Raw genomic sequence first — 71508 nt, 5'->3', positions numbered from 1 at the left:
CTTCCCTCTCTCCAAGTTACCATAAAGAGCCACAGGTAAAGAGGACACTGAAACTTTCTGGACTTGAATAACAGTTTACCTTGTAAATTGTATCTGAGAACAAATGTTACTTAGTGGTGCTACAGAATGGATGTCCCGCTTATTCAGATAACTAGGCACTATTCCACAGGCAGTACTATTTGGAATAAAGTTACATTAAAATTATCATTGTTTGTCTGAAATCCAAATTTCACTGGCTGAGTTCTGTTTTGTTTGATAACCCTGCTGAGAGGCAAACCCCTAGATCTGCATCTGTGGGAGAACTTAGAGAGGAAATCAACAAAGGAAAGAGAACAGGGATCCTGTTGGCGCCATACTAGAAAGTGGGGACAAAGGAGATGGTCAAAGGCGTGTAAGGACATCTAGGAAACCAGAACAGGTCACTACCAAATCAGTCGAGTATATAGCATCACACTAGGTACCTGGTTGGGACATTACCAAGTCTTCAAATGGCCGAATGTCACCAACAGTGTTTTAGAAATCTCCGAGGGGACTAAATAAGCAACATTAAAGAATTAAATAGTGGCTCTACCTCCAGAGGATCTGATGCCCTCTTACAGATAGATGTTCAGGCAAAACATCATTGCATAGGAAAGAAAAAAAACAAGTTTATAAAAAGAATTAAAAGTATCATGGCAGATAGTGGCTGCTCGTGTTCCCAGCACTTGGGAGGCTGAGGAAGGGGGATCGCCAGGAGATTGAGGCCAGCCTGGGCTACATTGTAGCTCCAGGCAAGCCTTGTATACAGAGGCAGGCAGATCTCTGAGTTCCAGGCCAGCCTGGTCTACAGAATGAGTTCTAGGACAAGACTACACAGAGGAACCTGGTCTCAAACCAACAAACAAATCGTTTACTCTTTTAACACCCAAAACAAATCTCAGCAGAAAGGAGAACAGCTGTAGGCAGCTTCCAGCCTTTGTTTCCTCACACCAACACAGGAAGCAGGAGAGACTCGTCCCCAGGAGTCAGAATCCCTGGTGCTAGGATGTCTCCTTCCTTCCTGTGCTGATGAGCCTTAAAGTGGGCTAGGTTCTGTTTATAGCACTGAGCATCAGGATACTTGCAGTTTACTGAATGGTTCTCGGTCCTAACTTCATCCGTGCTACCCCACATATCCTGAATGACAAGGGAGAAAGTAAGATATTTTTGTATGTTTTACAGACAAGAAAACCCAGGAATAGTGTAGATTGTCCTGAAGCTGTTTGTATTTTAGTGTTAATTCCACTTCTGCAAGAAGAGCTGGCTAATCAATTGAACTTTCCCATTTTAATTAGTAAAACAAAGGAAAGCCAGTGACTGGAGGGTGAAGGTCGTGGACGTGGAGGGTCCCAAGGACCAGCTGCACCCTGGTGGGATTTAATGGCATTAAACAGCTACAACATTAAGGATTTTATAGGTCTAATATCTCATATAAAAGGGCTGTTTGTATCTTTGTCTATTAGATGTAATCTTGCTGTGTAGCGGGTTTGTGGATTGAGAGTTGAACATATAAACCTGTATGAAAAGCTATTGGGCAGTAGAGTTGTGTTTGTGCAGGATTTTGGGGTACAGAAATACCCAGGACAGAGGCGGAGAACAGGCGGTAGTAAGCCGCCAAGGGAAGGGAGTTGCACGGACAAGTTGGGCCGTGTTGGCAGCTCAGACCTGGCTCTGTATCAGGATCAAGCCTGAGGAGAAAGACCTCGAGGCTGGAAAAGAGATAAACTCCCTTTATTTTTAAATATTTACTGCAACAGTATAGAGACCATGACTTGGAAATGTCATAAGGTCACATTGCTATCATTGGCAGAGGCAAGAGTGAACTAGGGAAGTCAGAGCCCACACCAGCTTTTTTTCTTTCCCCAAGACTTTTTAAAAATGTAGATGCCATAAGTGCCCACTCGTATGTATGTGCACCATATGCATACCCAGTGCCCAGAAGAGGGGGTCAGATCCCCCTGGAACTGGAGTTATAGCTGATTGTGATTCACCACATAGGTGCTAAGAATTGAACTCCGGTCCTCTGCAAGAGCAGACCACTGAGCCATCCCTCCAGCCCCCACACCAGCTCTCTTAGCCACAGTACTGTGCTACCTGGCACCCCAAACTTCACTCATGTTTCTTCACTGTTTCCTGTCATGTATGAGCAGAATAGTGCCCACCCCAAAGGCCCACATCCACTTTTCTAAACCTGTGCATATGCCGCCTTACCTTGCAAAGGTGACTAAGTTAGGGGTGTGGTACTTATGCTAACCCTGGTGCCATCAGAGGAGCCCTGTGAAGACAGAGGCAGAAGAGTGCCGGAGTCTGAGGTGCACTTAGGGAAACAGGATTGAAACATGTGATGCTGGCTAAGAAGATGGAGAAGGATGTGAGCGGAGGATGGTGGGCTGCCGGAAGAAGCAGAAGGGAACAATCAAGGAATCGGTTCTCCCCAGTGGCTATCAAAGGGGAGCTGTCGCTGTCCACTGCAGCCCAGTGAGACTTCACATCTGTGGGGTCTTATGCTACCCAGTTCGTGGCCATTTGCTACAGCAGTCATAAGAAATACATCCAACTCTCTATAGCTTACGTGGAAACCCAAGCTATTTTGCAAGGCATTTCGGGACTTGCCCAAACGTGGGCTCAACTTTGCTGCCCCTGACTCCCCTATGTTGTACGTGTTGAACATCCCCAGCTGCTACAACGAACCGTACTCCTCTTAGTGTTCGCCTGTACCATGTCTTCCATCTAGAACACCCCATCCTTACTTGTTTACCTGGCAGAGAGCTTGTTCTTTACATTTCAGCTCAATTACCCCCTCCTCTGGGAAGCCTCCCCTACTTCCCCCACAGGGCCATAAGGCCACTTCCTCTGCATTCTGCTACCTCTTGTATCCAGTCTGGTTAAAGCAGGGCCTCCCCAGATTGTAGGCTATTTGAGGAGGCTAGGGTTTCCTCTTTCCTTTGTGGTATATGTCAGCAGCCATAAAATGAAGGCTACCAAGGACTAGGGCCCTTCCTTGACTACCAGTGTGCCTTGGCCCATCAATGTGATATTCTGACTCCATTTTCCCAACGGTAGTGTGCCCTGAGTGAACCACTACTTTCTTCTTTAACAAGAGATGAGGACAGAGGAGACAGTGCTTCACCTTTAAGAAAAAAAAAAGGCTGGGATTCAGCTCAACTGGTAGAATCCTTGTCTAGCAAACACAAAGCCATGGGTGGGTTTGATCCCCGGTGGTATATAAACTAAACGTGGTGGTGCACACCTGTAATCCCAGCACTTAGGAAGGATGCAGGAGGATCAGATGATGACGATGAAATTATAATAATCCAGTAGTCCCCACTGTATATATTACTTTCTCCCCAACTCTCAATTCCCCAGACTAAGACATGATTCTGGAGACAAGCTTCACTACAAAGAGCCATATCTGCCCTGTTCCTTATCAGACCCTGAGCATTTAAACTGGTCTTTGGTCTCAGGTGAGTTCTTCCATGTTGACAGGTGACAATCCTACAGAAAGCTCTCCCACATGCTTTTGGATTCCCAGTTTCTTCCTGAAGTGCACACTGCTGTTTGGAATTACCTGGCTGCAGGCTTCCCCACAGGTAATTGGACACCACAGCATTTTTGAAAGACCTCTTCCAACCTCCAGGCTGCCCCCAGTGTGCGCTCTTCTCTCTCTCTCTTTCTCTCTCTCTCTCTCTCTCTCTCTCTCTCTCTCTCTCTCTCTCCCTCCCTCCCTCTCTCTCTATGGTGTGGATTCTGTCTATCAGAAATCTAACTGATATTATATGAGATGTTTCTCCACCCAAATAGGCTGTGGGCCTTCACTCTTCTGGTGGCCACCTTTTTTTCTTTAACTTTTTAAAAAATTATTTATTTATTATATATTAGTATGCTGTCGCTATCTTCAGACACACCAGAAGAGGGATCAGATCTTATTACAGATGGTTGTGAGCCACCATGTGGTGGCTGGGATTTGAACTCAGGACCTTTGGAAGAATAGCCAATGCGCTTGACCACTGAGCTATCTCTCCAGCTGGTGGCCACCTTTGAGGGCACAATTCTCCCGTGTTTAATGAGGTCCCTCGAGTTCTACATCCCTGTACTCAGTGCTTTAAGGGACAAAAATGGTCCATGATCTACACAAATATCAGGTGTGTGTCATATGGCATGCCTTATGCAACGGAACTAGAATTCAGAGAAAGGAGAGTGCAACCAGGGCTTGACCAGCTGGGGAAGGTAGTATAAAAGACCTGAAGCTCAGCTGAGGCATGCTGGAATGAAGGCTAGATGGGTAAAGGGCATGCATGCTTGGCTGTGAATGACAGAGAGGTATCCTTATGTAAGAACTCTTTGTTTGATTCCATGGGGAAGCAAAAAGGAAAGGGGTGAGGGGTGGGGAGAGGGAAGAGGAAGAAGAGGAAAGAGAAAAGAAGAATGGGAGAAAAGAGGGGAGAAGGGAAGGGAGGGGAAACTTAGATGGGAGGGAAACAAAGGACAGGGCTAAAACCCCACACTTAGGGCAGCATTTCAGCCATGTTATTTTTCTTGCCCTTCTCACTGTCTAGCCCCATGTTTCGGTGTTGCCTGGCAGACCTAAAAAAGGGCTGCTTTTTCCCCCGGCTTCCTGGGCACAGCAGCTTCTCCCAGCGCTTTTGAGAGCTATCCCAGTTCCATGACCAGGAATTCTACCCCTGGGTTATGGTGCCTTGGAGACAAAGTCACCAAGTTGTGGGGGAGAGCCCCAAATTATGAGAAGACTGGGAGGCCAGTCAAGCATGCTCTGGCCCCTACCAGCTCCCGGGGTTATCACATCATATCAAAATTACCATATGAACGTTTATGCTTAAGGAAATGGGGGATGATCAGACCCAAAGGCCACTTGCTTATGTTGGCTTACTCTGTGCGTTCAGAGTAGGGAAGGTCTCATGATTTGCCAGGTGGTTTGGGGCAGATAAGCAAGGGGGGATTTGTAGCATCTTGCCTTGGTGAGGCAGTTGGAAGACTTTTCTTCTGATTAGCCTGATTAAACATCCACCCCACATCAAACAACCACACGAGGAGTTATATCTTCCTTCATGGACAAGTCTTACACTGGAGACCCACTTACCGCTGTAGCTAAAACCAAGGATAGCAGATTTCTTTCCCCACAAGACGACTGCCCTACAGGTCAGGGGATGGGAGCTGTTACTTCCTAACTAGGTGGAATGGTGAGGGCCTTTTGCAGCTCCTCATAACTTCCATTGTTTAAAAGGTATGTGGGTGAGGTAAGTATGTTCATGCACACATACATGTGCAGGTCACACATCAACACTGAGTGTCTTACTCTGTCACTTGTCATCTTAGTTTCTGAGACAGGGTCTTTCACTGAACCTAGAGCTCACTGACTTGGCAAGACTGTCTGACCAGTAAACCCCAGACAGCCTCTGGCCTATGCCTCTCCTATCCTGGGATGGAGACTGAATTCAGGTCCTCAGTCTTGTTTAGCAAGCATTTTACTAACCAGCCTCCAAAGGGCTTTAAAATAACACACACAGATATTTTAGACTCTAATTTCTGTGTCTGTTTCCTGTGTCGCTTCCAGAGGATGCTGACTGCAGGAATGGAGGAACTTTTTCCACTGCAGAAGAACAATGCGGTACCTAGATCATACCATGTGAGCATTCTCCATTCCTCCCAGCAAGGCACTCTAGGAAGTGTGCTAGGGAGGGCCAAGGAAGGAAAGCTCAAGGAGCCATGGTGGGCAGAAGAGTAGGGTTTGGGAAAGCTGTGAGCACTGCCCTGTCTGACCCTTAGTACATCTGTTTCCATCAGTGTCTGCTCAAGCATGCCCCTCACTCACTCCATGGCAACAGGCCTGTCTTTCCCCTAACATCAAAAAGGCTATTTCCATGACTGTCACCATACCTGGTCCATAACCTCTAGTCCATGCATGTCTGTCAAATTAATTGGCTATAAACACGGAAAAGTTTCTCTTGAAAAGGTTTATGCTGTTCAGATGTTGACAGTTACATGGCTGATATTTGTGTGCTGAGGATGAGAAGGGAGACTATTGGGAACAGGAAGGGACACTTTTAGGGATGAGGAGAGAAGACACTGTTGGGCGGTAAGAATAAAAACTGTGGCAGGGCCCTGAAAATCCCCCTGAAGCTCATATTGTATCTAACTAGCTTTGAGAGTCTGCTGTGGACTCTTCGGCTCAGTAGGAGGAGAAAGCAGTAGTAGGTGGACGTCGTGTAGGCAGACGGGTGTGTTTGATTGATAGAGTCACAGTGACTCTTATGTGCTCTGACACAATGGGAAGCTCAATCGATGATTTTTGTAGCTGAAGGCTGGATGTTTTGGCTGGGTGGGTGTCTAGACACCAGGAAAAGTTCTAGTGAAACTTGCTGTGTGTGTGAGTGTGTGTGTGACTATGTGTGTGACTGTGTGTGTGACTATGTATGTAACTATGTGTGTATATGTGAGTGTGTGTGTGTGTGAGTGTGTGTGACTGTGTGTGTATGTGTGTGTGTGAGAAAGAGTGTGAATGTGTGTGTGACTGAGTGTGTATGTGTGTGTGAGAGAGAAAGTGTGAATGTGTGTGTGACTGTGTGTGTATGCGTGAGTGTGTGCTCGTGGCGTGTAACTCCATAGAACTGGCAGGATGCTGGCCTGGGAAGAGTGGGTGCAACCACCACCATTGTGAAGATGTCTCTGGACTCAAGTTCATCAAAGAGAAAGACTTGTGTTTCCCCAGAGAGCCCCCTGAGAGCAGAGAACATATCTCTCGTATTGCACCACAGAGCCCACCTTGCTCACGGCAGTTGCTTTATAAATGACTGTATGACTGATGGTGGATCCCAAGAGCACTGTGGAGGCTGCTGAGATACTGCTTATCACCTCTCCTTCAGCGTCCATGGCCTATTCCATGTTGACCCACTTTCCCTTTAAGCCAGAAGATGGTTCCAGGGACTGCTACTCTCCCAGTGACAGGCAGGGGTGGAAAATGGGCCTCAGCCTGCAGACTACTAGACCACTCCCTTCCTTCTCCAGTGGGTGCCCAGTGGGCCAGAATCCATGTGTTTTGTAGAATTCCACTCAGCCCCTTACCTAAGTCATCAGTCTGCCATTCACACTCCCTTCCAGTCCTTCTGCCTTTGATCTGTCTCAGCAAGCAGAGACACGTCCCCGCTGGAAAGCTGATGTTAACAAATGTACACACAACACATGTGGATGCACACAACAGGAAGACACACACCTTTCTCCCTCTATAAGCCTTTGTCTGGTCCTTTGCTCCTGGGCCTGACCCATCTTTATGAGATCTAGGCTCTTCCTATCCCAGGATGCTGAAACTGGCCTGCAATGGGACAGAGCTGGGCATTTTTGCACGTCTCCAGCCTTGCCCTCCCTTGGGGGTTTGTGGAAGATCCACCCATATGGCAGAACCTTCCAGAGAGACTCGAAACCAGGAGCCTGACCTCATGATGCCCGAAGCACCTGGCACAGAGGGTACCAGCTCTGATGTCCTGGCCCCAGCCCAGTTCTCTCTTCTAGACTCCACACCTACTCTGGCTCTCCTCCAGCCCTACAAAAGCAGCCTCAGCTTACAAAGACTAAGCATGACCTTATGAAGGTCACAGTAAGGGGAGGAGGGGTCTCTGCTGAGGGACCTCACCAACTCATTCATTGCTGGTGTGTCTCAGTTTCCCCTGGCAAAACTCTGCCCATGTGTCCATGATTATAAAGGAGCTCAGAACGGCCGGAAAACCCTGCTTATGTCCTGTTCCCTTGCTGCCAGGAGCTACCTGCCTGCCCCACCCCTTACTAGTTGGTGACGCTTGCCCCGCCAGGCAGGGTCCTGCAGGATGAAAGTTTCAAGAAGCCCAAGCAGGAATAATAATGATATTCATCAGCAGTCTTAGCCACCTGGGAATGCAGGGCCCCACGCCCTGTGCCTCACACCCCAGGACACTGCACGGGCTACTTTCCCTAGGTTTTATGACAGGGATCCCACACTCTGCCATTCCCAGCCCAACCCAACCGAGTTTCCGAGAGCTTCAGTCTAGCCACCAGCCTCATCCACCACCCAGGTTCCATGGGAAGATTTGACTTAACAAGACCCAAGCCAACAGAGGTGAAGGACGCCCAGCCGCTTGGAAACTTGGGTTCCAGGGTTTCTCAGAGAAGCTCTCCACCTGCCCCTGGCCCAGGGCACTTTCCCACAGACTCATCTTGTGTCTGGTCAGTACAAAGACCTGAAGCCTTGCAAGTGTACAACTGAATCACTATTCCCAAGTAACTCACTATAGGGCTCTGGTCGGGTTTGTTTTTGATGGTTACTCACCCAGAAACTTACCAAAGCTTTTAGTGCTCATGAGTGATAAATGGGGGTACAGGGGAGCAGGGAGAGTGTCTCATTTCTAGTACACGTGTGTATTCTTTCCTTGCCAGAGTGAAGGAACTACTCAGCTCACCATATGTGCCCCGTGCTTCTCCGTTTGTGGGGTTGGCTCATTCTTTGGGACGTCAGTATCTCCATCTCTACTTGATCAGATTCTCTGACCCTTCAAAACTAGGCTTGAGCCATGACTGTCCCCCACTCTGGTTTCTCTTCATCTGAACCTCTCAAGTCTCTACCCATTTGTGTCACAATTACGTGCCAATCTTAACTTACCCACAAGGCCATCTGTACCCTGGCATCTTCCCATGCTTTCTTGGTACACGACTTCAAAGCCGAGGCATAAGCTCAATGAATATGTGCTGGACATAAATTGTGGAAGAAGAATCATTTTTTACCCAAGCACAAATGTACTTTTAAATAGAACACATACGTGTTTTACTACAAAATGTAATTGCTGTGGGAAGAGAGGGGGAGATGAACCCCACCTTTCTTGGCAGGTGGGCTGCAGGTCCCCAAGCCCCAGTGAGGATTTGGTCCCCATGGTTTTGGCCCCTAGGCTCACACATACAATGTTTCCCATGACCAGTCACTGGCCCAACTCACTTTGGCCTCTGTCTAGAAGAATGTAAGCTCTTCCTTCCACAGAGAATGACAGTTCCCCCCTTTTGGGCTTCAGTTTTTCTAAACCCCAGCAGCCTCCATGTCCTCTAGGACTCATCTGCCACAGGGACCCCTAGATTCATGTCAAGAGAGCAAGTGTCGGAGTGCTCTAGACCCCTGGTCTGGATGTTTACTCAAACCCCTTAGAGGCAAATACAGCAGAGCTGTTAGTGTTGTTAAATAGTAACAATAACTCGGCAACCTCCTGTATTTACCCAAGGCTTTCTCCAGGGAGTTCCACTAATCTTTCTCTCATCTCCAGAAGGAAGGGAAGGACCAAGGTGATGAAGGACAAGTGAGCCATCGCAGCCACACTCCCGAATACAAGCATCCTTTGTTCTACAGGATAAATACAATCCTTAGGATTTCAGATCTGGAGCACCAAGAAAGCAGAAAAGTAGCTCATTCTCTGGGATCCAGGACGCAGAATTTTAGAACTTTTGCTAAAATTACAGTCTTTGTAAGGTGACAGTCTCCCATATCAAAGCACTTACATCTTCTCATTGTTTTGAGACAGGGTGTCATTTTTAGCTGTCCTGGAACTAACCGACTGGCCTCAAGCTCACAGAGATCCATCTGCCTCGTCTCCTAAGTGCTGGGATTAAAGGCATGCACCACTATCCTCAGCTAAGGTATTACATCTTATCAGCAATAACATTTTAACATTTGAACCTTTAATATAGGTTTAGTTATTTCATATGTGTGTGTATGTGTGCATGTACGTGTGTATTGGTATGCACATGTGTGCACAAGTTATATGTGTGTAAGCTTCTTAGTAAAGGCTAAAGGAGGACATTGGGAGTCCTGCTTCACCACATTCTATTTTTTTCCCCCTCACTGAACCTGGAGAGCTCAGTTGCTAGTTAGCAAGTCCCAGTGATCCACCTGTCTCCGTACCCCTACCTCAGTGCGGAGATCCATGGACTCAGCCACACTCGGCTTTTTACATAGTTGCTGGGACCCAAACTAAAGCCCTTGTGCTTTCAAAGCAAAAGCATTTCCTCCAGGAAGTATACTCCAGGCTGGCTTCACACTTCCTTTGTAGCCAAGGCTAGCCCAGAACATCTGACTCTCTTGCCTCCACCTCCCAAGACACGAATCACACCTGGCTCAGCTGTTTCTAACACTCAGCCTGCTATCTCAAGCCATAGTGTATATGTTTGAAGCGAGTCTCGTTTTTAAAAAGATTTGTTTTATATGAGTACACTTGTCGCTGTTTCAGACTCACCAGAAGAGGTTATCAGATCTCCTTACAGATGGCTGTGAGCCACCATGTGGTTGCTGGGAATTGAACTCAGGACCTCTGGAAGAGCAGACAGTGCTCTTAACTGCTGAACTCTCATTATCTTAGTATCATAATGGAACTTTTGACGGAGACAGATGGAGAGGAGGTCAACTTTGCTCTTTCCTTCTTTTATCACTTCATCTTTCACCTGAGAAAATATTTATTCTGTGGCATTTTGTGTGTGTGTGTGTGTGTGATGTGCACATGTGTCTGCAGCTGCCAGTGCACACTTGGAGGCCAGAGGAGTATGCTGGATGTCTTGTTCTATTACTGTCTACCCTGAACCTGGAGCTAGGTAAGTGGCCAGCAAACTTCAATGTCTCCCATCTCTGTCCCTCACAGCACCAAGATCACAGGAGCCTACGGCTTTTACGTAGGTAGTGAGTTCTAAACTCAGGCCTCCAGGTAGTAAGCACACATGCCCACTAAGCCATTCCCCAAACTTCCCCAACCCCACTGTGTTTTCTTTTCTCTTTTTGCATGTTCAGGTACACATGCGTGTGGAGGGGCTATATGAAGGTCAAAGTTCAACACTGGACCTCTTCCTCAGTCACTCACTCTCCCCCTTATTCTCTGAGACAAGGTCTCAAACCCTGGAGCTTGCTGATTCAGCCAGCCAGACTAGCCAGCCAGAAAGCACAGGCATTCCCCCGAGTCTGTTTCTTTGGTGTTGGGATTAGGGGCTCCTATACTAGGTATGGGGGATCAAATTCAAGGTCATATGCCTCGCACAGCTAATGCTTCACTAACTGAGCTGGTTCCTCAGCCTTTCTCTCTTTCCCTCCGCACCCCCTTCCTTTCTTTTAGCAGGGTCTCCTTATGGAGCCCTGGCTGGCCTGAGCCTTGCTGTGTAGACCAGGCTCCCCTCAAACTTGTAGCGCTCCCTGTTTCTCTGGGTGGTAAGAGTCCAGCCAGCTGTGCACCTCCAGGTCTGGCTTGCCATTTGTTGTGTGCTTAGGCTAGCATTTCCTGAATTCCCATGATCCTTATCTGCAGTGTATTGGCCAGATCACCTTAAGTCATTTTTTTCTATTTTGTAAAAAATTGATATAGCTCAAGCCCAATAATAATGAATATGTCATTTCGGATGCAGTGTAAACTATGGTGTTTTATCATTTTTCTGCCCACAAGTTAAAGAGCAAGGGAGCCTTGTTGGCCCCCCTGGGATGCCTCCCCACCCCTCTTCCTGAGAAAGCTCCATTTACCATACAAAGCCAATGCGATACCCAGCTATACATTAAAATCATAGTAGGGGGCTCAGTGGTCGGGTTATGAGTTATACAACTAATCTTTAAAAATAGTGGTGATTATGCTGAGCATGGTGGCACAGGCCTTTAATCCCAGTAATCTGTAAATTCAAGGTCAGTCTGGTCCAAATGGTGAGTTCCAAGACAGCCAGGACTATGTAGACAGACCTTATCTCAGAAAAATTAATCAAGTTCCAAGTCAGCCAGGGTTATCTAGAGAGACCCTGTCTTAACAAACAAACGTAACTATTGCTCAGTTCTGAAGGTCTGCCTGCTCCACCTTCTTTACTGTTACACGCATTTACTTCTGCCCTCTGCCTCTCTCCTACCCCAAGCACCTGGTCATCTCAGCCTCCAAAAACCTGCTATTCTATACAAGCTTCTTTGTAATCTTCTCTCTCCCTTTATCCTGTCTCCACTAAGGACACTACTACATGTCCAGGTGAGGGAGCACACGTCATGGAGATGTCTCCTCTCTCTCTCCTTGTCACCTTTCCCGTTGCTCTGCTTGCTGAGAGCTTTCTCTCTGTCTCTTGCTTGGCCATAGCTGGGGCTGTTTGATCTGCTGGCCTCCCTGCTGCAAACCTCTTCCCCTCTCCTTTACTCTCCATAGCTCTACTGATGAAATCTGCTCAGCGTACAGATTAAAGGCCACTTTCAGACCCCCCTCCTTTTGGCCTCCCGCTGGGACTGTATGATGCTGCTGTTACAGTGCTGAAGTTCTAACCCATGGCCTCAAGAGTGTCAGCATGTTGGGGGGGGGGCTGTCTTTGAACTACATCCTAGCTGCTAACTTGCAAACATGTTTGTTGTTGTTTTACTTTGTTTTTCCAGACGGGGTTTCTCTGTGTAGCTCTGGCTGACCTGGAACTGGATCTGTAGAGCAGGCTAGCCTCAAACTAACAGAGATTGGCCTGCCTCTACCTCCCAAGTACTGAGATTAAAAATATATTCCACCATGCGTGGCTATATTTGACTTTTAAAAGACAATTTATTTAACTTTATTTATATGAGACATACAAAAAGAGGACATTGGATCCCAATTCACATGGTTGTGAGCCACCATGTGGTTGCTGGGACTTGAACTCAGGACCTCTGGAAGAACAGTCAGTCCTTTTAACGGCTGAGCCATCTCTCCAGTCTCCCACAACCCCCTTTTTAAAAAGATAATCTTGTTATGTTGCCTAAGCCGGTCCAGAAGTCATGATTCTCCTGCCTCAGTTTCCCAAATGCTGAGATTACAGGTTTGATCCACTGTACTCAACCAGAAGCAAACTCTTGACAAAGCATCCTGAGTCCTTCCCTGTTGTCTCTCCCACTCTGGCACGACAGAGACTTCATCTTGTGTGCACACTCCCTTTTACTTAACTGTACTCCCTTGGCTTCCTTCTTGCCAGGACCAGCTAGCTTGGCCCCCTCCCAACACTAACGACAAAGGGTTTAGCCTCCTGGAGGTTAGCACAAAATATTCTATCACACTAAAATCTGATTGCTGGGTGGTCTGTATCCACCATTGGGCTTGGTTCAGTGCTGTATTTACCAATGCTACCACCTACAGCCATCTACTTTCCATAGATAAGGAAACAGAGGTGCACTTGAGTCAAGAGGTAGAACAAGGTCAATGAAGCTAGTCCCGGCAGAGTCAGGTTTCCTGCACCCAGAGCCTCGATCGGCATCTCTGTGGCCTGACGGTACGCTGGCTGGCTCCGTTCAGCGCTCTGCTTCACTGCTCTTCCTTCCCCCAAAGAGTGGGCGAGGTTCCAGGCCAGCTAAACACCCTTCCCGATTTCTCCAGGGTGTAAGGAAGTTTTGCTGGCTCAGTGACTGTTCCCAAAGACAAGCGTGACAGGCTTTCCTCTGATCCTCTGAGTCCCACCAATCCGAAGGTGTGTCTGCTTGTCCCGCTCAAACCTTGGTCGAGTCTTTTCATGGTCTCTGAACACAGACCATTTCTCTGCGAGGACCTGCCTGAAAGGCCTGCCCACCAAAGATACCCAAAGAGCGTGCCTCAGAATCTATCCGATTCACCCTTAACCTTTAATACCACCTTCTTCTTTGGGGCTCTTTTTCTAGACTGCCTCCCGCACTTCCTTCCTGTGCCTATTTCTCTTTACAACAAGCTGGGTATTTTTAACCTGAGGTTTCCATTTATCTCGTCCTGTCTGTCTGATGGGGTCTGGACTGAGTGGGGGTGGGGGGCGGGTGCTGGCATGCTGACAGGACCAGGAGTGTCTGGCCAGTTATCACCGCTAAGCCCAGCTTCTGCTCTGCTCTCTGGACAGAGCTTTTGTACACGGCTCTGGGGCAAAGCTTTGGAAACCTAGTAGGACACCAAAGAAACTCGCACTGTGCAGCTAAGTAAAAGACCAGGGAACACGTTGAACCTTATGGGCCTGCATCCTTGAGACAGTCACCAGGATGTGTCCTGAACACGCTCATGATCTTCATTATGAGCATGGTACCCCTAGGGGACTTTGAGCAATTGCCTCAAGGACTCCTCACCCCTTCCTCCTTCTGTTCTCTAATACTGGGGAACTGAGCCTACGGCCTTGAGCTCAAGATCCTGCTTGGAGCTACACACCCAGATCTTTTGTTGTTGTTGTTGTTTTGTGACTTAGCTCCAAGAACACTCAGCTCCCTCCAAGGTTCCACACCTGGTTCCACACCTGGTTCCACACCTGGTCCCCACATCTGTCTCTCTTATCTGCACCCAGGTGCTTAATAAAGAAACTTTTATTCAAAGACCAAACAACCACAAAGAAAAGATAACTGGGTATTTAGAGTTTTGTAGGGGGCTGAAGAGATGGCTCAGTGGTTAAGAGCACTGACTGTTCTTCTAGAGGTCCTGAGTTCAATTCCCAGCAACCACATGGTGGCTCACAACCATCTGTAATGGGATCTGATGCCCTCTTTTGGTGTGTCTGAAGACAGCTACAGTGCACTCATATAAATAAATAAATCACTAGAGTTTTGTAGTGTGTGTTTGTGTGTGCATACACGTGTATGCACGTGTTTTTTTCTTTCTGCATCCAGTTTTCTTTCCTTCTTTTTTTCAAAGATATATTGTCACTGTCTTCAGACACACCAGAAGGGTCATATTACAGATAGTTGTGAGCCATCATGTGGGTGCTGGATCAGGACCTCTGGAAGAGCAGTCAGTGCTCTTAACCACTGAGCCATCTCTCCAGCCTCTGCACCCAGTTTTCTTAAACAAAACAACAACAACTAAACAGGTTGGTAGCAGAGAGGTTTCATTCTTCTCCTTCTCCTCCTCTTCCTCATTTTTTAGTAAATGACAGTGACTCAACCTAGGCTGCCAGGCCCTCATCTAACGCTCTCCAGAGTAGTCGATAGTCATAAAGATTTTCTGAGGTTGGGCGGTATCCTACTTTATACTCTGAGTCATACTGTAAAGGATTAGATAGATGTTCAACATTATGTTTGTGTCTGACAGTAGATTTTTACATTTTACTTATTGATTTATTTATTTTATGTGCTTCTATGTTTGCGTGTTGCATGCCCGGATGCCTACAGAGGCCAGATCCCCTAGGACCGGAGTTACAAGGGTTCTTACCCAATATGTGGGCACTGGGAGTGGAACCAGAGTCCTCCAGAAAAGTAGCCAGCTCTCGGCCCCTCTGGCCATGTTTGTAAAAATCTGAGTTCTTTTTGAACGTTTGCTGGCTCTCTGATGCCTTTAGGGACTGTTCAGTTAGGCAGCTGACCTCCCGTGTGCACTGGTGCCATGCTGGACTTGTGACTGCACCAAGTAGTTCCCATCTCCAGCCTCTGGCCATACCTCAGTTTCACACTCTTGTAACTGTCCCCACAACTCCTTCTGCTTCAGCAGCCCCCTGGTCCCATGTAGCAATGCCTTTTGGCCCTATCAGAAGCCAGCTCTGTTTGGTGCCCTTTTTTAATTGCTTGTGTAGTCTGTGAACACGAACTGGGCATCCCAGTGAACAGGGAGAGCTGCGTGGGGCAGCACATTCTCATGGTTGTTATCTAAAGAGCTGCCTCATGAAAGTTCAGAGGTGTTCCATGTCAGAGTGGTGGAGGCTAAGGGGACCCAGGCAGGGTTGTGTTTATCAGAAATGCCTTCCCCACTGGGGGAGTTTGGAGATAGACTTTCATTGTCAGGAAGGCTGGCCCATCTGGGCAAACAGGTCCATGAAGTAGGGAGCCCCATCCTGGTAGTGGGACCAACATTCCTTGTGATCTCTAGCAGGAAGTTGTTTTCTGAATCCTGACTGCTCCTTCCCCTCTGGGCTAACAAGCTGATAAAGACTGGGGGCCAGCCTCACCAAAGAGGAAGTGGACTGGCTTCCTGTTTGTTTGTGACTCTCGGAGCTGCATGGCACAGCTGTGTACAGAAGAAGTCAAACAGAACAATCTGGTCGTGAGGAGTCTGAGTCCTGAGGAGTGGGTCTGCTGTGGAGCACACCCTCCACAGCAGGGAGTTGGTCTCAGCACGCCATCCCAGAGCAGTGGGTGCTCAGGAGAGCAGGCCTACAGCAGCTAAGCCTGCAGATCAGGAAAGACAGGCAGCAACTTCCTCAAAGAAGCCAAAGCCATAGATTCTCAATGCTAATTGGGAAGCTAAGGGCCCAGAGCAACTGTCCTCCTTACCACAAAGGTCATTTCTGGGTACAGTTACCTGTGATAGAGCCAAGTACAGGGACCTCTTGGGTCCTTTGAAGAACCAGACAAGTATTAAGATTTATCAGTAAAGGCCAATTAGAGGCAACAAAAGCAAAAGCAAAAACCCTTCATGAATCCAAATGAAGGAAAAGAGTTCCTGTGTTTGATTCTCCAGAACTATAGGAGAGAACTGGCCCTCAGCCTGGGTTTCTCTCTAGCCCTGGCTGACCTCAGAGATCCACCTGCCTCTGCTTCCAAGTTCTGGGATTAAAGGTGTGTGCCTTTAATAGTGGTATCCTGTGAGAGCTGGCTCTTGAAAGTCCTCACAAGTGTGCTGTGACACACACAAACACCTCCACCCCCCCAACACACACCAGTGTAATGCAAATAGCATAGGAAGATTATAAAATGAAAGTATTCTTGACCATTTCTCTCTCATGGCTCCTTCCTCCCCAGATAACTTATTTGATTTCTTATATTTTCTTCCCTAACAAAAACAAAAGCATTCAGAAGTGCATATAATTCTTAGCCTCTGTGTGTCTTTTTGTAATTACTTGCAGAAAACAGTTCATATTTATAGTGTCTGATTATCCTTTCAAAAATAAATATTCATTATATATATATATATATATATATGTAAATATTACCTGAGGGCCAAGAAATAACAGTCTAGACTGTTTTCTTTTTTATATTTCTCTGTGTCTTTGACAATCAAGAGGTCCCAAGTTCAATGGTGGCTCACACCATCTGTAATGAGATCTGATACTCTCTCCTGGTGTGTCTGATGGCTTGCAAGGTGAGGCAGATCATGGGTCTAGGGTCAGTGGCTCCCTGAGACTCTGGCAGGGAGGAGGTGGGGAGTGATGCTTCCCTTTCAGATCCGAACACACTAGAAACAGTGTAGGGGATTCACGCTCTGCTTTGTGGATACTGAATGGCATAGCTGAAGCCTCCAACCACACTCCCTTTCTGTTTCTTCCCCATTTCAGAGCCTCATGGTTTAATTTTGGGCCTGAACCAGATAATGAAGAACAGAAATCTGAAGGAAAAAAAAAAAAGAGAAGAAAATGGATAATATAAAGTTCTTTAACACAGAGGACCCAGGTCGCTCATCATGCGGTGACACATTTTATGTGTGTGTGTGGGGGGGTTGTTGTTGCTGTTTGATTCTGCATGTTTATCTGTGCACCACTGTGTGTGATTGGTACCTGAGGGCATCTGATTCTCTGGGAAGCCAAACTGCTGGGCTACCTCTCCAAGCCCCTGGATGGAGCCTTTTGTCCTATCTACATTTTTATCCTCTGAGGCATCTAGCCTAGGACTGCACATAGAAAGTGCTCATGATACTTGCTGGGTGAATGGATAAACTAACTCATGTAGCATTTACCTTTTCTAGTCTGTCTGCTCATTAAAAACACCCACAAGACTGCAGGTTGAGCCTCTCTGAGCACTTGACCCATCAGATTTCATGGTGACCCCTCCTTCCCCTCCCAAATATTTTTGGAAACTGCAAGGAAAACTTTAGGGTTTCAGAAAGGAAATCTAATGTCCCTTCTGTGTCCTATAAATTTGTTAATCATTGGATAAGCTTCCCCCTCCCAAAATGACCTCAGGCCACTAAAACCTGAGCATTTACCACACTGAGAGCCTTACTGGTCTAAGAACGGGTGAGACCAGAGCTGTCTAGAGGTTCCGGTTCCTCCTGGTAGAAACATGGGTAACACCGGTCTGGCCTGTGGTTAGAAGTGTGAGTGTATTTACAACCACAGATGCCCAGGGGGTTCTCTATCAGGAACTCAATATACAGAGGGTCACCATAACCTATTTGCTTATCTTCAGTGCTGGCCAGAACAGATGGATCTTTTTCAGAACATCTTGTTCCTGTCACCCTGTCTGGAACCCTCGATGGCAATCAGGCTGCTGCCACCTGGTGGGGAAGAGCAGGTATAGTCAGTCACTCTGGCTCAGGGTTTGGCCCTATGAGGGTAACTCCTGAGACTAAACACTGGATTCCAAGCCTGCCCATCACAGAACCTTCCCACAAACCACTATTTCTGAGGCCTCAGTCCATGGTCAGAGACATCATTACAGGGGGAGCATGTGGCGGGCCACTGTTTACCTCATACCAGTGGTGTGAGGAGGAAGAGAGGAGAGGCAAACACATGCCCACGCTGACTGACTTCCTCCAATGAGGCCTTCCTAGTTTCCACCTCCTCCAAATGTCATTAAATTGTGGATCCATCAATGGATTAATCCTGTGTGTGTGAGTGCATGTATATAAAGTGCACATTTATCAGCCTGCGTGTAGATACTAAAGGGGGATGTCTAAGTCCAGCTCTATTACTCTGGGTTTCCATAAAACAGATGTTTCACTCAACCTGGGGCTTGCTATTTATTTATTTATTTATTTATTTATTTATTTATTTATTTTTTTTTTTTGGCTAGGCTGGTGGCCCACAACCCCAGCAATCCTTCTGTCTTCATCCAAGCCCACACTGGGGTTACAGCACTAATAACCACGCCTGCCTTTTTTACATGGGTGCTGGGGGTTTGAACTCAGGCTCTGATACAAGAAACTGGTGACAATATCTGATAACTCCTCCTGGGGCCCAAGGCCTCCAGATTCCAGAGCTTTTCCCTTTGAGATGATCAGATCCCCCAAGTCAGGGGTCAGCCATGTTTCCTAGCCCCTGGGGAGAGACAGTATTTAGTCTCTGTGGGCCACTAGGTTCTGATGCAACCCTTCAATGCTGTGGTCGGAGCACTCAGGAGCAGTCACACTCAGCTTATGGACATTAAACATGAACATTTATCATGTGTCACAAAATATTATCATTTTGATTTCCCTTTCTGACACTTTAAAGGTATAGAAACAGTTCCTAGTTTGTAAGCTACACAAAACCAAGCAGTGGCTATAGCTGGCTTGCAGGTGACAGTTTTCCAGCTCTGAAGTACTTAGAACTCTTGCAGCCAAACATAGATGGTCCTAGCCTTTCACAACTCATGGCTTCTCCTGCAAGTCAGGCAGGGTGACAACAGCCGTACGCTCCCCCACAGTAGCCACTCTTTGGCTTTACCTGCTCTTCAGTAGCAGTAGAGAAACTCCCTCTCCTCCACCTACCCAGCTACAAACTAGGCCCAGTGTGTTCCCCACCATTCTCTCCCAGCTCTGTTCATCCAGGCTTTGCCAAGGTACCCAGGCATCTACCATCTGGGGCAAGCCTCACAACTCCGTTTCTACTCAATTCTCAATCCTGATATTAGATTTCCAGGGATAGGCTCTTCTTTATAAAGGGAGACTTCCTGTGTGAGCAAGGCTTCAATGAGGCCAGCCTTTGCTGGTGAAATTCTGGAGCAGGGCAGTTATAAGCTGGGCTTAAGGTAGGGAGACGGCAGGGACCAAAGGAAGGGGCTAGCAGAGAGGTGGGCTGCTGGGAGGAGACCATACAGGGTGAGTCTCTACTCACATGGGCACCATACGAGTAGAAGGAGGGATAACCTGCCCAAGAATGGAAAGAGTGCTATTAGCAGGTATCTTGCCTGACTGAGAGGTCACAAAATCGTGTACCTCCTATACTTGGGACATAGGCTGCAGGAAGATGACTTCATGGTCACCCTCGGCTACATAATGAGTTGGAGGCCAGCCAGGGGATGCACGAGACCTTACCTCAAACAAAACCACACTAACCCAGGGGCTTAGCTCCCAGCGTGCCCTTCTAACGCAGCCCCATGAGCTCAGGTCCTTTTTCCATTCACTTGACCAACACCAACACCGATGCCCTTAAGAACAGAGGGGCAAGAAGAGGGTTTCCTGGCCTAACCTATGGCACAGGAGACTTCGCACACATCTGTCCACAAACACGCACACAGAACTGCACCCGAGTGCGGAATGCCACGTGCCTCCCTGGAATGTGGATGCGCGCTGTTCAGGGCATCTGGACCTGTAGTTGTTGGGAAGGGCAGGCTGTCCGACGTGAGGTGACTGTGAGAAGAGCAAGGCATGGGGGGCCAGGCAAGGGCGAGGGCCAGTGTTCCCAGGGGAGGTGTTATTGATAAAACGAGACTTGTCCCACAGCCTCCTTTACCCAGGTTACCTCCCACAGAGCTGGTGGCTTCACCCAAAATTGGTGGTAGATGGCAAAGGTCACAGGGAGGTCCTAACTACACAGGTCCCCTTGCTGTTGCTGGAAGGCCCCATTAGAACATTTGCAAATTGGACATGGTGGAACAGTGTGCCTGTGACCTAGCACTCAGGGTGCAGAAAGGAGGAAGAGGAGATAGGCTACCCTACATGGGCCTGCCTCCAAAGAGAGATAAAAAAGAACAAATGTCACTTGCTAATTGACCAATAGTCCATTTTCTTTCTTATTTTCCACAAAAACCCATGTAGGAATGACTATAACCCCGCCCCACTATCATGAACCTATCAAGTTCTCAGAAGTGAGAAAAAGGGCAAGCCTTTGAGGTTTCTGTTCCCTTCCCTGTCCAGGTCCACTGTCTTAGCATGTGAGCCTTTCAGTCTGAACAAGAAAACTATTCATCCCCTACAGAGCCAACGGGAAGGAAGCCACTTCCTGGTCAGGCCATGGCATCTCCATCCCAGGCTGGGAGAACGGAATTGATAAAGGCCCATTGTGATAGTCTCACAAACCCAGAGGCCACCAGAGGGGTTAAGAAGGCTCTTAGCAGCTCTTGAACATTTGTAAAAAGATTTATTCTGCAGAAGTGAAGGCAGAGAGGCCCCAAGGTTGCCACTGGGATGTACCTCTGCCATCCATGACAGGGAGACCAACATCGAAGCCAGCAGGGGCCCAGCCTGCCCATCACCCCATGGCTGACCCGAGGCAGGAGGGATACAGTCACCAACAGGCAGCTTTACAGTCCAGACTCCCGGACACCTGGAAGCGAAACCCAATCCCCTGCCAAATACAGGAAACACAAGGGTCCTTAAAAGGGCCTGAGGGAGAGAGAAGTCTCCTGCCTCCTCCTCCCAAGGGTGTTCAAAGTAATGAATGGCAGGAAAAGGAGACCAGGGTAGAGTGGACGCTGGTCTGGAACTTATTAGAAATTAGGCTCTTTCTGCTTCAGTCTTCAGTGTGCTTGAGTCAGGCACCTCATCATTTGCAGGCCTCCCAGTCTTACAAGCAATGTATAAGCAGGAAGAGATAGGAGGCCCGAGGCTGTAGGGACACCCAGGCACACACAGATGCTTCAGAGTCTGTGTAGGTCTAATGAAAGGTGTATGAAGAATAATAGTTTTGGGAGATCTCAACCTTTAGCTCCACCCCAAATCTGTCCTGCTGTTCAGCCTGGCCCTGTGGGAGACCAATTTAGACAGAGGCTTAGAGCCTTTCTAAGGGTCCCTGTGAGGCCAGGAGAAAGTGCTTCCGCCTTGGTCCTAAAGACATGAAGTTGGTACTGGTCTTTTCTCAGTCCTAGGTCAGCTCTCAATCCACAATCTAAATGCATGTATTTTGTACTCCTCAGATGCCAAGAGACATCTCAGGAGTGTCCACCAGCCAAAGAGAAGCAGAATAACCCACTGCAGAGAATTCAAGCACCTGATGTGTAGAAGCAGAGGACAGGAGAGATGTGCTCTGATCGTTTGATACCATCTGCATCCCTCCTGCCGGGGAGAACTGACCAACTCTGGTGGGCAGAGCAACCCTGTTTATAATGATATTAAAACACAGAAGATGGCTGGAGAGATGGCTCAGCGGTTAGAGCACCGACTGCTCTTCCAGAGTTCAATTCCCAGGAACCACATGGTGGCTCACAACCATCTGTAATGGGATCTGATGCCCCTCTTCTGGCGTGTCTGAAGAGAATGACAGTGTACCCATATATATATAATAGATAAATAAATCTTACACACACACCAAAAAACAAACAAAGAAAAACCACGCAAAAACACAGAAGAAAATTAACCTCTTTCCCTACCTCACTTTCTGTGAACTCATTTCTTGAAAAACTCACCCAACTTTGGTTCACTTGAGGATGGAGTAGGATCTACCTCACACAGCTAAGCATTTCCTAAAAACAAAGCATTTCAGTCTTGCTGGACACCCCTCCCCACCTAGTGACACAAACATGCATATGCACTCACAACTGCTGGGACACTGTTCTGATCCTCTCGCTCTCGAAAATTGAAAACAAACCCCCGAATGCAGCTGGAAGGTCTGGGTGTCATTTATTGACAGCAGCTTACACTGTGTTTTCTTTCCTTGATTGCTTCCTTCGGAGCACTGGCCCACAGCCCTTGGGAAGTAAGGGCGATCTCTGAGAGAGGGAGCAGGAAGGCAGGCGCACGTGTCCTCGGCAGGTGTCCTCACCCCGGCAGGATGTGATCCTTCAAGCTGGAATCCCATTGGGTATTTGAGTGACTAATGTCGGGGGTGGAGAGGAAGTCTTCCACAGGACTCACATCTCTGTCCAGGCCATTTGTCCTATCCAAGTCCATCCAAGTTTTAGGACTCTGCTGTGGCAGCAAAATTAGGCCCACCCACTGTGATGGGCAGATTCTTCACTCTGTGCCCCGGTCGAGCACACCTGCTTCCTTCCGCTGGTCACAATTAAGAGGGAAGGCCTTACAGTTAAGACAGACCACTTCCTCTGGCCCTCCCCAGTCGCATCTGTCCAGGTTCGAATGGCTGGAAAAACTGAGGTCTTGCCTTTTGGTAGTGTGTGTACCATGGTCTTTAAATCTTCAATGTATGGCAGAACGGAGGCTCTAGGCCTGCTCGAGCTGCCAGCTGTCTCCCCATCCACCACACACACTGCCCTGCCTTTCTCTGCCAACTGCCAGCACCTAGGGCGGAAGGAGGGCCAGTCTGCATAGGCACTTGGCAATTCTGGATATGAAAGTGGGTAAAAGGTGTAACAATAAAAGCTTCACTTGATAATTAGAGATCTGAAGTGATTTTACCTTTATTTCCTTCACTTTAAGCCAATCATTCAATTTCACAGTGATTTCTGGGGTGGGGCAGAAGGAAGGCATCATCCAGAATGATGGAGGCCGTGGCCTGCCTCACTGGGGAAGCTGGAGGAGCACGGACTGCCCTGCTGGCAGGTAGGTGATGTTCCGAGAGCGGGAGAGCTGGTAGGCAATGTCCTCAGCAGCTTCCAGCTTCCGCAGCTCAATCAGGCCGTCACCTGCTGTGGCCAGCGAGTTGGCGATCAGCTCAGCTGCCTTGGAGTCCCCCTCAGCAGAGATGATGGCTGCCTTCTTCTGCTGTTCAGCCTACAGGAAAGGAGGGAGAATGGGATTACTCCATAGCACTCACATCAAGCCATGGCCTAACCAGGAGTAAGCCAGGCCCCCTCAGAGGGCCCTCAAGGTCCCTAACGATAGGGTCAAAATTGTCCCCAGCCCTCCTCCTCCCCTTCATGCTCATGTGTCATGCATGTCACACTATAGGACGTGCTTCTCTTGGCTGTATGGACATGACCACTGTACTCTGGGAAACAGAAAAGGAAAGCTGGAGCTGAATCAATCTTCAGGCCCCTGTCTTTCCTTCCAGCGCCAAGTCAGAGTAACTTCTGTCAAAGCCAGGGTGTGCATCCCGGTGTGGTGTCTAACAACTGTAATTTTAGCGCTAACATGGTGATGGCAGACGGGACGCTCACTGCAAGTCTGAAGCAAGCCTGGTTTGCACAGAACATTTTAGGTCAGCCAAGGCTATAAACAAAAAACTCAAAACACAGGCAAACAAAAACTCCAAAACAACCCTAGCAGGGCTGGCTGGTTGTAGCCCAGCGACAATCTCCTAGGGAGTGACCTGTGGCTCCACAAATAAGCAAATTAAGTGCCCAGAAAGCAGTATGCTCCAGTGACTACCCTTTGTAGTCACCCATGGAAAACACTGACTCCAGCATGTGCCCAAAGATGTCCCTGGCTCACTCTACCAAGGCCAGCAGAGTCACATCTATCAGGATGTATGACTTTCAAAGTGTGGGATGAGAGTTTGCCCACACAGTCTTCCCTCCCATCTTCCATTTCGGTGCTAAACAGGATTCAAGCATCTAGTGCATGCTGGGTAAACACTGTCACCGAGCTGCGTCTTTACTGCTCATTTCAAAACATTAAGCTGTCTGCTCAACAAATGTTTACTTCACACCCAGCCTCACCCAGCACACTAAACCTGTTACAGGTTCGGAGCCACAACAGACACAAAGGGAAACACAATGCTGCCTAATTAGGGCATGTGCTCGCTATGACCAAATCCCTCCGGTGCATTTTAAGGATTAAACATCCTTAGATTAGGAGACCTAGCGGCGGGAAGAGGCAGATAGCAAACAACCTTTACACACACAAGGAAGAACAGACTGCTATGCACATACATCGTGTTCCATTGCTCACTGAAACATCTGGATGGATTCAACAGAGGAAAAAACCACCAAGCACATCTGGCATGTTTGATCTCTTTTGCTGTCGGTTTCACTACGTAACCTTGGTGTAAAAGTAACTCCTCAGAGAAGCTGAGAACATGCCAGGGATAACATTTTTATGTATAGGACAGGGTTTTTGATCTTGAGAAGAAGGAAATCAGTGACCCTTCAGTGATTTAGGACCGTAACCTCATAACCCTTGACAGCTCCCAAAGACTCTGGAACTGATTGGAGGAGTAAGTTCCCCTCAACCCTCTTCTGCTTATCCCAGACAGATGACAGATGACCAATTTCTAGGCCACCCGGCAGATGGGGAAGCTAAGCACTAGGAGGGAAATGCTGTTTCTGCCATCTGGTTGAACACTCACCTTTTCCACCACAAATCTGGCTCTCTCCGCTTCCTGCTGAGCCACCTGTTTGGCTTCTACTGCCTCTGTGAACTCCTTCCCGAAGGTCAGATGTGTCTATGGGGAGAAAGTGAGTACAAGCTGAGGCAGTAATTGCTTAGACAGCACTGCTGGGAGGCCTCCCTGGCCACTGCAAGGAAGAGGCCAGGAATGGCTCTAGCAACGGCTGGAGGTACAAGAAGATGCCCTTCTATCTCAGTCCCCTTGTTCACGCTAAGTTCACACCTCTGTGTTCTTAGCTGTTCACACCGTGCTTACACATTATTCTGTCACCAACATTTCAGTCACCCCATGAGGAAAATGGCACCTGGAGCTTTGATGGGGCCCAGGGATACTAGAAGGGATCTACTCAATCAACCGACTCCCGAGAGGAAGGAACTCATGAGTTCCAAGACCTCCATCACTGACTATTGCTCTTCCAAGATCTTTTGATGCCCTGCTCCAAGACTTGGGTTGGGGGAGGCAGCTGGAAAGCTGAGCCCCTGAGAGCAAGGGATGCAGCTGGTTCCCAGGGATGGAGGAGCCCGATGTGTTCTGCTTATGGATTAACCAGCCCACTTCCTTCTCAGAGCACTTCCACCCTAGACAGGAAGGCGGAGGGTGGCGTGCAAATCATGGCATCCCTGACACATTCTGGTAAAGGTTTTAAAAGAAAGGCAGGTAAAGCCATTGGTCAGGGTAAGTGTTTGAGCTGAATTTGCATAGACCTCCCCTAATCACATAAGGAGCTGGGACTACTTGGCTGAAGCCACTGTCTCTGAGGACAGCGCAGAAGAGGGAACGGACCTTGGCACTAGCCTAGAGCAAGTCAATGTACCCAACTTTTTATTGCAAAAGAAGGCACAGGGGCTGGAGAGATAGCTCAGTGATTAAGAGCACTTGTTGCTCTTGCAGAGAGCACAGGTTTGATTCTCAGCACCCACATGGTGATTGACAAGCATCTATATAATTCTAGTTATAGGGCATCTGATGCATACACGTGGTACACTCACACACACAAACAAAACATAAACATGAGCTAAAAAAATACTAAGTCTAGGAAAAAATGCTAAAGGTGTTAGTTAATTTAGGTTCAAATGCAATTTTGTTTCATCCCCCCGCCCCCGTACTCCCTCCCAATCTCTGCTTTGTACAATACAAGCAAAATCCTGACCCCACATCTTCCTGAGTTTTCCACACTACACATATAAGTCTTTTGGGTTGTTTCTGTTCTTTTTTTTAACACAGTCTTACTCTGTAGCCCAGGTGGGCTGAACACACGGCAACTGCAGGCCTGGGCCAATATGCCAGCTAAATCTTACACTGCAGCTGCTCTACTCTGACAGATCCACTTCCGGACTCCCATTTGAAGTTTGGATTTGTAAATGCAACCCTAAGAATTGAAAAGCTAAATGTGTAATTAAAGAATACAATTTCTTTCTGAAAGGGCCAGCTGAGGGCAGCAAATTCCCCAGGAAATCTAATTTTCTTCTCACACCTCTTAGTTATGGTTTCTTGTGGTCAGCCCACATTTCCCCAGGATGGAGTATGTGGTCAGAGTAAAGAAAGATGCCAAGTTTCTCTTAGGTTTTTACTCCATGTGTTCTCACTGCCAGGGTGTTTGTGTTAACAGTGGGAGAGCCTGGAGCAACGCTCGCTGCAGAGCCAGGGACTGCAGCCTGGCATACTGCCAGAAGAGGGAGCCACATGCCCTTCCCTGGAGAGAGGAAAGAGGCCCTGCCTGGAGGGGGAGCAGAGGTTGTTCAGAGAAGGGCTGTTTGAACAGCTGTGCAGATGCTGAGGGGAAGCCTAGCCTTTCCCAGGCTGGCCATGGAGAGAACAGGAAGCACTCGCCTTGTTACCTGACAAATCACTCCAAGACCTTTCCCAGAGACTCTAGAAACACAACCCCTTCCCCTCACCTTGGACTGAAATGCTATACTTCCTATATTGCCTTCCGCTGAAGTTATGACACCCAGCTTCACATTAATGCAGAGAATATAAAGTCTCAAGAGGCTGGCTTACACCTCGGAGGTATCTCCTGCCCTCCACTCCAGGCCCAGGAACACTCACTCACTGGCACTCCATCACCTGTCACCAGAGGCTCCCAGGACCCCCTTCCCTTGTTGAGAAATCCTTGAGCTGAACCTACTCCAGAGAGGAAGACTGTCAGTCATTCCCAGGCTCCTGTGCCCAACAAAACCACTAGGAATCACTTTCTAGGGAGCTTTGGAGATAGTTCAGTGGTTAGGGACCATTGGGGCAATCAGTTAAGAGAAAAATGTGTGCAGCAAAGAAAACCTAAAGAATGCTCAATAAAAAAAGAGACCCGAGGCTATGGCTTCAGGTACTGAGATGTTTCACATTTTCAAGCCCCATATCCAGTTAAGTGGATATGAGCCCTAACCCGTGTGCCCAGAAACTAAGCCAGTCACGGAAGCAAGAGAAGCAGTCCTCTCCCTCAGCCTCCCCACGGATCTTACCAGGGACACATCATCCAGGATGAGCCCAAATGTTGCTGCTCGCTCCGTGAGGTCATCGCTCACCTGCCTAGAGACCAGCTCTCTCTGGGTAATCAATTCTCCGGCATCGAATCGAGCCTGGACACAGAGGGATGGACAGAAATCTGGTCAGGTTACTATGGAAGGAGAAACAGGCAGCACACTCACAGCTAGAACCCACTACCCCACGCTCTCCTGCTGCACTCCGTTCACTCACCACCACCGACTTGAGGATCTCTGTGGTGATGGACGGCAGCACCCGCTCATCATAGTCCTCACCAATGCTGGTGTAGATTCGAGGAAGCTGGCTGGCCACCGGCCGGAAAAGGATGCGTAGTGTGATGTTGACATTCTGCAAGTCTTAGGGTAGGGAATATATGGGAGTTAGACACAAACACCATAGGTGAACTTTTCCATGACCTTCCTACTGGAAGTCCAACTATAAGCCATATACAGAATTTCAGTTAGACCCTAGAGGAGACAGCCAGATATGTCTAGTTCCTCAGCAGAGCCCAGCACTAGAGTCAGAAACCATTAACAAGATGGGGATGCATTAGCTTTGCAGTACACCCTGAATGCCCTCTGATGGGAGCCGTTCAGACCATGTGACCAAAGAGTGTTTGGGACTGTGAACACCTTAAGACAACATATAAGCTAATGTCAAGAATTCTAGAGTGAGCCTTTCTAAGGGCTGTTGTGTGTGCTCGCATCAGGAGTCAGCAGCCCTGGGTTACTTGGATCTGGTGGAAACTTCATCCAGAGTCTGCTGACCTGGGCTATTAAGCAGGATGAATTCAAACGGCTCAGTCTCCACATGCAGGGAGGCAGTCAGCCCCAACCTACTCCTGACAATTCAGGCCTGAGTAGAGCACACAGTATGTAAGCCGCCATGAGTTGGAGTCCTGACCCACACTGTAAGTGAGAAATTCATGACTACACACAATCCTCTAAGCTCTGGAGCTGCCTGTCCCAGATTTGATCGCATGCAGGTACAAATACAACTTAGCACAGCTGTGAGACAACAGAAGAAAGTCCAAAGGCGGGAGGTTTAGAAGCAGGATTCTAAATCCAACCTTACTCTTCTCCATCACCCCCACTCCCACCTTGCATTTTCTCTTGGCAACAGGAAAGCCAGGCCCAGCATTCTGCAGGAGCAGCAGAAGGCTTTCTATCCCCCTCCTCTCTTCTCTGACCTAACTTCTCGCTCTTCAGGGTCTCCCATCAAGAGGGCAGCACTAGGGAGACAGGGCAGATTCCTCTGTGCTCCACACGCCCTTGGTCATCTTCTCACGCCATTACTGGTTCTCACGCTTGCCCCCGAGGGCTGAGGTCCTTAGTAGTTCTCTTTTTGGTCATCCCTTCAACCTGGCTCCAAGCTAGCACAGCCCAAGGAGCAAACATTTGCCCAGGAACAGCCCCAGGGCATTGAGCGCTGTGAACCACACAGGAGCTCTCTTCTTTCCACAAGTTAGCTCCCTTTACTGCCTGCACTGACTGGGGAGGGGAATGGTAAAGGCTGGTCACTTCAGGTTCAAACTAGAAATCCAGGGGCATATTTCAGACACAGGGCTATGTGGCCCAGCCAGTGAGAGAGCAGGCTGAGGTCTGCCCTGCTGGAGCAGAGACCGTGGAAAACAAGGCAAAGAGAAAGCTGTCAGCCACAAGGAAAGACAAACTGCCAAAGACTAGTTTGGACAGTCACTCTAGGGACCAAGAATAGATGGGAAGGGTCAACCACAGCAGCATAAGATGCTTTAAATTTCTTCAAAGTTAGAACAGTATGTAACTTCCCCCGTAATATTTATTTTATTTCTTTGTATGTTTTGCCTGCATGTAAGGATGAGCACCATGTGTCTGCCTACTGGAGTCCCCTGCAACTGGGGTTACAGATGGTTGTGTCACAATGTGGATGCTGAGATCTGAACCCAGGTCCTCTGAAAGAGCACCAAGTGCTCTTAACCACTGAGCTATAACTCTAGCCCTCAATATAAAACTTAGGTTAACCCTTTATAACTGTCTCTGAATCTATCCTGTGTTTACCTTTAGTATATATTTCAGTTACAAATACACACACACACACCTCTCCAGAAGAGTCACACTATGAATTCTTTTTAAAAAATGTTTTTAAATTACAATTTTTATTTACATATCTCATGTGCATGTGTGTGAGTGTACCACATTACACACGGGGAGTCAGAAGACAGCTTGCAGGACTTAGTTTTATGATTCTACAATGTGGTCTGGAGATCAAACAAGACTTGGTGAAGTACTAACTTACCAGCCTACCATTCTTTTTAAATTAATCTTTAAAATTTATTGATTTATGTAATGTACAGTGTGTGTGTGTGTGTGTGTGTGTGTGTAAAGGTCAAAGGGTGACTTGCGGGAATCTGTTCTCTTCTCCTACATTTAACCTGGGTATTGAATTCAGGTTTCAGGCTGGGCAGCTGGCATCTCTCTAACCCTTAAGCTAACATGGTGAGTTAGCAAAACAATAAATTTTGTTACATTTCTTTTCCTTTACACACACACACACACACACACACACACACACACACACACACACACACACACACACACATATATTTTAAAACAGGGACTCATATACTCATATGTAAGAGGTTAGCACCAAACTCTCTGAGCAGCTAGCGATGATCTTGAACTTCTGATCCTCCTGTTCTGCCTCCCGAATGCTGAAGTCTGAATTCAGGGACTTGAGCATGCTAGGTGCAGACTCTCCCAAATGAGCTACACCTCCAGATACACACATGGAGAGTCACTGTGCTTTGGTGCACCCCGCTCCGATGCACCAGGTATTCCTGCCCACTCCCACTAGAAATTCTTTCTCGTTCACTCTCTCTCATTCTCTCTCCCTCTCTCAGTTTGTGGAGACATGCTGTCCTGGAACTCACTCTGTAGACCAGGCTGGCCTTGAACTCACCAAGATCCACCTGATTTACCTGATTTAAGGCATGCACCATTACCCAACTTAGAAATTATTTAAGGCAGGATTTCCCTACACAGCCTTGCATGGCCTGAACTCATTAAGAAAACCAGGCTGGCCTATAATCACAGAGATCCACCTGCCTTCGTAAGTGTTGGAATTAAAGGCGTGCACCACTGTCACACAGCACAGAAATTCTTATGAGGTGACGTTTAACCTCTGTATCCTACATGAATCTAGAATAGCACAACATTTGCCTCCTTCACACGGCCATAGGCAAGACTCACCTTTGCTCCCAGTGATGACCGGTACATTCCGTGGTCGAGAGCGGCAGTCAAAGATAATTGGTTTCTGTACCCAAGGGATGAGAAAGTGAGTCCCTTCCCCTACCACAATGTCCTGTACGCCACGGAATCGGTCAAAGATGACGGCTCTGTGTCCAGCATCCACTAGGAAGGAATAATGACAGGTTAGAAAAACCCTGTCACTCTTTAACAAAGAGTCCTATCTTTTCAAGATCCTTGTCTCTTTCTGTACTTTAAAATTTGTAAAAGTTCTTTGTGTGCGCACATGTGTACACGTGTGCATGCCTCGATGCTCACATGGAGGTCGGAGGACAGCTGCAGAGGTCAGAGGTCAGGTCTCTCCTTTCACCAGCTGGGCCCCAGGAATCAAAGTCAGGCTGTCAGGCTTGACAGCAAGTGTCTTTACCCACTGAGCCACCTTGCCAATCCTTTATTTTTTTAGAAATAATTTTGTATGCCTGGGTGGGGTGGGGGTAGTGTATATGCCATGATGCATGTGTGGTTAAAGGGAAACAATTTTCTGGAGCCTGTTTGCCAAACCCCTTTTCTTGTAGTATTTGAAGAGTTTAGTCCCCCGTCCCTTTCTCTCATTTATTAGGTTTCCTCCTTCTGTGCTGTCTTCCTGAACAATCACTTCCTGTCCCATGACACCCCAGGGACTTCAGTAACAGGCTGCTCCTTAGCACCCTTTCTCCTTTAACCACCCCACCCCCAACTCCCACCAGCACAGTTCCAGGAATTGCCTCCCAAGAGTTCCATAATTCAAGATCTTCCAGAGAGGACATGTATATACTGGCTCCATTTAACCCGATGTTCCCAGATGCAGGATCCTCACTCTGGGAACCCTAAAATACAGATGTTCCCACTGCTTAGTCCGTCCATCCATCCGTCTTTCCTTGGTCTCAGGCTATAGCTCAGACTAGCCTAGGACTGAGTCTCATTGCCCCACTGCCAGCACTGGGAGCATAAGGAGGCAATCACTCTGCCCGGCTTCCTTCTGTGTTTTGTTTTTTTCCATATAAATTTTTATTATGTAGCTCTGACTGTCCTGAAACTTGTTCTGTCAAACAGGCTGGCCTGGAGCTCAAAGGTGTGCACAACTACCACCTGGCTTCGTTTTCTCTCTCTCTCTCTCTCTCTCTCTCTCTCTCTCTCTCTCTCTCTCTCTCTCTCACACACACACACACACACACACACACACACACACAGTAGGGTCTTTTATTTAAAAAAAAATTTTTTTTCAAGGTAGGTTCTTACTATGTAGCCTTGGCTATCCTGGAACTCACCATGTAGACCAAGCTAGCTCTGAACTCAAGAGATTTGCCTGCCTTTACCTTCCAAGTGCTGGAACTAATGGTATACACCACTATGGGCAGCTTGCCCAGGATCTTTCTAATAGCTGTTTCTCTAACATTTGGAGAAGATGTAGAGATGTCTTGTGAACTCAAGAAATGTAAAGATGCTGTCTGTGAGGCCTAGGAAGAGCCTCCCTCCCTCCTTCCCTCTCCTCTCACTTTTTGAGGCAAGGCCCCCCCCCCCCTCTCTCTGTTTCTTACTTGAATTTAAAATTGATCTAAAAACCTTCACTCTCAAAATAATACTCATCAAAGTCATACAGCCAAAACCAAAAGGCTTACGAGTTCAAACCAGCCTGATACAGGGGATATAGGAGACACTGTCTTAAAAACAGAACAGCTGGATGTAGCTCCGAGTTCAGTATACAGGTGCACACCTTAAACTGCAGCACTTGGTAGACAGAAGCAGGTGGATCTCTGTGAGTTCCAGACCTCCCTGACCTACAGTTTCATTCCAGTCTAGAGGTACATGGTAAAGATCTGTCTCAACACAACAAACAAAATCAACCCACCCAAAACAAATGAAACAGAAACCATACAGGAGGTATATCAAACCTGTTGCTACTGAAGGGGATCTTAGGAGAAAAACCCATTCAGCCCCATTGTTTGCCCAGTGAGAAAGCTGGGAACTAAAAGGAAGGACTAGCCAATGAGTAATAAAGTCAAAGACAACCATGCCTAGCCCTGTGCCACTATTAAATGCCTGGCAATGCAGCTCTAGAGCCATTCTCTCTGCAACTAGCTGAGCAAAACCTCTTTTCTCAGGACAAGGTCCCTCAATTTGGTCTAGAGATGTTGCCAGGTTATTTCATGCAGATAAAGAAGAGAACCAATAGAATCCTGTCAGTGCAGAGGCATCTGGGTAATAGCCCATCACTTCAAAGTGGCTAAGGGTACTAGAAACATCCAACCAGCAACTGGACAGGAGAGCTCCTCTTGAACAAAGGCTTTAAATTAGTGGCTCTAAACCTGTGGGTCACAACCACATGGTGGGGTGGGGGGAAACCTAAAGACCTTATTTACAGGAGTTGCCTATGGCTATCAGAAAACACCGATATTTACATTACAATTCATAAAATTAGCAAAATTACAGCTATAAAGTAGCAATGAAATGAACTGTGTGGTGTGGGGGACGGGGTGTCACCAGGACACAAGAAACCATTAAATGTTCCAAGCATTTGCAAGATTGAGAACCATTGCCTAAGTGATCACAGGGCCTCTGATGTCACACAACCAGTGTGTGGGGTAGCAGAAGGCTGAGCCCCTTAACCTCACACAACAGTCAGCCAGCAGCCAGCCAAATGGGCTATGCAGATCCACAGACACCATGCAGAAAGCCTCCTCAGTACCTCACCGTTATATAAAGCAGAGTTCACCACGCCTCCTGCAACTGCTAAGGCCAGGCCGAACTTTCCGATGGACTCAAACACTTTGGCAGCCATGACTCCTTCTGTTGCTTCCACTCACACCTAAACAAGGGGTAAAAAAATAAAACAACTTGACACCAAATTTTCAGTGAAAGCCCACTCCAAGGCACACAGTATTCATGTCTCAAGATGCATTTCCATGTATCTATACCTGTGGGCTCTAACTCACTCACTGAATACCCCTTAACAGTGAACATCTTGCAAAACGTTGTATCACGTTTGCTTTTGTGGATTCTTTTTTTTAGAACCATTCAAAGAAAAGAGTGTGTGACACTTGGCTCAGTGTAGGAATGATGCTTTGTACCCACCAAGAACTTAGTACCACAGAAAATCACAGTCCCATTTCCTAGATAGACAAATAGGCCACAAGAGAGACCTGTGCTACACGGGTGAAACCAACAACAAAAGGGGCAATTCCTGTTAACATTTAAGTTACACAGTCTCTGACAGCTCTGTTTAACCTTCAGTTACTTTTTGAAGGTTATTACTGCTGAGGTGCACAGAGAGGTTACACTACTATGTAGCAGAACCATGGTTAGAATGAGGAGATCGAGTTCTAGAAGGCATTGTAGAACTCCTCCCCATACCTGTTAATAGGAAAGCGGGGGCTGGCAGGGGTGCAGCGAGGCAGAGCGGTGAAGGACTGGAGGTGGGGCTGGGCAGGGTGGGAGCAAACGTAGTTGACAAACAAGAAACCATTTAGCCTTGAACTTTTTAATGCCCCGCCCCTGCGTCGCCCTTAGTACTCTCTTCAAATCCTCCCTCCCTTTTTCCAGACTTCAACTGCGAGTGTATCCCGTTTTCTCCACGCACATTTATCCTTCGTCTCTTATACCTAGTCCTTTCTATTTCTACTAGCTTCTGGATTTTTCCTCATCATGTCCCTTCTCACCGCACAATCCTAGCTCGTTCTGAACTCAGCCTTTTCCCCCTTCTCCACCAGGCATGCATCCCATGCCCTCATTGCACAAAGAAAAACAGAGGGTTACAGGAACATAGAAACAGAGGCCTGTACCGCCCCTACCACGCTTACCTGCTTTCACTCTGACCTCCACATGAATTCCCCAGTTTCACATACTGCGCGTGCGCCAGACAGCTCCTCCCTTTCTCCCGCCCTCTTCAAGATCCGATCCTTTAATTGGTGAAGCCTAGCGAAGTGCATACTGGGAAACGTGTTTTTGCAGTCTTCCACGGACTCTGTGGCTTTTACGAGATCAACTACAACTCCCAAAAGCTTATGCAGCAGCGGACTCGTTCAAGAAACCCGTTTCTGACTGGTGAAACGGATAGGATGTTGCCGCAAAGCCTTTCGGGAGTTGTAGTTTCTTGGTAATATGCACGTGCCATTCCACAAGATTTGGTGCCAGAAGCAGAAAGCAGGCTGGATCGGAAAGGAGTTGAACTTCCGCTTGGTGGTGGAAATAACAGGGTGGAGAAGGAATGGGTGGGCATTTTGGACAAAAGTGAGGTGAAATAATTCATGTTCTGAGAGACTTCTAGGAAAGCCAAGGACTGCCCTCAGGACGTGAGACGTGGTTTTCCAGAACCTTAAAAAACGGCTTAGAAAGAAGAGGAAAAGAGTCAGTCACTCAGGTCTTGCAATACTCCAGTAAAACCTCTTGATTTAGGGTCTAAATCTCTGGGCACTTAAAAAAAGTTATATTCGAGAAATTGCAAAAATGGGACAGAGACCACGTGTATAGTTTCTCAAGTTCATTTGCTGTCAACAGTTTGAGTATTTGTTGTTTTCATTGTTCAATCTCCTCGCCTCCCTCCACTTTTTTCTCCCTCCTACTATTCTGTCAGAACAAGGATATCTATCTTCTTACTTAAGTAAATATAATCCACGTCTGCATTCCAATTTTTTCATTTGAGCAAATAGTGAATTTTACAGCATTCTTCTCCACCATTCGATAAAAATCTAAAATGAAGTACTGTTTATTTTCGTGAACTTGTTGCTCCCTAAAACAAACCCATCAGAGAATATTTGTATACACAAACATACATAAAGAACATGAAAGCAAGCTAGGCGTGGTGGTGCATGCCTTTAGTCCCAACACTCAAGAGGCAGAGGCAGGTAGATTCTGAGAGTTCAAGGCCAGCCTGGTCTACATAGCAAGTTCCATGGCACCCAAGGGCTTGGGGGAATGAAGACTCAAGGAAGACTTTGGGAAGGTGGGAGAAAGGCCTGGGGAGGGTAAATAAGGTGGTGAGGTGGTGAATATAAAATTAATAAAATAAATATCAGAAAAAATAAGTGTGAATGACTTTACAAAGGCAAGAATCAATATGCAAGGAGCTTTCCTCCTAATAAACAATTAATGAACCACAGATTTTGAATCTTCATGTTTGCAAAGGTTGTTGGCTTCACAAAGGACAAGAAAGGCACAGCAAGTGAAATTGCTGAGGCAGAACATGTGCCTACGGTGCACTAGATCTTCAGTTCCAACCTCACAGCACTGTTTTCCAAAAAAAAAAAAAAAAGTACTTAGAAAATATTCAGAATGCTCAGAGGCATGGAGAGATGGCTGGTTGGTTAAAATCTCAATGTTGCTCTTCCTGGGGACCTAAGTCTGGTTCCCAGCACATGGCAGGTGACTCTCGGAGATCTAATGCCCTCTTCTCAACTCTGGAGCACCAGCACACATGTGGTGCGTGCACACACACACACATACATACACACATGCACCTTAAAAAATTCAAAATGTGGGCTGGAGAGATGGCTCAGTGGTTAGGACTGCTCTTCTAGAAGTCCTGAGTTCAATTCCCAGCAATCACATGGTGGCTCATAACCATCTGTAATGGGATCTAATGCCCTCTTCTGGTGTGTTTAAAGACAGTACAGTGTACTTATATATAATAAATAAATCTTTTTTTAAAAAATTCAGAATATATGTAAAATTAGCATTTGCTTAAAGATATTTGGCATTATACCCATTTGATGAACATTGAGTATTTATTTACTAAAGATGAATGTCTTTTTTAGCCCCATTTTTTACATCTCCATTTGTAAATAAGAAAAGGAGTCTTTTTTTTTTTTTTAATATATTCATGTGGCTAGAGAGATGACTAAGGGGTTAAGAGCACTGGTTGCTCTTCCAGAGCACTTGGGCTCAATTCCCAGCACCTACAGAACAACTTATGACTGTCTGGAACTTCATTTTTAGGAGAGCTGATGCCCTCTTATGGCCTCTGAGAATACCAGTCACACAAGTAGTACACAGACATACATGCAGGTATATACACCCATATACGGAAAATAAAAATATAGATGTTGATTTAGTCATTTGAGCATGCATGTGTGTAGTCATGTGTGACCACTGTGTATGTGTGGAGCTCAGAAGACAACTCGCAGGCATTGGTTTTCTCCTTCCATCACTTAAGGAAGGAGGAGTTTACTTGGGGCTCATTGTTTATTTGGGGGAGGAGTTTGTCTGAGGGTGTGGCCCATTTGCTGGAAGAACAAGCTGGAGTGGGCGGGGCAGCAGGACTGGGAGGCAGCTGTCACTGCATCTTCGGGAAGCAAACTGATCAGCAGTGCCACTCCATTCACTTTCTCCCTCTCATTCAGTCCAAGACACAGCCTATGGGGTAGTGTCACCCACACTAATATAGGTCTTCTCGTTAAACCTCTCTGGAAACTCTCATGAACAGACCTGGAGGTGTGCTTCTGTTGTGATTCTAAATCACGACTAGGGGCTGGGGGACAGTAAAAACGTATGTACCCACCCGTCTCTTAGATGAGGGAAGCCGCCATCCATCAGCCCTGACACCTTTAGGTGCTGACTCTTGTTCTCACGCTTGGCACCTCCAGGTCACAAGGTGCTATAGGAGGTCCGAGCCTAACTGTTTCATAGTCTAACCAAACGCCAGAAGGCAGGGACAGGGCATGCCGTATTTTGGAGTCTTTTTATAAGAGTGAACTAAAGTTTCTCAGATATGTCAATCACATATCCACTTCTGTCGCTGGGCATAACTGCGTCCTTGCCCATTTCTGGGCCACTTACTGGCAAAAGAACACCATCGACACACTGGGGCACAAGGACTCAGGAGGCAAACTCCAGCAGGAGGGCTTCGCTTCTAACCCTTACAATTGCTAGCAAATCAAAATGACCATTCTCCCCCCGGGAGGAAGAAGAAGGGAAGGGAGATTGGCTATTGAAATGGAACCAACAGTATTGTCCAGAATGATCTATCTCGGACAGGTGAGTGAAGGAAGCCTCTATGAGGAAATGGCATTGAAGCAGGTTACGGGACCATGTGGCATAGGAAGGGCAGAAGGAGGGCAAACACCTGCCCCAAAGGATGTGTGGCAGACACCAAGCAGGGCAGGACCAGGAGGTTAGGCACGAAAAGACTGAAAAAAAGAGTAGCCTAAGATACCAGCTGCTGCTGACCCCTGTGCCTGGAAATAAGAGCAACAACAGGGTGAGACAGACAGTGTGACATGACAGGACATCATTTCAGAGAAGCTGATGCTGTTGGCAGTTGTATCTCGGGGTGGGGGGGGACGACAGGATGGTGGCCAATGAGGGTCTGCCTCGTGACAAGGTGCCTGGAGGTGGGGCAGGTGAGGGTGAGAGGGCCTCGTATCATCTCACAAGCCTCCCCCGTGTTGTTCCACTGAGCTTCCTCCCAGGCTTCCTTAGGGCGTCTGTGTGTGGGTATGTTAGGTATTTGGCCTCACCATAGGAAATGGCTCACCGAAGACATCGGTTGAAGAAGATACCCAGAGTGAGGTGGAAACTTAAGGGTTCTTTGGACACCATCAGTTAGATGGTGTTCTGTTAAGGGAAACACATGAAGGAACGTTTGGCTGAAATGGACACAGGTGTGAAAGACTAAGGCGGACTCCCGAAGGAAATGTTTGGCTGAAGCAGACACAGGAGGAAAATGTTTTGCTAAAGCAAGCATGTGAAAAGACACCCGATGAAGGATTCTTTGCTAACAACACGCATGTATTGGTCTGCTTTACATTGCATAGTTGAGCCGCATTTGTTGGGACTCCATAGAGAGAAACCGCACCTAAAATCCTTCTGGTGGTGTGCCGAAGTTTCTTGCTGCTTCTTCGAACATGGGCTGATTGGCAGAGTGATGTCAGCTGAGAGAGACACGCTTTCTGAGGCAAGACCCGTGGAGGACATGAGGCTCTAAATAGGACTTGACCGCGATGGAACTGAGTTTGTTTTGCTTATAGAACCAACTGTGCAATGCTTGTGGGCCTCTCATTTTTACTGGTCTTTGACTTTTGCTGAGATGCATCACCAAGAACTTTTCCTGGCATCCTCTGGGTCTCTACGCTGACTTGCACCAAGACTGAGGCCTGGCTGTCTCTGTTAGGTCGTGCCGCCGCTGCTGATTGATTCCTGTTTGCCGTCCCAACTTTGTTGAACTGGACTGCGGTGTATTTGTCATGTGTTTACGAGTGGACGGAGCTGCCGCTGCTGAGAACTGAACAGCCGATTTCCAGACAACACAGACCAGAGCTGCTCCAAAGAACCTTTGTAAACAAGTCCACTTCCCCTGTATCCTTTCTTTCTCACTACCTCTGGTGGGTGATGGGCTAAAAGGGAGGTTAAAGAGTTTAAGAAGCATCATTAAAATAGTTTTTTTTTTTTTTTAATGAAAGGTAACCAGAGTGTAGGTTGTGGGTGGGAAAGCAAACCCTAAGGCTACAGCAGAGGGGGTGAACAAAGGCCAGTTGTTGTAGGTTTGGCAGGGAATCTTTGCTTTTTATAAAGGTATAGGGGAGTTCTGGAAGGTTCCAAAGTACCAGAATGGATGATTCTTTTAGGGGAGAATAGTGGACCCAAGAGAAAAACGTATGAATATGACACATGAAATTCCCCAGTAAAAGAATCAGGCAGATAACCCTACCTCCTCGGTGGTTCTTGGAATTTTTAAAGTTTTTTAAATTAAAAATTTTAAAGTATTTAGTTTATTTGTGCATGTGTGTGGTGTGTGTATAGTTGTGAGTCTGGTTGTGTGTGTCTATGTGTGTGAGGGGGTTATGTATGACTGTGTATGTATGTGGTTGTGAGTGTGTGCCTGTGTGTGGTATGTGTAGGTTCTTAGGGTTTCTATTCTTGCACGAATATCATGACCAAGAAGCAAGTTGGGGAGGAAAGGGTTTATTCAGCTTACACTTCCACTTGCTGTTCATCACCAAAGGAAGTCAGGACTGAAGCAGGTCAGGAAGCAGGAGCTGATGCAGAGGCCATGGAGGGATGTTGCTTACTGGCTTGCTTCCTCTGCTTTGCTCAGCCTGCTTTCTTATAAGTGAAAGCCACACTTGGCTGGGCCCTCCCTCCTTGATCACTACTTGAGAAAATGTCTTACAGCTGGATCTAATGGAGCTCATACACACACACACACACACACACACACACGTGTACATGGTATGAGGCTGCTTGCAGAGGCTGGAAGGCATCTGGAACTGGTATTTGTGTGTGTGTGTTGTGAGTGTTCTGATATGTGATATGGGTGTTGGGAGCTAAACCTTGTCCTCTACAACGGCAGCAAGCACTTTAAACTATTGAGCCATGTCTTTCCTTCTTAATTTCTATTTTGACAGCACTAAGACCTGACCCCAGGACCTCATGCATACTAGGCAAGCACTCTATCTCTGAGTTTTATCTCCAGCTATTCTTGAATTATTTTATAATAGAGCCCCAGTCTATTTTTGAAGTGATCAAGTTCCTCAAAGAGTTTTAAAATATGAATTCCGTACACTCAAAATAAAAATGAGAAACTTAATACTTCGAACCCATTTAAAAATAACAAGAGTAGCCAGGTGTGGTACCCACGAGTAATTTGAGGACTCAGGCTGAGGCATGAGAGTCATGAGGCCAGCCAGGGTTATGTGTCAACATCCCACCTTAGAAAACAAACAACTGCAGGACCTGGTGGGACACATCCTGAACCCCTGTGTTAAGGAAGCACAAACAGGTCGATCTTTATGAATTCAGGCCTGCCCTAGTTTAGATAACAAGATCCAGGACTAAGTAGCAAGACTGTGTCTCAACAAAACAGCAAACAAGAAACAACTTACAGAAACTCATAGTGTCTTAAAACTGTTTGCTAGGGAGGTTGGCGTTGTTTCACAGTGTTGTAAATCTTGAATCCTTCATTTAATCAAGTGGTGTCTGGAAAACTCAGGGGACTAGCAATGAGCTAGATATGGTGGTACATGTTACCATGTGACCTAACCTCTGGAGGTTAAGTCAGGAGAATCATAAACTCAAGGCCTGTTTGAATTCCATAGTGAGATTCTATTACAAAATATACAGTAAACGAAGAGAGATTGGGTTGGGAGTGATGCTCAGTCCGTAAGACAAGCCTGAGGATGGAGCTTGGTCCCACAGAGCATGTATAGTTGCATGAGCCCAGTGCCGATGAGAAGGAGACAGGAGAATCCTAGGGGCTCATGGGCCATCTACCATGGTTGAATTAGCAAGTTCTGGGTTGAGTGAGAGACCCTGCCTCAAAAAAATAAGGTGGGGAGCAGCTGAGGAAGTCACCTGACAAAGACCTCTAACCACATGTGTGTGCTCACATGTGTGCACACACAAACACATATAACCCACACACACACACTCAGACAAAAGAAGAAGTTAAGGTTTGAAGCTGGATTCCAGGTGTGTATCACCATGCTTAGTAGAAGTTCATTTAATTTTGCTCTACAGCTCACTCATAGGTTCAATTTCTTCTTATTGTGATGGGTTTTTTTAAAATTATTTTTTTCTATTTTATCTGTAGGAATATTTTGTCTGTAGATATATCATGTGGTTGTCTGGTGCCCACAGAAGCCAGAAGAAACAGACCTCCTGGGACTGGAATTATAAATGGCTGTGAGCCATCATGTGGGTGCTGGGAATATAACCCAGGTAGTTTGGAAGAGCAGCCATCTCTCCAGCCTCCTATAGTGTTTTGTCTTCTTTTTACATTTTTAAGCCACCCACTAAATGATGAGCTTCCTCTAGCCAAGTTACATCTGTATTCTGACTTGCAGGAAAGGGAAAACAGAGAAAACAGACAGTAGCGATTGTATTTTTGGCAAATGAAGCAGAAACAGCACATATTTTGTGTCCCCCCCCCCTTTTTGTGACTGTTCAGTTACTTGATCTCATGTGGTCACAAAATGAGTTTGGGAATGTAGTTTGTGGCTGGACAGCCAAATACACAGGAAGAAAAGATTTGAGAGCTAACCAGCCATCTTAGGGTCTTACTCTTCTGTGTGTGAGCAGTCAGACAAGTGAAGCAACTCAACATAAGAAAAGCAATAGCGGGAAAGAAAACTAAACAAAAACGAACTCAAACAAAACAACACAATTAAAAAGCTTAGGAGAACTGGAGACAAAGGCATAAAAAATCTAAAATCTAAACAAACCATTTGCTGTAATTGACATACTCCCCAGAAAGATTTACCATTCTTGAAACCAGAACAAGATTAAGAAAAAGAGGAAGAGGTAAAAAAATCAACTGTTTTCTTCTAAATTAAAGAAGATGCCTGGAACTGGGGAGACAGTGGCTAGCACACTTGCCCACCTCAGGGGAAGTAGGCTTTAGAGCCGAGGGCCCACACGAATGCTGGGTGGGCATGGCCGTTTTCCGGGAATGTGGTCCTAAAAAGGAAGATCTCCCAAAGTGAGCTGGCTAGCTAGACTCTCAGTATCAATGAGCTCTGGGTTCAACATGATGTCCTGCTTCAGTAAATAAAGTGGATGGCAGTCAAAGAAGAAGCCCTACAGGAACCCCGGGCCTCCACACACATTAACACACACATGCACTCATACCTGCTCATGTCAATGGGGGAGCCTTAGTCAGTGCAGTTGTCTACAACAAGCAAGAAGAAGAGGAAGAAGAAGGTGGCCCATGATTTAGAGAAGTAAAATTCCATTAGCAGATGACATGATTACATATGTAGAAACCCCTAAAGAATATGCAAAAGAACTGACTATATTATAAGCAGAGAATACATTTACAAATTTTGGAAAATGCAAGAGCAAGAGACATTTGGAAACTGATGTTCGGAAACTATCATAGGGAGCTGGAGAGATGGCTCAGCAGTTAAGCTCACTGACTGCCCTTCCAGAGGTCCTGAGTTCAATTCCCAGCAACCACATGGTGGCCCACAATCATCTGTAATGGGATCTGATGCCCTCTTCTGCTGTTTCTGAAAACAGCTACAGTGTACTCATGTACTTAAACTAAATGAATACATTAAAAATAATCTATCACTTATTATGCTATCAAAACCATGACATATCAGGGATACACATTTATATCTGTGTGATAAAATGATAACCACCATTAAATGATATTACAGGAGACCAGGTGAAGAGATGCCAGGGATCTATTTGTGTGAGAATGGGTTTCATCCAGTGTATGTAAAGAGCTCAACTGTAAAAAACAAAAACCCAGATGTAAAGTGTTTACAGGATACTGAGATGGTCACCTGAGCTTGATTCCCAGAACCCACATGGTGGGAAGACAGGACCGACTCCCACAGGCTGTCCTCTGACAAAGCTATCAAGAGAGGTGCTCTACACCTAAGGTCACAAAAGTGTTTTAGCTTGTGCACTTCTCGAGAAATTTCTTCAGGATGCCCTAGAGCATTAGAGGAAGCAAAGCTGAAAAAGATAGGGTTCAGAAAATAGGACACCAAACTGAGAGAGGGCAAAGCGAATCTAAGATGGTGGTAATGAGAGTTAGGCAGGAGAAGCAGATGGGAGCAGGAGGAGATGTGACTAGAAAAAAAATGGCTGAAGATACTAAGAGGGGATGTGGAAACAGCTCGTGTAGGGAAGTGGTTGCTGCACAGGCTTGAAGAACTGAGTTCAGTCTCCCAGAACCCACATAAGAAATGGGTGTGGTTGAGAGCGGCTGAACTTCCAGCACTGGGAAGGTGAAGAGAGGAGGGTCTCTGGCTAGTCAATCTGCTTAATGGGTGCACTCGATAGAAAAATATAGGTAAAGAGTTATTAAGACACCTAATATTAACCTCCGACCTGCGCACACACACACACACACACACACACACACAAACATGTACACACACATGACCATATGCACACCAATGAGGTGGAGAATGACAAAATGACTGACATCAAACCCTGGTTGCCACACGTGTGCACAAGCATACACACTTTTACACACAGCATTTGTAATCCCAGCACTAAGAAGGCAGAGATAAAAAGGCTCTTTGAATTGAGACCCACTGGCTAGTACCATAGCTTAATTGGCAAGTTTCAGGCCAGCGAGAGAAAACAAGGTAGGGTCTGGGGAGATGCTCCAGCGCTAAGAGCACTTACTGCTCTTGTAGAAGACCTGGTTCAGTTTCCAGCACCCACAGGATGGCCCATAGCCTCCCATAGCTCCAGCTTCAGGGTCTCTTCTGACCTCCTCAGGCTCCTGCATGATTTTGGTGCACACCAACTCATGCAAACATACATACACACGATAACCTTAAAAAAAAAAAAAACAACAACAACATCTGAGATAGACTTTTGGACCACACATACATGTATCCATGCATGTACCTGCACACCCACAAAAATAAAACAAATAAGTGAAATACTAAGTGAAGATTTTACTCCTATCAGTATGTAGATTAGTCAGCAACAGGTACATAGAAAAGTAGTCAGAATTTATTATTTTTTTAAAGATTTATGTATTTATTTATTTATTAATTATGTGTACACTGTAGCTGTCTTCAGGCACACCAGGAGAGAGCATCAGATCCCATCACAGATGGTTGTGAGCCACCATGTGGTAGCTGGGATTTGAACTCAGGACCTCTGGAAGAGCAGAGCCACTCTTAATCACTGAGCCATCTCTCCAGCCAGAATTTAAAGAGAGGCAAATTTCATTCCTAGGATATGACCATAGGTAAGGTCTTCATGGGTGGAATATGCTCATGGTGATAAGATTAGCACTTCAAAGCTTACCACAAATATGTTATGAGACGGCTGCTCTGGGCCAGAGGAGGTAAGGAGGAGGGTGTCCATAGGCTCAATATTTATTCCCAGTGGAAGGAAATAGGCAAGTATTGGCAGTGGGGAATTCTGCAAGTAGAGTAGACAGTGTGTTTGGGTTTAGAAATGTGAAGGGGACACCAGAATCAACAGAGAAAAGAGGGAGAGTGAAGCCAGAAGTGGGGCACACAGTTGTAATCCCAGCATTTGGGGGCTGGAGGCAGGAGGATCAGGAGTCCAACGAAGGTTATCCCTGCCCAGACAGTGAGTTTAAGGCCAACCTGAGCTACGCAGGGCCCAGTCTAAAATACAAACAAATAAATATCTGAAAGTACCTGGAGTCCTAGCATCTACTTCTAACCTCTTAGCATTCCTGAGGCTGTGGGAAGGGTATAGGAGGTAGAGGCTAGGAGTGAGAGTTAGCAAGACCTTGCCTACATCAGCTACTAACTAATCAACTAACTAATAAAAGTGTGATCTTCAGGAACAGTGAAGGGAAGGTGTTCCTTACTCTTTACCCACCTTCTGGAACTTGGTTCTTTTTTTTTTTTTTTTTTTTTTTAATTTTAAGACTAGGTCTGCCTTGAACTCACAGAAATCCAACTGTCTTTGCCTTCCTAGTGTTCAGATTAAAGGTGTATGCCATCATAGTGGGCTGAAACTATGAGTTACACACACACACTACATATTTATGTATTTTTGACAGCAACAATAAAAAGAGGAAGCAAACAAGCAGTGTCTCACGCCAGTGTTCACTCGTGCTGAGGCAGGAGGATCATGAGGTTGAGACTGCCTGGGTTACATACTAAGACTCAGTCTCCGAAAGCGGGGTGGGGAAGAAGAAAAGGAGAGACAGACGCTAAAAATAAAAATAAATAAATAAATAAATAAAAAGGAAAAGTGGCAGAGCTTTCTGTAAATAGAACCCTATTATCAGTGTAAAAGGAAACAAACAACTCTGTGTGTAACCAAGGTTGTTTTCCCAAACTGCTAATAAGCAGAATGTGTTAACTCGATTGATTGGAGTAATCATTTCGTGATATGTGTATATCAAAATAATTACAGTGTTGATTAATTAATCACAGAGACCAAGGGCACGGTAATTCTGCGGCACAGATGCCTATACTTCTTAGGCACAAGCACCAGGCATCTAGCTAAAGGGATTGTTTTCTTCTCCATAATACCATTTGTTGGCTCATAAAAACTGAAATAAAAACCAGCGAACCTTAAGGAACAGCGCTATTAGATTTTTGGCATCCTTTTTTAACGTACGGATAATTGGGATCCGACGGAGCACCTGGCTTCCTGTGGCGCCTCGTTCACTCGGTGTTCTCCCTGGGGGATCCTCTGAATGTTTTCGCAAGCACAGGGGAAGATGACAGTTGAGTGTGTCTGTGATTCTTTAGTGATAGGAAAGTAGTAATGAAGTGGGGGGGCTGGAGGATGAAGGGAGGAAAGGGGGGGGGGTAGCCCAGCCCAGAGGTGCCAAAACCCACCATTGTGGAGCTTGCCAGGAGCTCCTTGGCCTGGTGTTGCAAGGGTAGGTTCAGGAAAGGGTGCAGGACAGGAGCAAACCCTCCGAAGAGGCAAAGGTGTTGACCTGGGAGGAGAGGGCAGAGGGCTGGGTCACAGGGATGAAGATACAAAGACAGGAGGGTTTGAGGCTACTGGTAGGAAGAGGTGGTGTCTCCATTCATGAGATGGAAAGAAGCAAGACTTCTAAGACAGGGCAGACTTGCTGGCCAACCTGCACCTGTTCAGGTTTGTGGGCACGAGCACCGATGGCCGTTAGCAGTCCTGAAGTCCCCTGCGCAATGGCTACCTCTTCCAGCCAGGTGCTGGGGTGTGTATAGAGCGGATGGATCTGGTTGGCACTTGGTCACTTGCCATAGGACAAAAGAGGGAAATTGGGGGCTGGAGAGATGGCTCAGCAGTTAAGAACACTGGCTGCTTTTCCAGAGGACCCAGGTTTACCAGCCTAGGGATGGCACCACCCACAATAGGCCCTTCCACCCTTGATCACTAATTGAGAAAATGCCTTACAGCTGGATCTCATGGAGGCATTTCCTCAGCTGAGGCTCCTTCCTCTGTGATAACTCCAGCTTGTGTCAAGTTGACACACAAAACCAGCCAGTACAAGGTCCTGTGCCAGGGGACCTGACACCCTCATACACATGCAGGCAAAACACCAAAGTACACAAAATAAAAATAGAAAGAGGGGAAGATGGGTGGAGTGATTAGAATCTCAGATGGTCCATCAGGTAGTAGACAATGGTACTTGTCTGGGAACCCCTGAGGAAGGGTTGCTAAGGGAACCAAGTGAGTGGGCAAGAAGCATGTGAGATGCTTTTCAGGACATCTTGGGAAAGAGAGGCTTTGGGTGGTGTTTGGGTGGTGACAATGTTTACTGGGTTAGTCAAGGGTAGGTAGTCTCAAGGTGGGGGGAAGCCACCGTGTTTGCCCCAGGCTCTTCTAAAGACTGGGGGCAGTCTTTAAAAAAGGGAAGGGCTTGTCTACTGTAAGCTGATGGGGAAAGAAAGAGAACTAAGGAGATACTTACCTTTTCCATCTCCCCTCCCACCCCCCAGGAAGGCTGCAAAGGAGCCGGCCAAGAACAAGGAGCCTTTTGGGAAGGGAGAAGGGAGTGTGAAGGGGAGAGGTGGGTTGGATTGAAGATGTACAGAAAGGTGGGAGGGAACAGGGTTAGAGTAGGAACAGGGACACTGAAGCTTCTCGTGGTGATGGGGGTGGGGTTGGAGAGAGAGAGGGAGGAGGAGGGAGGGAGAGAGAGAGATAGAAAGAGAGAGAAAATCTCTCTTCCCTTCCCTTGGCAACCTGGTGTTCTTCCACAATGGCCCCCAGGTCTCTTCTAAGGGAGGTGGCAGACTTCAGGCTCCCTTCCCTGTCTTCTCTGTGCAGTGGGATGAGGACACGCCTTTCTAGCTGCTGTGGCACCTAGACACTTGTATGTTGGTGTGTTTGTCTGCTTGCCCCAGGCTCCTGGAGGCCTGGACCACTGCACAGAGTGTACCTTGGAGACCTGGGCTAAGCTCATGCAGTCCTGGGCTAAGCTTATGCAGTGTGCAGGTAGTGAGTGGCCTGTAAGCATATCGCACCAATGGAATTACTTTAGGAGACGAAGGGGAGGAATGCACGCTTGTGAACACTTCTGTATCTAGCCATAGGTTGGCCCACTTGAGGGTAGGTGCTGGCCCTCAGCAAGTGTCCTTCAAGTTCTCTAAATACCTCCTAAAATTGGGGCATTACCCCTATCAGTCACTGTACATGGCTCTCAGGTGTTTACCACATGTATATCATACACCCTACTAATCACAGGGAGTACTAAGTATATATGTATTAATGTACTGCTCTCTCTCTCTCCCCCTCCCCCCTTTCCCTCTCTCTCCAGTGTCTCACTATGTAGCTCTGGCTGTCCTGGAACTCACTATGTAGACCAGGCTGGCTCTAACTCACAGGATACACTTCGTCCTGAGAGGTAGGATTAAAGGGCTATGCACCACTATGCCCAGCCTCCTCTTGATTAATCCGAGCTCTACACTTGTTCTTTCAGACCTGTCCTGTGAGCAGAGAGGACAGTACCTTAGGCCTCACCTACCAGCGCCTGCCAGGAAGGTTGGGGCAATGGTTAGCTCAGGTAGTGGTTGAGGGAGCTGGAGGGATTCCCCCCACCCCATTGTCCTTGTCTTGGGGTGGGTTCCTGGCTGTGGCACATTTGCCCTTCTATAGGGTCACCACCTGCACACTGCTAGCTCTCAAGGGACACTGTAACACTACTCTACCCTGGCCACCACTACTCAGCACTCACAGAGAGCAAAAATGACACCAAGATCGTTCCAGGGCACGGAACTTGGCCACACTCCACAGAGAGCTCCTCAACAGTGAGTCAGAGCTCAGCAGGCCTCCAAGTGTTGGCTCCATCCTTCTCCCAACACAGTGACTGTCCAGCAGTGCTCTGCCAGGTCCCGGGCTAGGGCCAATTCTCAGAAGTGACTGAAGCCAAGCTCAGGGTCACTTGACCTTTCGTCCAATCCTAACATACAGATCGGAAAAAGCAGGAAGGGAAGGAGGTGGACCTGTGTCCAAGTCATTCCCAGGAATCCATCTCTCCAGGGCTGCCAAGCCATCACCAAACAGGTCTCTCAGAGGTCTCGGGCTGTAGGGGGGGGAGGGCAGTTGTGGGAAAGAACTGAACTCTACTCAGGAGGCCAAGTCACCACACTCGCCAGTTCTGTGACCACAAGCTACATGTTTGATCTGTTCCCTCTTCTGCTAAATGGGGGTGGCTGAGTACCCTCACATCGGTGCACAGAAGCACCTCAGGGCTCGAGTGAATGCCAGCTAGTGCTGGGCCCATATCCAAGAGCTGTTCCAGCATAAGCTGCCCTCCCCCACTCAGGACCTCTTTCTTTTTGTTATCTCAGAAGTGCAGCCCCAGCTGGAAGGAGGAGACACAGTACCTCAGGTGGATGGATGCCCATGCAACCAATTCGTCCTGGGAAAAAGACATAAAGTCTCAGAAATGGCATAACTTACCTCTTTCCCAGGGCTGCCAAGCATAGAACAAAACAAACCAAAAACAAAACAAAACAAAACAAACAAACAAACAAACAAACAAACAAACAAACCCCCCCCAAAAAAAACAAAAAACAAAACAAAAAAAACCTTGGAAGCTCTTGGACACAGTAGGGGAACAAAAGCAAGGGCTCTTGATAGTGCTGAGAAAGCCCCCAGCTGAGGCCGCTGCTTCCTGCCCTCTAAAGGGAAGAGCTGCGGCCACTGCAGAAGAAGCTGGGGGCCACCAGCAGATCCTAGTAGAGAACTGAGAACTGGTTGTAGCCTAGAGAGGTGTTGTGTAGCTGCTGATGTCACCAGAGGGGCCTGGAGTCATCTTCTGTCTCTTCTCTCCCTCCCTCCCCCCCTCCCCTGTGTGCACAGGCAAACACGCGTGCTCACACATGCTCCGGGCATCTGGAAGCCAGAGGTTGACCTTGGGTGTCTTCTTCGACCACACCTCTACCTGATTTTGGTCTTTGTTTCTTGAGTCAGGGTCTCACTATGTAGACCAGACTGGCCTTGAACTCATAGACGCAGGCAGGCCTGCCTCTGCCTTCCAAGTACTGGGATGAAAGGTGTGTGCCACCATGCTCTGCCACCTTATTTTTTTGTCAAGGTCTCTCCCTGAGCCTAGAGCTCGCTGATTCAGATAGACTGACAGACCAGCAAGCCCTCAGGATCCTCGTCGCCTTCCTGGTGTTCGCTTACAGGCAGGCACCGCCAGCCTTTGCTTTTCGCCCAGACCTCATGGTTGAGGGGTAAGAATTTTACCAATTGAGCCATTGCCCCAGGTCCTGTTTTATTTAAATGCCTACACGACAATGGCTGGGCATGTGACTCAGCATAGACCCCTTGCCTAGACATGCTAGCACATGCCTAATACTTAAACCAGTTACTACCATCGTGCTGGATTGAACAGCAGAAACTCAATGAATGTGGGTATTCCAACCATGAGCAAGAGGTGGGCGGGAGGTGTGGGCTTTTTCCCATGGACACTGAACACCGGCACTGCAAGAACTATGTCCAGCTTGGAGAAGACAGCACAGTGCCTCTGGTCCAGTTGGGCTGTGACTTTAAGTCTCCTGCCCCTTGCTGTAAGTCATGGAAACACTTCTGCCCAGTCGCTGAGGAAGAGAGCAGCTTCGGGTCAGCTCACAACCTTGTTAGGAGTGACCATGTTCTCTGTGAGAGGAAGGTCTGTCCGGGGTGAAGGTCACTGGGACTGGGCTCAATTTGGAGATGGATCAGAAGGAAATTGATGCTCCAGGAACTTCGGCGCCAAGCCAACGGGGGACCAAAAGCAATGCTCCATGTGGCCACTAGGAGGAGCCAGTGCCCTTGAGTACAGGGTGGCGTTCTCTAGGGATTGGGGGCCATCCACGTACCATGGGAAGGGGTCAGCAATTCCAGGGTCTCCAGGCCTCTTCCAGACACCTCCCCGCATTGTCCCTGTGTGCTGGCTCCCTCTCCACGCATGGTTCACAGTTAAATGCAGATCCCATGTCCTAACTCCAAAATATCTTTTTGAGGTCCCGGGGGAGTCTCCATTTCTACATTTGAAAAAGATGAGGATTTGCTTTGTCAGATGTTTTTTTTTAAGGCACAATCATGGGGGTTTCGAAGCTCACCCATTCCCAACACCGCCCTTTAACTCCTGGCTGGTGTTGGTTTCTGCAGGTGAACACCAGTTCCTGGACTGACTTGGTCTTCCCGTGTGAGGATATTCCTCTGGAAGGCAGGAGAGGCAGCAGCCTCTTTGGGACACTAAGAGTGCGTCTGTTGATGTCCGTGCTCTTGATATGACCTCGTGGGCCCTTTCCCCAGGGCATATTTCTAAGTGTAGACTAGGTTTCCAGGTCTCCTCCACTTGCTTGTCCTTGTCCCTTAGACGGCTGCTCCCCAGCAGGCCCTGGGCTTCCCTCCCCCATCACCTAAGCTTGAAATCCAGGTGTTCGCATCAAACTCTCTTGTCTCACGTGCTCCCCCTCCGTGTTCACAAAGTATGGGCAGGCTTTCCCTGAAAATGTCTCCACCCCCACTGTCACCGATTCTTCCGGAACAGTCCATCTCCCTGACTCCAGCCTGTCCCCTCTCCGGTCTATCATATCTCTCTGTTGCCAGAGCGCTCTCTGAAGCACAAATCCGATTATGTACATTTCTGTTCTAGCATCCCCACTGTAGCCTTGTGGTCTGAAGATGAAGCCAAGTCCTAACGAGGCTTCCGAATCCATTCATGGTCTGACCCTTGCTTTCCCAGCCCAAGCCCATTTCCCAGCATGCTCCTCTGTCTGTACCCCACTTCTCTCCATGCTCTGATCACCCCTGTTCTTTCAGGGGGTCCTGGACTTTACCTCGCTGCCAAGAACTCCAGCCTGGACATCTGCCTGGTGACCTCGGACTGTTCTGTGAAGGCTGAGGTCAAGGACAAACATTTGTCTCCTTTTCGTTCTCCTGTCCCTTCCTTTGTTACTCCCCTCAAGTTTCCAGACAGGCCTCCCATTACACATCTTATATTTCTCTGCAATCTGTCTGCCTTCCCCGATAGACCATAATCCCTGTTTATGTATCGTTATGCCTAACCAGTATTTGGTTCAGTGGAGGGATTCAGTACATGTGCTGAGTAATTAAATGCTTGCACAAATGGTCTGGGAAGGCACACCCCAGGGTCATAATCTTCCCGTGTCTCTGATGAGTCCAGTCAGGGAAAGGGAAGATGGACAGGAGATGAGGTTGGAGACATGGACCAGGAGTGTGGCTCCACTGGTTGTGGGACCTCGGGCAGACAAGTTTAATAAGTCCAAGCATATTCCTCTGCATTGTCATTATCACCTGGGGGGGTGTCCCTCTCACATGGATGGGGGGGTTCAAAGAGTTTTCTTCTTGTCTATACATCCTTCTGCCCTCTGCACCTCAATGGCAGCAGACTTTTCCTTTCAGTCTCAGGGCAATGAGAAGTCCATGGAGGCTTTTAAGTGAGGAAGTGACATGATTTGATTTCCATTTTATAAAGATTGCTCTGTCTGCTGTGTGGCAAATGCAGCGTGGGGGGGGGGGGGGACAAGAGTGGAAGCAGGGAGGGGCAGAGGGAGGCAGCACAGGGTGTGGGGAGAGAGAGAGAGGACAGGAAGACAGAGACAGAGAGAACAAGAGACAGAAAGAGTCAGAGAGAGACAGAGGCACAGAGAGGCCGAAACAGAGACACAGAGACAGAGAAGAGAAACAGAGACAGAGACACAGAGCAAGAGACAGAAAGACAGAGATAGAGAGAAGAGAGACACACAGAGACAGACACAGGGAGACATACAGAGACAGAGCAAGAGACAGAGACACAAAGAGAGACACAGAAGCAGAGAAAGACACAGGGAGACACACAGAGATAGAGAGATACAGAGCAAGAGAGAGAGAGACAGAAACGAGAGAGAGAGAGAGAGAGAGGTACAGAGGTCTTGACAGAGAGAGACACAGACACACACAGAGACAGAGAGACAGAGAGACTGAAGAGATGGGCGAAAGTGAGCAGGTAGACGCAGGTTTTAGAGGGAAAGATGGTGTATGTGGTAGATAAGATGTCAGCAGAGAAGGCTGCGGAAGTGTATACAGAAGTTAAGGGCTGGCTGAGAAGAGACCCAGAGAAGCTGTTTACATAGCAAGGCACATAGTTCTTACGGAGATGACTAACTTTTATGGTGGTGGAGATAAAGGGGGAGATAAAGGAGTAGGGGACACAATTCTGACTCTTTGAGCCAATCCTTTTGCTTTATTTTGTTTTGTTTTTCCAAGATAGGGTTTCTCTTGGTAGCTCTGGCTGTCCTGGAACTCGATCATAGACCAGGCTGGCCTTGAACTCACAGAGATCGGCTTGCCTCTGCTGGGGTTTAAGGTGTCACCACATCTGGCTCTGAGCCTTAATGTCACCCCTGGCCACAGAGCATGGAAAGACTCTTTCCCTAAAACTATCCAAACAAGAGAGACCTCTTTGGTGGAATCTCAGCCTAAAAGTCACCTCGGGCAGGCCAGCTTGGACACAGTGGCTGTCCAAGACATCAGTCCTCACCCACTACCATTCTTGCTGATGACTTTTCTTTTCTGTTATTACACTTTTCAAAGCTTTGGTACAGTTTTCTGATGCGACACTCCTCTAGAGCTTTGCTCGGAAGTCCCTCGCCAGCTCTCTGGTATAGAAGCCTTGACAGGTTTTGATGGAGCGAGAAGAACCAGTTGCGCACAGAAGATGGTATGTGTGTCGGGGAGGGGGGAGAACCTATGGCTGGAAGAGAGCTCCGAGCAAGAAGGTGGTAACTGGCCACCCCTACCCTGACTGCTGCCTGCTCCCCCAGCTCCTCCAGCTGCTGGGGAGGGAGGCTGGGAAGGAAGGAGGCCCAGTGATTAAGAGCTCCGGTTGTCAGGGATAGGGGCCAGGGGGCACGCCCCCTGGGTGACATTTTCTCGCATTGTGTCTTTCGAACAAAAACGAGTCTTATTTGAGGAGCTGGAGTGGGGAGGGGCAGGGGGCGCCGAAGCAGCCGAGTAGAATCGTGGCTCCAGGGAATAACCATTACTCATCAAAGGCTGGGGCAGCCCGCGTCTTTGTGTGCCCTCCGCAATCCGCCCGTGCCTGGCCACAGGCCCCGGCTGTGCTGCTCAGGGTTGCGGGCGGAGCTGGGATCGTGTGTGGGCAGAGCTAGCACTGGCAGCCTGGACCCCGGCGGGCTTCCCGGAGGAAGGGGTGTGGAGCAGGGCAGCAGGGAGCTCAGCACCCGCAGGTGAAGCGCTGCAGCCTGAGCGAGGGAAGAAAGGACGGGGCTCAGGAGATCATGGTGGGGGGTGTAGATCCTCTAAGGTGTCAACGCAGCCCCGGATGGAGTGTCCTGGAGGGTATGGGGGAAGGGGCCGCTTCCTGCTATACTAGCTATTTTGGGGCTTGAATCAAATCAAATCCGCCGCAGCCCCCAGAGCCCCCAGCAGCTGCGCAGAACAGCTGTCCGGCCACCGAGGGCGAGGGGCGGCTGGAACCGGGCTTCCTGCCCCCCACCCATCTCCACTGCCCAAGGGTGTGGGCTGCAAGAGAACCTCTAAGAGGGCAGGAGAGGGCTTTTGGCTCCAGGGAGAAACCTGGGTCTCCCCCACCCTGTGCTGTGCTACGGTTATAGCTGAGATTGGCCTCTCTGTGCTCTTTTCTGTACATTCCCTTTCGGGTAAGCCCCTTTCCAGGTCCAAACCATGCTTGCCAGAACAAGCCCCCCACCCCACCAGTCATTTCGGAAGCCTTCTGGTCGGTTCTTGACGAAGTAGGCTTTTTCTCTGAGCCCTAATCCTCAATTACAGCACCTCTGTCTCTCACTTTGCCTCTCCCTGGTTTTTCTTTTTCTTTCTTTCTCTTTTGGCATCTGTTGGTGAACATCTTTTCCTCAGACTGAACCTTCTTCCTGACCAGTTAGTGTATGTTCTGAGAGCTCCTTCCTCCAGGTGTGCAGGGTAGCATCTCTCTCTGTGTCTCTGTCCCTCCCAACCCCCATCCCTTCAGCCCTGCTGGGGTGTTTGCTCACTAGGCACCTAATGCAGAAACAGGTTAACCCTGGTGTGTGCTTTCAGGCTCTAGCTATGCCCGGTAGAACCCTCTCATGCCAACTGGAATCCCAGGCATTGGTTTGCCAGAGAGTGAGGAGAGCCCCACTTTCTCCTCAGTCTACCCTGGCCTAAGGCCAGCTAGTGACCACAAATGTGAGTAAGGTTAACCATGGCCTGGGGCAGGCCTGTCCCTCAGGTCACAAGTCCATGACGGTCCCCCTCGTGCCCATGCTGCGCAGAAAGATCCCCATTGTCCTTGGGGCATAGCTGAGGGGTGAGTTCAGAGGCTCAAAGGCCTGGTCATGGTTTTCTAACCACAGCAGGGCTGTGGCCAGGAAAACACCCGATGTGGGGTGGTAGTACAAAGCACACAGAGCTAAAAGCCCCCACAGGGGCCCCAGCGCTGCCCCCACCCCCACCCCAGCCCTGGAGCTGGCCCTTCCTCTTCTTCCACATTCCTGCTGGCAGATGCTTCTCTTCCCTTCCCCTACTGGAGGTCAATCTCCCCACCATGGCCGGGAGGACTCCAGTGAGCCACTTGGAGGGGAAGCTGGGGGTGTGACACCTGTCCCTAGGGCCCCCCTCAGGCAGTCCCTGCAACCCCACCGACACTGGGGCAGGAACTCAGCATGCTTTGATCTCCTGTGTAGCACATTTATGGTCAAAGCTGCCAAGACAAGGAGATGGGCCAAGCAGATCTTTAGGCCACGCCCACTGCTAAGCTTGTCTTCTGGTCTGAGGCCTCCTCCTCCACACAGGCCTCCCCTGGTGGCCCTCTGCTAACTGCCCCAATCTTCCCCCTCCTCCCACCCCTCTATTCTCCACAGAGTGTCCCCTCAGGACAGCAGCATCCTTTCCTCCTTTGTGAACCCAGAAGTCATAAAGGTATAGACGGTGGCTGAGATAGGTTGTGCCAACCCCAACCCCCCCTGCCCCTACCATCACCCTCAGTCTCTGCAGCCAGCCAGACCAGCCTAAGAAAGGTTGAAAAGAAAGCCATTTCAGAAGCTGGGATTCCTTCAGCTTCTTGGCCCTACAGGGCTGGCCAGGCTTCTACCAGACACTTGTGTTAGAAGGGGTATATGCCAGGGGTTGACTCGTGACCATGCTCCTGCAGAACCTGACTTGGTCCTGGTCTACTCTGCCAGGAACCTACAGCAGAGTCCTCTGTGGGGTTGTCCACACACATTCCCACTCTCCTGAGGTCGTCCACACACATTCCCAGTCTCCTGGCAGTGAGAGGCGGTCCCCACGCCCACCTTTCCCTCTCCAGGGCTGGCCCACTCCTGTCAGAAGAGCATTGTATCTGTGTCCTCAGGTCTTCCTGTTGCAGCTCATTTCCCACCCCAAGAGACAGCAGGGACTCTGGGATTCAGAAAAGGAGACAGAGCTGAAGAGGGAGAGCCTGGGACAGAAAAGCCAGCAAAGCCAGCAGGAAAGAGACTTGGGGGTGGGGTGAGAGGGAGGGAGAGGAGAGGAGATAGCAGGAGGGGGAGGTAAAGGGAGGGGGAGGGGGGAAGAGCAATAGTGAAGAAATGCTGAGCCAGGAACAGGGAGGAAGGAAGCCATCAGCCTTGGCCTCCCTCCTTCCCTCCCTCCCTTCCTCCATCCCTCCAGCCTTGCAGGCACCCTTCCAGACACAATGCATCCGATTGGGCAATTGGGCGTCTGCCATGAAGGCTCCTAAAGGCTCTGTCCTGCAGAGATCACCTGGCCAAGTGTGGCAAAGTACTCACTGCCACCACCCCCAGAGTCATCAACAAGCCAGGCATTCCAGCTCCAGCCTGAAGCTAATCCTGGGATCCAAAAGGAAGAGGAATATGCCCTAGAGGACTCTGGGATCCTTGCTGGCTCTTGAACCGTACTAACCACTAGGAGACCCAGCCACTGGCCACCCCCACCTTCCGCTTTGCCAGGCACTGACTATTTGCTGACTGTGTCTTTCATGTTGCTAATCGCCCAGCCCCATCTAATTGGTAATTAGCCCTAAGAGCCCAAGCCCGGGCTCCACTAATTGCTGTTTGTCTCACCCTCATCTCCGGCAGCAGAGCCATGCCAACTCAGTGCCTGGGCTCTATCCGGGGCCGCTGCCATCCATCTGTGCCAGGCTCAGTAGAGGCTGCTGTGACCCCACCCTACTCTCTCCTCCAGGGGTGGTGTGATCTACAGCAACAATGTCTGCCCTGAGGATGGGCAGTCCCTGGGAGCCCTTGGTGGCAGTCTACTGTGGCCCCCAGTTTTCATTGAAATTCCACACCCAGTTACCAAAAAAAGATAGCCAAGGGTGGGCCAAGGCAGGGGCACTGAAGGCTGGCAACCTGAGTTTGATTGCCAGAACCTGCATGACGGTGAGAGAACCAGTTCTGCAAAGCTGCCCTCTGACTTCCGCGTGCATGTCCCCACTCACACCCCGCACACACATACACATGATAATTTTTGTTTTAAGTGAAAAGACAGCCCTGAGCCACAGCCCCTGCTGAGGAGGAGAATCTGGAAGGGCTCCCTGGAGGAGGTATCTTTCTGGCATTAGAATATATAGAGGATTTAGCTCTCAGAAGAGAGTATATAGACATTTTAGACAAACGAGCAGTCCCCTTATAAAGGCTGCCAGGGATCTGAAGGTGACTCTCTGCCGTGCTATACTCCAGGGTCTGGCAATGCGTGTGGTGGGAAGGGGCTGCTGAACGTAGGGCTAACTTTGGGGGCCAGACTAAGGAATTGGGCTTCTTCCTTCGGGCAGTAGGAGCTACGGAAGGCTGTTGAGTTGGGGGACATACACAATCTGTTCTGCTTGGGGAAGATGAGGGTTGTGGAGGGGGAGAGCCAGGATCTAGAGCATAGAGACAGCTGAGGGCTGAGAAGAGGGACATGCAGGTTATATAAGAACCTCACCCCAGAACCAGTGATGATGAAGGGCAGTACTCACCCTCCCCCTCCCCCTCCCCCACCCTCTCCCCCCAGGATGATTTTCCAGGATGACTCTATCAGGCTGTGAGAAAAGACTTCATAAGACAGCCACGGAGGCTACCTCTTTTATCCTGCTAGGGCTGAAGCAGGCGTCTCTTCACTTTTTGAGACTCAGCCATGCAGGCCCTTATCATAGGCACAGCTGCCACTGTGTACCCAGAAAACCCAGTGGTCCTTCTATCCCTGACCTTCCCATAGGGCTGGGTTTACTCGAGAATGTTGGCACGAGCATCCTATCAATCTTATCTTTACATGCGGGGGCTTGGATTTGAACTCACATCCTCATGCTTATGAGGCAAGAACTCTTACCCTCTGAGCCATCTCCTCAGCCCCTTCTACCCATCCTTCTAATCCCACAACAAGCCTACTTCCTCTAGAAAGTTAGCCTCTAAAACCCACTGCTTACAGTTAACAGCTGTACCAGAGCCTCCCTGGAGGGTAAGCCTCCTGCCTCGCCCCAGGAGGCCCCCAAATGTGTCTTCCACATTTCCCTGGGCTGTTCTAGGGTGGGTCTTCTCCCTGCTGGACAGCAAACATCCTCAATCCCTTGGTTGTGGTGAGGCAGCCGCCTCTGTCACTTCAGCCTTGCAGCCTGGGATTGACAAATGCCTGATCAGTTGCTGTGTGCTCGCCTGCTTGGATACTTATCTTGCTCTCCTGATGCTAGACTCCGGGGGGTCCCTGGATACTTATCTTGCTCTCCTGATGCTAGACTCCGGGGGTCCCTGGATGTTCCCCGACTTGAGAAGAGCTATGCTGGGAGGGCCAGGAGTGTGAGTGACAGCTCTAAGACTGGTCCAGACAAGGCTCTTCCCAGGCTGTTGGGGGCTCCAGGAAGATTGCTTGGGAGAGCACAGTGTGTGGTGACACAAGCAAGGCCTGCTGCTTTCATCAAAACCATCAGTGACATCTTGTGTTTTCCTTTCAGGCCTTTATTTCCTCCAGCAGTGCTGGCCTGCTGCCCCATGGTGGGGGTGGGGAACCAAGCATCCCCCGACCCCCACTATGCCAGGAGGGGCCTCAGAAGGAGCCGCTGGAAGTGGGGAGCAGTTGGGCAGATATGCTTTGGATTTTCACGTGCCTAAGACTAAAGATCCAAGTGGTAGGGGTTGGAGACTTCACTAAGGGAGGATGCTGGGAGAAGGTTTTGGGTGTTTTCAGCTGTGTTTTAGAGACCAGGAGTCCCTTGCAGGTGTTGAGGGCAAAGGCTGTGTCTTCTTTCTATCTTAATCTTTCCCATACATGTCCCTCCATCCTGGTTTCATGGTCTTTGGAAACACAAGTCCTCTGTTCTGTGTAAACTTAAGCATATCACCAAGCCCCACCCCCCCAAACGACAGTCTCTGGACCTAAATGTGGGCTATGATAGTCGCCGAGTCCAGGACACCATGCTGAGCTCCTGGTGATCGGGCTCCCCGTCCCATGCTCCCTGGCAAAGCTCTTCTCAAATTGGGAATATCTAGGGGCCCCTGGAGCCTGTGCAATTAGCTTACATTACTTTAGTCATTTGAGTTTTTTTCATTGTTGTTTGGCTTTTGTTTTCTGAATTCTCTTTTGTCCACCTGCCCTGCTGTGGGGAAAAGGTTGGTTCAAGACAGGCAAATGTAGATGTTCCTAGGACTGTTCCACTTCCCGGAGACTTCTCTCTGGTCAACAGAGGCTCAGAGCTGGGTGATAGAAAAATGACACAGGTATCCTACAGTCTTGTTCTTCCTGTGTGCCCCTGCCCTTCCTGCCTCTGTGTGGGTTTTATATGAACTTATTGCGGTAAGAAATTACCAAAACAGTTCCCAGCCTGCCTTTACACCAAGCCCGACAATGGGAGCTTCAGAGGGGCCCCGGGGTCAGAACACAGCCCCTCTGTGAACCAGAGCCAGCTGCTCAGCTGGTGAATCTCTGATTCCTCATGGAGCAGGGAGGGAGGAAGAGTCCGGGCAGAGCACTGGCCCCCTGGCCTCCAACCCTGACCCAAGAGCCACTTGTTGCTGGTTTCAGACAAAGGTCTCCTCTTGAAGCTTCTGTATGTTTTGGTGCCCACTTAGGAAGTGATGCCAACCTAGGTCTGCCTCAAGGACCAGGAGGGAGGCATGAGGCTGGGGTTTGAGAGAGGTCTCCCCTAAGTGCTGCTGGATGAGGTGAGTCTGTCATCCATCTGGGGAGAGCCTGCTGGAGCTTGTGAGACCCTGAAGGCAGACTCTGTGCCTCCAACTCCTTCTAGTACCTTCAATAGCTGCTCTGGGACATCTCAGGCCTGCCTGTGTTCTGTTTGGCCCTCAGGAGCAATTCCTGGATTCATCCCGAATTAAGGAGGACTTCACTCAGCTTCACAGAGTGTGGAGAAAAGGGTTCCAGCACTTCTCAACACCCTTTCTTCTGGTGGAAATCAGGATCCTTAGGCGTGGCTACTCCTGACCTTCTGGAAAGATGAAGATGAAGGCTGAACAGGTAGTCAACCAGCTCCCTACTCCCAAATACTGTGTGGTGTTCACTCAGGGCTGGGGGGGTACTAACAGTAGATGTTAACCACTGTGGTCTTGGCCTTCATGTACATTACCCTGATTAAGGTTGGCATCTGTAAACATTAGTAGTAAATGATATCTCTAACCCATAGAGGGGGAACATGTGGAGGCTTAAAGCAGTTAGGCAGTGTGCCCCACGGCTGAGATGGGTACAGAAGACTATTCCAAGGTGACATAGGCAGCAAATGGCAGATGGAGGATCTGGATCCAAGTTGGACTTCCATGATTCATTTCTCTCAAAGCAGAAGGCCAGAAGCAACATTCTAAGCTCCATGACAGTCATGTGTGCCAGGGCCAATTAGATGCTTAGCTCCTAACGAAGGGTGCAGATGAGCCTCAAAAGGAGGAGAGGAAGGTGGGGTTAATCACAATGAAGAATGTGCTGAAACTTGGCTAGGAAGCTCCTGTGGAAGGGTTGTTAAGTTGTTCATTCATTTGTCCTATCATCCACCCAAAAAGTTCTGGGCAGAGAACATGAGCTCTGGAACTTCGCAGACTGAGTTCAAGTCCCAGCTCTGCCACCATACATTCTGTGACTTTGGGAAAGTTGCTTCACTCCTCTGAATACCAGGCATTCATAAAACAGGGATTTAAAAAAAAAAAGACTGTTTGGTAGGATTGTGGGGAATATGTGCTACATTGCATGGAGAATGACTTATGTGGAGCCTTGTGAAAAATAGTATTTCAGCAGCAATGTTAGCTGTCATTAAGGCTTCAACTCCTTAGCAGGTGCTGGGCTGATTGTCAGAATCCAAAGAGGAGCAAACCAAGCCACTAGGCTTGAAAAGACTCAGAAGGAGATGGACACCATCAGACACAATGTCAAACCAGGAGAGATTCATAGAAACACAGCCATGGGGACATTTACAGTGCCAGAGGCATCTCAGGGAGAGGGACTTTATCTGGGACCTGAAGAACAAGATTATCGGCATGCAGGAAAGGAAGGGGTGAACACACCCCCAGCTGAGGGAGCGACAAGGGAGAGTGGTTAAGTACAGAGGACACGGAGGAGGAGACCCAAGAGGAGCAGAAGAGGCTGGGTCTGGATTTGGTACCAGGAGTGGGGCAGTCAGAGTGATGCAGAGCAGGGCTTCCTCTGAGAACTTTGCATGTTGTTAGAGACATCAGGTAACCAGCAAAGAGCTGGGGAGGGCTGAGAAGTACAAGCTCTGTCTGAGACATCCCAGAAGTGGACCCTGACACTGTCATCTGGGTCTTGAGATTTCATGGAAGCTCAGGATGGAGCTGAGCTGCTACAGACAGGGGAGTCCGGTTATGGACCCAAGACACCTACCAGACTTCTCTGTGTGGTTTCTGATGAGTGTGGATCTGCCCATTTGGAGACAGGGTCTGAGAACTGAATGAGTGTGAACAAACACAGGGGACCTAGGTATGACCCTGAACCCACATTTGGACCTTGTTGTGAGGGCAAGCATAATGGGGTCAGAGCCCTTGGGCCTGTAGAATGGGTCAGTCTTAGACCCTTGCTGGGCAAGCTCGAAGTTCTGAGTTTGATCCCTAGAACTCACATAAAGGAAATGGGAAAACTGACTCCACAAGTTGCCCTCTGGCAGTGACATATGTGCCTCAACACAAACAAAAAGAAATGGAAAAAATAAACCAGAGCCCTGAGTTGTGTTAAAGATGTGTGGGGGTGGGGGTAGTTGGCTTCTTGACCAGCCCTTGGGAAGCCTAGGTCTGAAGTTCTGTCCATTAGAATGGAAGACTCTTGAATAGTGATTCTTCTTCTTTTCCTCCTCCTTCTTTTTCTTTAAAGATTTACTTACTTATTTTATGTATATAAATGCTCTATCTGCATGCCAGAAGAGGGCATCAAGTCCCATTTTAGATGGTTGTGAGCCACCCTGTGGTTGCTGGGAATTGAACTCAAGACCTCTGCTGAGCCATCTCTTCAGCCCTAGAATAGTGATTCTTAAACTGTAGCTGACATGCAAATCCTCTGGGGAAACTTGTTGAGATAAATTCCCGATAGAGTCTGATTCCACGGTTGGCTGGGCAGGACCTAAGAATCCAGCAAACCCCTCCACCTTTGTGCTTCTGCCTGTGGACCCAGGGTCCTCCAACTACCTGTAGTGCACATTTTTTTAAAAAGATGTATTTATTTATTATTTATAAGTACACAGTAGCTGTCTTCAGAAACACCAGAAGAGGACATCAAATTTCATTACAGATGGTTGTGAGCCACCATGTGGTTGCTGGGATTTAAACTCAGGACCTCTGGAAGAGCAGTCAGTGCTCTTAACCTCTGAGCCATCTCTCCAGCCCTGTAGTGCACATTTAACACAGGCTTTTCAAAGAAAGAAAAAAGGAGACAAGAGGGGGGAAAGAAAGGAAAGAGAGACAGACAGGCAGAGAGGAGAAAATGGATGGATGGGTGGGTAGGTAGGCAGATGAACATACATGTGGTCATACAGATAGATGGGTACCAGAGGAGTCTCACTCAAGACCAGTTAAAACTCTCTCAAAGTTCCCGTGGTTACCAGACTGGGTAGTGAATATTTGAAAGAAAACTCCAGAATGTGCCCATTCAGGCAGGGGCAGACTCCCAGAGCTCCCTTCTTAGCAGATGGTCTAGAAATAGAGAGCAATTCACCCACATTCAGACCCTTGCCCTGAGAATAGTACTCCCAGTAACCCCAGAAGGGCATCTGAGGGGTGTCCATATCAGGAAGGGGGAAGGAACAGGAAGGGCAATCCCCCACCCCAACTCGGTTCCCACCAGACCCTTGGAAGTGGCTTTGTCTAGTGTCTGAAGTACTCAGCTAAATATATCCCAGGCCAGGGGCTGAATTCAGGCTATTGAGGCCTCACGATGCTCCTGACCCACCCTAGAATTCTAGCAATGGAAGAGCTGGGGGCAAGGGAGGAAGGAGTGGTGGGGGAGGGCAGGGGTCAGTTTGCTTGGTCAGCTGAAGGGAACTCCCAGGTAGCCCCTCTTCACAGGTTTCATGAGATACGGAAAGGCCTGACTGGTCTGGTGCTGCAGCTGAACGGTGAAAGCCCTGACATGCAACCTGACTAGTTAGCAAAAGAACTTTAAGGGGTAAGCCAGGCTAAATACGATCACAAGACGCTACTGGAAAGATGCTGGATGTTCTTTCTGAGCCCTTCCAAGTCTCACTGGTCATAAGCAGAGGAATGGGGGTAAAAAAGAAAGACAAGTTAGGGATGGTGGTGCACACCTTTAATCCCAGTTTCCAGAGGCAGATGAATCTCTGAGTTCTAGGCCAGCCTGGTCCACAGAACAAACTCCATGACAACCAGGGCTACACCGAGAAACCCTGTCTCAAAATACTGTTCCCTCATACCCACAACACACACATACAAAAACAACATCAGGAAGGGAAATGGGGGGTGGGTAGGGTAGATGTGAGAGGAGCTAAGAGGAGTTGAGGTGAATATAATCAAAGCATACCAGATACCTGTATGAAATGCTCAGAGAATTAATAAAAATATTATTTTAAATATAAGGTTGAGAGTGACCCAGGAAGAGCTCTGGTGTCAGCCTCAAGCCCGATGCACACGCATACATACCCCATGCACATGCGTACACACACCACACACACGGCAACACACACTCAAAGCTCACATCTTTGACGGGATGCCTAAAAGTTTAAGGGAGGCACAGGGTCAGGGTGGGGCATACAAGAGAGAATGGACCAGATCCACCACCCATGGCCTCTGGCATACCTCCCTTCTTACAGCAAGCTTCTCCAGGAGACAGCCACCCCTGGAGCACACACAATCCCACAGCATCCTTGGTACACAACTAGCCATGGCACCAAGCCCCACCCCGAGGAATGTAAGCTCTGTGGCTGGTCCCCACCCGGCCTGTTTAAGCGGTGAGTTTGTATAGCAGCAAGGCCAGAGGCACATTAAGGATTAACTTCCTGGCTGCAGCCAGCCTGGCTCAGCCTTCCTGTTAGAGGATTCTGTGGGCAGCCTCCACCCAGAGCCACAGTGTTATAAAACCACAGCCCTCTCCCAGGCATGGGCCACCATCCACCCACTAAGCCCCTCTGCCACCCAGGCAAGCGCTATTGCTGACTTCCCTGTCAAAGCCCTTCCATGCAGCTGTCTCCAGCACTGAGTGGGCTCCGGTGGTAAGAGGACTTACGCAGACTGTGGGAATGGGTGCAGAGGGATTTCAGTTCCCAGTACTGGTGGCTAACAAGGTCTAATTGGTTTGATTACCTTATAAGAGCCAGGTCACACCCACTGAAGTCCCCTGCTCAACTTTGGAAGATAGCTCATACCTTCTAGCTCCCACCATGAAGCAGATGGCCCCTCCTTCTCCTCTGGGGTTCTAATCTGATGAGTGTGGTCGCCCACAGTTGGCTGAAGCAAGACAGAAAATGTCGGTGTCAGAGTTGGGAGAACTTGAGGTTAAGCAGGAGGGCTCAGTGGGCTAGGACAGGTATAGCAAGGCTAGCTGATATTCAGGATTCCAAGACAAGGTGTGGTGACAAGGTCAGAGTTGACGGTACTGCAAACTTCTCTAAGAGATGAACCCTCAGAGACTTGACTGGCGGGGCCCCTTTGACTTCTGCACCTCAGAGTCAGAGGTCCTCTATGAGCTGGGACAGCCAGGGACTCCTCTGGTCCTCTGGCAGAAGAGGACCTTCCAGGCCACCTTGGGATCCAGACTTGCCCAAGGAGGTCTTGAAGCAGGGGGGCCTTTTTGGCCGGGCCTTGGGGGTTGCTCACGTCTCCTTACCTCTGCTCCAGTAATAACTACCTCAGAGTTCCAAGTAAGCCAGGAAAATGGCCCTGGGTGGGGGTGGGTGGAAGTCTGGGCTGAGGGGAGGGGGAGCCATTAGGGAGTCATGCTGTGCAGGACTAGGAGGGTTCTAATCGATGGGCTCATGTTATATTTATCAGCCACAGTACTTAGGCGCTACCCTGAGAAGGACTAATGGGCTCCCCATTGGAGACGCCATTACAGGAAGTGTAGAGGGTGGGGTGAGGTGCTGAGAGGAGATGGGGACCTGGCAAGGTCTACTCCCAGCAACATCTACTCCTAAACTCCTACCACACGGGCTGCAGTGCTGTTGGGATTGGAGGTGGTATCCATGAGGCTACGGAGGCGGTACTTATTCCCCTTTGCCCCACTGTTTGACTTCAAGCCATCACTGAGAGTCTTAAGCAGCAGGTCATCCCAGTCATCCCCCTGCCTCCCTTCCACGCAGTCTTTTCCTCTACCCTTTCTGGTTCTCCAGAAAGAGGCCATTCTGGCCAACCTTCAGTCTGAATGACAGTTATGTGGGCCAAACAAGTGGCTCAGCTTTTTCTGGGGAGGAGCTGGCTGTGGTTGCCATGGTGATAATTCAGGGTAGTGGTGGGGGCATCTAGCTATTTCTTCTAACAACCTTAATTGCTCATTTATTTAGGGCAATTAGTCCCCAGTGTCTCTCCCTTCCTTGACCCCAGCAAAGGCTATTCTTGGCTCCCATAACATTCTACCCAGATGGGGTGGAGCCTGGTCCAGAGTGAACAGGGTGGGGTGGGGGTAGGCAGGGTAGGGGACAGAAGAAACTGCAGCTTGAGAATCTGCAGCTAGAGGATGACCTGGTCAGATCATGCCCTGTCACTAACTCATGTTCCCATCATCCTCTCTGACTTTCCTTGATCCATTCACCTCCTTGAGTGAACCCAACCCTCCACAGGCCCCTCAGTCTTTGGATAGGAGTAAATCCTTTCAGTGGCCTGGCCAGACAGTCAGGGCCACACAGGGATACGCTCCCTCCACATAGACAGCTTTTCCAGTAGCCGCAGGCCTCAGGGAGCCACTTCCTGCCCTTCTGGGTCTTACTGTGTCCCACTGGGTGACTAGGATCCTCTAACTCTGACCTTCTGTCCCTTGGTAAGTTTTAGCATTCTTTTCCTAGACTGGTAAACCTACCCTGGCCCTAAGTTTGAGGATGGATGGAATGAGGAGGTCCCAGGGCTTATCAGGGGATATCACACTGCATTTAAAAGACCCTGCCCTGGCTTTTCTTTAGGCTTCATCCTTCAACTCCAGGGCCTCTCTGTTCAGTTAGGCCCCACATCCTCTAGAGGAAGTGGTTTTTACCTTCATGGGAAAGGGACCCTGGAGATAGTTTAAAGCTCTTCTCTCTCTGGTGTAACTGGGGTTCACTGGTTTTCTGAGGAACCCTTGGTGTAAAGTTAGAGCAACAGCCAGAACCTCTGTCCCCAGACTTTTGCTTTTCCCTTTTGAGTTTTGAGGCACTTTTTATTTTTTTTATTTTTTTATTTTTTTATTTTTATTTTTTTTTGGCCAAACCACATTTGTGTCTGAAGCTCCTTGTGAGGAAGGGCTGCCCACTTACTGAGAACTATTTCTCAGTACGCTCTGGATCGCCCTGTACTCTCTTTACCTCTCCCAGTACCTGTCACAGGAGCCACCTTCCATTTGAGGGTAACTCCCTGTGGCCCAGAGGAAGCCCACTGGAGGTAGCCAGGGCTTGAGGACAGAGAATGTAGGCCTGGACTCAGCCTTGATGTTTCACTGGTTAGGGGACAAAGAGAGCCATGTTGGGGGTGACCTCACCCCTTGGGCATCCTCTGCTGGACAAAAGGCCGGTTGTTCTCTGGCCTGGAAGCAGGAGGCAGAGATGACACTGTAGGCCTGTGACCCTCTTCAGAGCCCTGCTCTACACAGTACAGTCTGACTCTGGGAGGCCCAGCTGAGGGAAGCCACCATTCCATCAGGATAAGACATGAGAAATCCAAGAAGACCATTGGGGGGCTCTCCTGGGTCTAACCTCAATTTGGACAGTGAGCACACTGCCCAATAGTGGGGGTCCAGCAGTCTAAGGGTCTCTCTGCTTGCCTCTTTGTTTACAGCATTGGCCTGGGGTAGGGCCTTCCTTTTCCTTCTACTCCCTGAGAGAGACACGAGAGGGCCCTTCAGATGGACTCTCCTAGAAGAGTGAAATCTCCTTGGGGTGAGATGGTGGAAGAGGTGATATGGTCCTGAGACTGCCACAGGCCTGCCCATCCCTTGTCCACAGCTTCAGCTTTCTGTGCCTACCTCACCTTCTCTCTCACCCACCTTGCTCACAGGTGTCCCATCTCCCACCTGTCTCTGAAAATGATCCCCACTCCCACAGCTCCCTGGTCCCTAGGAAGCTGCCCCTCCCCCTGCTCTTGAAGTCACTCATCCAGCCCTCTGTCAAAGCCTTCCTTAGGCATTGCCAACATCTTTTCTCTAAGGAGTTTCTAAGGTTAGGGACCCTGTGTTTCCATCTGAGAACGCCATTACCTAGCTCCAGCAAGGCCTTGTGGGATGGGGGTGGGATGCTTTGATGATGGCAAATACCCCAAAAGCCACCACACTGAACTGAAAGTCCCCATGGGTGGGACCTAGTGTAGAGAAGGTGGGGAGGGGATTGCCCTCCAGATGTTGTTGGAAATCTAACACATTCCCCTCCCCACCGCCTTCTCCCACTTCCCACTCCATTTCCCCTAAATATTTACTGATTTTTTATTTACATTCTTTGCCCGAGGTGCCCGGCCCCTGTCAGGTCCCATTTGCTTGCCCGGTCCCTCCTGCCAGCTCCCCTCCCCATCCCCTCACATCTGGAGCCAGCAGTCCTGTGTGGCTGGCCACAACCTCCCCCAGGCCCGAGGAAAGAGGAGAGGGGAGAGCAGTAGCTCTGGGCAGGGCTGGGGTGGGAGAGGCTCTGGGACGGGGCAGCTCACAGGCATGCTTGGCCTGCCCCAATCTGGGATCGCTTTAGTCACACACACACTCCCCCCCCCCCCTTTGTTTCATGAGGACTTCTGGAAGGGGTTGATGGATGCCAGATGCTGGGAGCACCCTCACCCTAGGAGGACTCCAGATGGAAGGAGGGAGGAAGGGAGGAAGGTGAGCCTCAACTGAAGTGACAGCCAGGGAGCCAACTGCGATCCTGGCGTATGGGGCAGAGTTAGGGTTACCATCCTTGTGAGTGGGCTTCCTCCCAGCTGAGCAGGGAACCTGCTAGAAAGTCATGATATTCAAGTCCCAGACTCCCAGCCTCCTCTCTGCCTTTTACTCTTTAGCGACTGAGCACCTACAGTGGGTCAGGTACTTATCCAGAGTGCTGATGGGAGTCCGGCTGATACTTCCTCCTGCTTTCTCGAGGGAGTGATAGAGTGTTCTAGAAGGTGCTTCTGGGGCAGAAAGGCCAAGACAGGCAAAGGGAATGGGGAGGGACAGAATCACTGACATGCGACGTTACACGGCAGAAGCAGGGGGTTCACAAAGCAGAGTCTTTAGGAGGCAAGGAGAGAGCCAAGGCTCTGTAAGGAAGCCCTTCTAGGCAGAGGAGATGACCTCAGGTGCATGGGGACCCCATGGGGCCCAGTGGTGGGATGAGAAAAGGATGCTGGAAATGGGTACAGAGAGGATGATCACTGTTTCTTAGAGTAAGGTGGAGCCTCTTAACCTGTGGGTCACGACCCCCTTGGGGGTTAACCAACCCTTTCCACGGGGGTCACCCAAGACCATCAGAAAACACAAGATATTTACATTGTGAGTCATAAAAGTAGCAGAGTTACAGTTATGAAGTAGCACTAAAAATAATTTTATGGTTGGGGGGTTACCACATGAGCACTGGTCTTGAGGGTGCTAAGCTGAGTGACCTCAGCCAGACGTGTTAGTGTGCAGGGTAAGTCCTGCCTGCCTCACACTTGTTTCCATCCTGGTCACACTGCCTTTCTTTGCCCTCCTCCTCCTGTTTCTCAGACACTCTTGAATATGGTTCTCAATCCCTGTGCTCCTAGGTGTGGATTGTTTCCACTCTAGGCTTCTATAAAGTTCCCCTACTCCAGGAAGTCCCCTGGGATTGCTCTGGGGAACCTCTCTGGCTCTGTCTGGACATTAGGCATCCTTTTCTTTTTCTCTTCCTCTTCCAGAGCAGAAAAATGGGGGTGCCTACTTCTCCTGAATTCCAGGCAACATCCTGTCCCCCACAAGCTTTCCTTCCATCCTCTCCCTCTTTTCCACAGTCTCCACCCCCTGAATCTCTTCTCCCCTCCAGGATGGGTTGGGGTAGTGAAAGACCTCCGAAGGGAGACCCTCACTCAAATCTCAGGAGAGGCGCGCACCCAGTGAGGCACCGAGACCAGACTTGCTGCAATCGCACGAGGAAGTTTATTGAAAGTGAAACAGAGTGAGATCTCAGGCCAGCATGCTGGGGTCGAGACTCATACACCACGCAGGGATAGAGGAGTTCGACCCCGGCCTGAACTTGTAAAGGGCTTATAAAGGCAAAAATCACAAAGGAGGGGGAGGACGGGGAATGAGGAAATTCAAAGGGGAAGAATCATACACTTTTTATCAGTACACCCTCGGGCACACCTAGGTCGTTGAAACATTCCACAGAGGTCATCCGGACCTTCTGTGGTATTTTGGGAACTCAAATCTCAAGAAAGTGGGATTTCCTGGGAGCGATTTCCTGCAGAGGAAATCCCTAGGGCAAGGAATCAGTGTCCTTTGACAACCTTTTACTTTTCAGTAGGACCATTCTAAAGGCAAAAAGCAAAGAAGCACTGAGCTCCCAGCACCTAGATGCTTAGAAGGACCCACTGCAGAACAGCTCGGGTGGGATTCAGGGCACTAACAGCCTGGCTGGCTATCCGGGAACTCGTCTTTGAGTAGCCAATGGCCGGCCTAAGACAAAGCCGGAACTCTCCTCCCCCAGCTATCTCTTGAGAGCTAACTTCTCCCTTTCCACAGGAGCCCAAGACTCCAAAGACCTAACTGAGTGACCTTCCAGTAGGCACATCGCTCACTTGATTTTTGCTTATTCGACGACAGACACTTATTCACTGAGCAAGCTCTGCATGCCAGAAATCATGCGGGCCTGGGGGCACTGAGAGAGCAACACAAATTTGGCTTCCACCCATAAACAGCCTGCAGCTCAGTGGCAAGCAGATGCCAATCAAATAGGTCCACAGCTGGAGGCAGCGTGGCAGCCTGGATCCGTGCAAAGAAAATAAGAGGCCGCTGTGTAAGCACTCAGATCTGACCAGCATGGGGAAGCTGGGAGCCTTGTTCAAGGATGCTCAAGATGAGACCTGAGGGGATGGGAGAACAGTCAGGCAGAGGGAATAGTGTCTTCAAGGATGCTGAGGCAGAGAAGAGTAAGTACAGGCTGTTGGGAGGTGAGGCTGGAGTCAGAGATCAAGGGGTACCAGTGGAAAGAGGGTTGGTCAGTCAGGAACTGGCTGGACAAGCTCTTCTGGGACAGGCTGAATTCCCAGTGTAGGAGCAGAGTCTGCACATGGGGGGGGGGAGGGTCAGAAAGTGAGGAGATCATCAGGGGGCCAAGGCAGAGGCATCCAGGTGGGAGCGGACTTGAGCCTTTGGCTTGAATCAGGAGGAACAGAGAGCCGGGTTGTTCCAGAATGTGACTCACCTCAAAGAGAAGGAGCGCCGTTCCACTTTCTCCTGGCCACAGATGAATTCATGGAGACCCTCTCCCCCAGATTTTGGACACAGCTGGAGAAGCTGCTCACCCCTTCCAGCCAGGCATTTCCAATATGATTCTATCCCAAATCTTTCATACGTACATCCCCTCCAGAACCCAGAGAACAGAACATGTGCACCTTCAGCGAGGCTGAGATCATGGGGCTTGCAGCCAGCGGGCCTGGAGGAATGCCGAACCAAGAGCAGGGGATGGAAGAGGAGACAGCTTCTGTGGAGGGTGCCGTATCTGGAACTCTGTACACACTTTGTGAAGCAGTTCAGCACACAGCAAGCAAATGTAGTTCAGGAAGTAGGACATCCCAGGCTGGGTCCTCAGGAAGCCGTCACACGGAGCCTGCATTGGGGTCTCCACAGCCACCGTGCACTGAACCGTGCTCTGTGGGAGAGGAAGCTCAGCACTCAGAGATGTGGTGCAGCCAGACACACACAGGGAGTGCCAGAGAGGGGCTGAGAGTTCTTCCTAGGAGAGGAGGAGGAAGAGGCAACAGCCAGCGTTGAGAGTACCAGGGGATGCTGTGTCAGTCCGTCCTCTCTGTGACAGGGATGCATCTAATCTGACAACTTGGGTGATGTCACCTTCCCCACTCAGTACCTCCCTCCAGGATCTTACTGTCAGTTTGCAGGCACCAGAACAAGAACAACAACAACAAAAAAGATTGTGGGCACCAAGTCCCTGAGCCCCTTGGTTCCTCTTCCCTTTCCAGTCCAGTCTTTGGTCTCACTGGTTTTGAAAGCCACTCTTATTCTGCTCCTCTCCCAGGTCCTGCCAGGCGACCACGTGTTTGGTTGATACCCACAGGAGGATCATACCCTCTCAGGTCCCCTGACCACTTTTCCACCCAAAGAAAGCCCCATGCATGGGCCAGGGTGGGAG

The 71508-nt window shown here is 48.8% G+C and overlaps 1 protein-coding gene across 1 annotated transcript; it reads right to left on the bottom strand.

The window, feature by feature from the left end:
* Positions 1-22395: 22395 nt before the first annotated feature.
* Positions 22396-34612, bottom strand: PHB1 (prohibitin 1). Its single transcript, XM_080923547.1, has 7 exons — positions 34562-34612; positions 33456-33570; positions 30729-30890; positions 27715-27857; positions 27480-27596; positions 24979-25074; positions 22396-23462 (listed from the first exon to the last, which is right to left on the bottom strand). Exons 2-7 carry the CDS (start codon positions 33541-33543, stop codon positions 23250-23252), a joined length of 819 nt encoding a protein of 272 aa, XP_080779673.1. The 5' UTR covers positions 33544-33570; positions 34562-34612; the 3' UTR covers positions 22396-23249.
* Between the last annotated feature and the right edge of the window lie 36896 nt (positions 34613-71508).

Source organism: Micromys minutus (genome assembly GCF_963924665.1).
Source record: "Micromys minutus genome assembly, chromosome: 10".
Taxonomy (NCBI): Eukaryota; Metazoa; Chordata; class Mammalia; order Rodentia; family Muridae; genus Micromys; species Micromys minutus.
The sequence above is the reverse complement of the archived record's forward strand: the minus strand, read 5'-3'. Positions and strand labels throughout refer to the sequence as shown.

Coding starts and splice junctions, on each gene's coding strand:
- PHB1 (XM_080923547.1), bottom strand. CDS start 33,543: ATGGCTGCCAAAGTGTTTGAGTCCATCGGAAAGTTCGGCCTGGCCTTA. Junction 27,597..27,714: donor AGATCCTCAAGTCGGTGGTG/GTGAGTGAACGG, acceptor CTCTGTGTCCAG/GCTCGATTCGATGCCGGAGA. Junction 25,075..27,479: donor TCCTGGATGATGTGTCCCTG/GTAAGATCCGTG, acceptor TTCTCCCCATAG/ACACATCTGACCTTCGGGAA.